Source organism: Carassius gibelio, chromosome A5, assembly GCF_023724105.1.
Source record: "Carassius gibelio isolate Cgi1373 ecotype wild population from Czech Republic chromosome A5, carGib1.2-hapl.c, whole genome shotgun sequence".
In the NCBI taxonomy this organism is placed as follows: Eukaryota; Metazoa; Chordata; class Actinopteri; order Cypriniformes; family Cyprinidae; genus Carassius; species Carassius gibelio.
This window is the reverse complement of record NC_068375.1, coordinates 36,094,254-36,155,201: the sequence shown is the minus strand read 5'-3', so window position 1 is coordinate 36,155,201 and position 60,948 is coordinate 36,094,254. Positions and strand designations below refer to the sequence as shown.

Sequence of the window (60,948 nt, the reverse complement as noted above, 5' to 3'; positions counted from 1 at the left end):
CCATGTCAACGTATAACGCAATGTAGGGTGACACAGGAAACGTAAATTGCCTTCGACTTCATATATGTCTTGGAGTTGGTCTTATTCAAATAGTAGAAATGCTGCAAATTAAAACCGCTTACTGGATGACAGTTTCTGAATCACAGTCCATAACAAAATAGCTGTGTGTTTTCTTTATAGCTTTTCTGAGCTTTCAGACATGCCAGAAACCTAATAAAATGCCCCCAAAAACCTGTCCCCTTTAAAGGGGGGGGGGGGGGGGTGAAATGCTATTTCATGCATACTGAGTTTTTTACACTGTTAAAGAGTTGGATTCCCATGCCAAACATGGACAAAGTTTCAAAAATTAAGTTTTACGTTTGAAGGAGTATTTCTGTTCCAAAAATACTCCTTCTGGTTTGTCACAAGTTTCGGAAAGTTTTTTTCGAGTATGGCTCTGTGTGACGTTAGATGGCGCGGAATTTCCTTATATGGGTGCTAAGGGCACTTCTGCCGGAAGAGCGCGCGCTCCCGTATAGCAGAGCAGAGAGAGGCTGTGCACAGACAATCACTGATCAGAGCGAGAGCGTCGCAAAATGTCACACAAGGAGTGTTTTTGGTTGACAGGGCAAGACAACCCTGCACAGATTACCAAAGAAAAAACAGCATTAAGGGACCAGTGGATGGAGTTTATTTTTACAGAGCATCAACGGAGTTGTGCAAGTGTTTGTGTTTGTTCCCTGCATTTCGAAGATGCTTGTTCACAAGGCCCAGTTTGACGACGGATATGCGTATCGTTTATTTCTTAAGGATGACGCAATCCCAACGAAAAATGGTCACGATCGTGTGTTGGAACCGCAGGCGGTAAGTAAAACTGCTTAAAATATCTCTGCCTCCTTGTTAGTGCGTCCCCTACCATGCCGGAGACCCATGCCGGAGAGCGAGTCGTTGCTGCTGCTGCTGCTCTCGTTCAGTTTCAGCCTCGGGATCTGATTCTGGATCATAAATAAACGGCTGAATCTGACTGTTAGCCACGGTTTGTTTTGCATGATTTTTTCCTCAAGGTAATGTCACAGCTTCCACATGCTCTCGACACAAAAGCCTACTGGCGCTCATGATTCTTTAGCTCCGCCCACACGTCACGCCTCCAGCCGGTCGTGTTTTTCCGGGAAAAATCGGTACAGACTATCTTTCTCTTATGAATATAATAAAACTAAAGACTTTTTGGAGTTATGAAGGATGCAGTACTAGTCTATAGGTACTCAAGATTAACAGGATATTGAGTGAAAACGAGCATTTCACCCCCCCTTTAACATCGTTTAATGCATTAGGACTAGTTCGTTTTGAAATCTGCATAATTTCTTATGATTCTTAAAATCAGATGTGTAGAAACGCTTAAAACATTTTATTTTTGAAACAGGAAATATTTATAAGAGCAGTACATTGTTAGAAAAAAATAATATAAAACGGACACCAGGAAACAAATAAAAGTATATAAAAGTCAAGGCCCAGGTTTCCTCTTGGATGGTGGTTCAGCTTCTCCCTCTTGTGCCTTACGTTTCTGTAATGAAAAATAAAACTTAGGTTTTAATGACAAATGTGTTAGTATGCATATAGTTAATGTTGGAATACATTTTGAAAGCAAATATTTGAATTTGTTGACTTGAGCTCTGTAACTTCCTTTTTATTAATACATCTTATCCAGAATAAAAGTCCACACAGATCCAAGCTTTGTGTTTTTTTGTTTTTGTTTTACCTTGGATATTACACGATGCATCAATTGATTTGCAGTGTTTCTCATCTCATCGTCCTGTTACACAAACAGAAGAATGATATTTTAAATTTGTGAAAAGCGGTTTTTTTTATTTTTATTAAAAGGGGTCATATGATGCGATTCAAGTTTTCCTTTCTCTTTGGAGTGTTACAAGCTGTTTGTGAACGTATAAGATCCCTAAAGTTGAAAAGACTAAAGTCTCAAACCCAAATAAATATTTTTTTAAGTTTACACTTGTCCATGCCCTCCTAAAACATGCCCCCACGTCTATGTCACGATGTGGAAAGATTTGCATAACACCGCCAAAATGTTCACGCAAAGAAGGCGTAACTTATTCTCGCAGTTGGCTCGGCGCCATGTTGTGGAGACACGGTTTCATTGTGAAAACAAAAATACTTTGTTTGGCCTTCTTAATTCCGATCGGTCCAACTCAATAACGAAATCTGAGCAGGTCTAAAAACTGAAACTGTTGATGCTGCAACTTTACACTTTGGAAAAGTTATATATATATTTTTTAAAATTTGAGCAGGCTTACAAACTGGGATTGGTAATGTTGCACTGCGATCACAGTTATTTATTTATATTTTTCATTATAATATATTATATGATATTGGTTTGAGACATGAGTATTTTATTTAGTGGAGAACTTTGCAGCAGTATTTTATTTCTTTTTCTTTTTTTCTTTTCTATATAATTTAATTAAAAAGTATATAAAAAAAAAGTTTATAGTAATAACCTGCAGTTTAATGTTTGCATTTCTTTCCCTTACTGTACCGAAAATGAACAGAACTGTGACTTTGAAACCGAGGTACGTACCGAACTGTGATTTTTGCGTACCGTTACACCCCTAATGTTTACATATTTAAAGGATTTGCCACTGGTGATTTAAACATGAGTTTTAAGCAGCGTAGAGCAGTGCTTCTTGTTTTTCATTTCTCTGATCACAAATGCAAGCATGGATTTATGTTTATGCAGCACGAGGAAACACAGTGTGTAAAAATACAGTACAAGTCATTATAATCGGTAATTATGTCTTAAGTGGATGCAGAAAATGGCTCGTTTGTAATAGGTTTGATTGTTTTTGTCTCGTCCCCGTTTTCTGACTGGGACACGCATCGCAGTATGTTAAGGAGCATAACATTTACGTCACAGGCTTAAGACATTTGGCCAATCACAACGCACTGGATAGCTGGCCAATTACAACATACCTCGCTTTTCAGACCGATGAGCTTGTAAAAAACTATGCATTTCAGAAAGGCGGGGCATAGTGGAGAAACAATATTGTACAGTATGTGGAAAATAATGTTTTTAAGCAACATCATATGACCCCTTTAAAGCAATCATATTTCAAATGCTATTTAAAGGTTAAAATCTTCAAATACTATTCTAATAATTTTCAACAACATTTGTCTATTTAGTGGGTTTTTCAGCACGTACATTCAACCATGAATGTTCCAGTGCCTCTTTGACGCTCAGACGCTTATCAGGATCTACAACCAGGAGCTTCTTGATCAAATCTTTGGCTGAAAGACAAGGTGAATGTATAACTTACACTGTATGCTTTTTAAGTTCAAATATTTCTGACAATATAAAATTATCTAATGTACACACTATTTAAAGAAGACATTGGATGCCTGATTTTCCACAATTTGGTATGGTTCTTTAGGATCTTCATGAAATGTCTGCAAGGAAAATTCCTCAATAGTCGTGTAAAACAACACCCCTTTTACCTTGTTAAAAACAGCTCTGTTCTCAGTGACCCGTTTCGTTGCCCATCTCTTTAAAAGACAATTAGCTACTGCTCACTCCACCCCTCCCTGTTTTTTTTTTTTTTGTGTATTCGGTGGTATGTTACCATCAAAAACAAAACTTCAAGTGCTTCCTCAGTGGCTCTGATGTCGGAAGAAAATTAAGACGGACCCACTTTATATTAAGTGGCCTTAACTACTATGTACTTACATTTTAATTAAGAATTTAATACAATGTACTTATTGTGTACATACATGTTTTTACATTGTACTTATATATTAAAAAACTACTTGTAATTACATCTGTATTTAATTTATGTAATTACATTTATAATTACACTGTTGACCCATACTTTACACCTTAACCCACCCTTAAACTTACCCATACCTCCAACCCTCTCCCTAACCTTACCCCATCCCACCTCAATAGCAGCAAAAGTGTTTTACAATAAAATATGAACACAATAAGTACATTGTACTTATTTTTTATGTAAGTACATAGTAGTCAAGGCCACCTAATATAAAGTGGGACCATTAAGACTCTTAAGTTCCAACTACGAAATACCTGCACTGCTTATGAGACATTGTTGTCGCTAAAGCTGCTTGAGTGTGGAGAACATTTGGACAGCGCACAACTGGCTGAGGGTGGACATTTGCTAGTACGGGACAGTCTGTCAGCGGCTGTGGCCGTGAATAAAAAAAAAAAAAAGATTTTTAGCATTGTAGGTGGTTGTGTTCACACACAGCTAAGCCACATTTATATGCAAGTACCAGGTAAAAGTAAATTTGGCATCCAATGTCCCCTTTAACTATCCAATTGTAATTGAAGAGCAAAGACATTACCTTGATTTGAAACCTTCTTCCACTGAGATGGGATGAATTGATAGTGGCCGTTAATGATCTGCTCACGCACCGACATGGTAGTGCACTCGGTGTTGAATGGAGGATAACCACCCAAACTATGACAATACATACACACACAGCTTTCAAATATTCATACAAGCTTAGTCTGCATGAGTTTAGATTTTGGGCATGAAATATACACATTATCTTTCAGAGTTCTGACCAATGAACTGACTTTTCCAGTACAGTATTTTTTGTAAGGTGTTCTATCTGTATGCAAGTTATCATAATTGAAATTAACATTTAAAACAAATGCATTTCATTTACTCACCCTCAGGTCATTCCAACCCCGTATGACTGACTTTTTGTCATCAATTTGACAAAATGCTATGATAAAATTATGAACATTTCTGAAACTATACATGCAAGTTTTGTGCCTGTCCAAAATGTGTTATTTTACTCATTGAAAAATGATAATATTAGCTCTTGACATATTCCATATTCATGCAAGGATCATTCTTTTGAGTCAGATTTTTCCAGTGAATCAGTTGATCCACTAAACAAAACTGATCGGAATGATTTGTGCACAAGTCAGACTGATCTGCTTCTCAAGTTTGAGGTACGGACTCATTGATTCAGCTGTAGCTAATAAGTTCACAGTTCAGAGATGCTGAATTAAGCTCCATTCATAATTTACTGAATTTGGCATTATTATTGAACTAAACCAACTTGATGAATAATGACACCACTGTCTGAAAGTGCATTTGTTTCACAATTGTACGACATAATACTGTTATTTTGTAGTTAAAGTTATGGTTCACCCAGAAATGATAATTCTGTCAATAATTACTCACTTTCATGTCGTTCCAAACCCTTAGACCTTTGTTCAGCTTTGTTCACATTTTAAAGCACTTTCAGACCCTCCCATAGACAACAAGGGTCCTTACATGATCAAGACACAGAATAATACCAAGATGATCGACAAAGTACTCCATGTGATATCAGAAGTTCAACTAATGCTAATGGGTCATGGTTCTGCCATGAACAAGCGTCCACAATAGACACAGTGGAGAGAAAATGTGGACAAAAGTGGTTATTTTTGTTTTCTTTGCGCGAAAATTTTGTAAGGACTCTTGTTGTTTATGAGAGGGTCTGAAAGCTCTCAGATTTCAGCATAAATATCTTAATTGTAATTGATGACATTTTTCATTTTTGGGTGAACTATCCCTTTAATTACTACACTGCAGAAAGTGGTAGTGCTACCTGCAACTTACTTTAAAGAGCCATTTCTATCTGATTAACCCACATAAAAGGTTGTTTTGGTGAAATGAATGAATATATTTTGGTTGATTTAAGTGATATTAGATATATTTTTGACTTGAATAAAACTACTTTTCTGTGTGAAGTTGCTTTAAAACAATCTGTAAATACATACATCTCAATGTGACAAAAGTTATGGAATGTAGTGTAGCGGTCATAATGGCTACATTTATGATACTTTGCAACTTTTTTTAAAGCTTGACAACAACAGTTGTCTTTCATTACCGTATTTTCCGCACTATAAGGCGCACCTTCAATGAATGGCCTATTTTAGAACTGTATATGGGGCGCATAGAATAGAAAATACTGTAGTCAAATGTTTGACTGGTTTTGCGTTATGCATCCACTAGATGGAGCTGTGCTAAAGGGAATGTCAACAAAACCTTGATCCATATACAAGACACTCCTGATTATAAGGTGCAGTGTTGTTTTTTGAGAAAATTAAAGGCTTTAAAGTGCGCCTTATAGTGCGGAAAATACGGTATATTCAATAGATTGGGCAGGATATCCTTCACATATGATGTAATTCACTACTTGTGTTGAAGAACAAAGTCAAATGGGATTGGAAACAAATTTCCAAATCTTTTTCATTGTGTATATGTTCCAAAACCACAGGTTTCACATGTGTCCCACATATTGCTCATGTGATTTTAACATTTTATAGCATATGTGAAGTTCATGTGGTTTTTCTGTAAGGGAAGACTTCATTTTTAGGTGAACTAATCCTTTAAGAACCTTTAATCTAATGCTGTATCCAACTGCTTCAAATGTAGTCATTCAACTATAATCTCCACTAACCAGATGAACAGCAGGACCCCCAGGCTCCAATAATCGACTGCTTTTGTATATCCTACAGTGGCAGCGTGTGTGAACACCTCCGGGGCGAGATATGTGGGTGTCCCGCAGAGCGTCTTCATCAGAGAGGATTCTTCCAAAATCCTGGACTGATTAAAATCCGTAATCTACAAAGCATTGAGAATTTGCATGTGTTAGGAAAGCAGGTTATCTCAGGTTCAGAATTATTTCTGTGCATCCTGTTTCAACTACAAAGACAAAGGCTTGGCTGGATCTATGAACATTGGAACAATGTCAGGAACTGCAGCAAAAGTTACTCCAGTTTCTAAGATCTCAGGTAAACACACCTTAATCAAACAGATGTCGTCATGTGAAGCCAGCAGCACATTCTCAGGCTTGAGGTCTCGATGAATGATCCCATTATTGTGGAGATACTGGAGAGAATATAACGGAACATCACTGAAAAATTACTTTGAATTTCACCTTTGCTATTGCTTGTCTCCTAGTTTAGCTTTCTAATAAAGCTGGCATTATCAGGGGTTAAAGGAAGAAAAAAAAATCCTGGGCTTTTCTACAGGGGCGGGGCAAAGCATGCAAAGACTGTGACAACTTTAACATTTGAAAGGAGACTATGGCAAAGTTATTGATTTCTTTATTAAATCTTTTTTTTTTTTTTTTTATGAATATATGGTTGACCTGAAGAATAAAAGCTGTATCATACACTAGGAAAAATTCTGAGCTATATCACCACTTATCAATACTAAGGGTGTGACAATACACTTAGCTCATGAGATGAGACAAAATACAGATGCTGGGTTCATTAGAACATGACTATTTGAATACTATTTTTACAGATTTTTTTTTATAGAATTTTTGATATCAGTCTTAATTTCAAAAGCAAAACAATACAGATGTATTTAGAAATATTTTATCTAATCAAGGGCTGTAACTAATGATTATTTTTTTGACAATCAAGTAATCTGATTATGTTTACAACAGAGTAATCTGATTATTATTAGTAACACAAACATATATTTTTTTAAATGTGGGACAAATTTTTTTTTTTTTTACTACCAAATTTTGCACGCCGGATGTCCCGCATGGTGCCAGAGAACTTTAAGCCCTGCATTTTATGACGTATGAATACTGTTAGCTCTGTGAGAAATTGCTCTTGCACCTTAATTTTAAGTCATTTTGGATGGAATCATCTGCTAAATGAATTCGGTCTCGTAGAGCGAGATTATTCACATAAATAATGGGCATAAAAAAAGTTTATATATATATATATATACACACACACACAAGTACGACAGCTTTTGTCATTATCATATTGTGACATTCCCTTGTAGCATTTAACTACAAGTTTCAGTTTTTAATGTTTCTTTATGTATAGAATAGTTAAAATGGTACCAGTGCCTAAACGGTGCCTGAACCAATACTTCTATAAAAATAAATAAAGCCTAAAAAGGATAGCTAACATTAAAGAACATTAAAACGATTTAAATTAAATCCATAGCATTCACACGCTCCTTGGATGCTCTCATTTCCCAAGCTTCCCTTACTCTAAGGCTAATAAATGTATTTCATGATCTGGGACATTATTTAATACAACACCACACACAAGGTTTCTACTGTATCTCTGTCACTTACTCTGATATTTAGTTAAGATGAGTGCTGTCTGTCACTGCCTTTAATCAGTTCTGTGAATGACTGTATGCTCATTCTTTATAAAGCAGCAACAATGTCATTTCTAAAGTACAGTACTGTGCAAAAGTCTTAGGCACATTAGTATTTTCACGCCAAAAAAGGGTTTTAAGCCAGTTTTTTAATATATTTTGCTAGTATGAATGTCAGTAGGAAATATCAGTTTACATTTCCAAACATTCATTTTGCCATTCATTTTTTATAATAATCTAGTGAGATCGTTGAATGCACAAGCAGTCTGACAAAAGACTGCCTAAGACTAAGACTCTGAGGCGATCACAAATTTGTGTACAATTTAAAGCTGAATGCTATAGCACCGCTAAAAAAGCCTAGCGCCGCACATGCTTCATGTTTACATTTCGCAGAACCAGGACAAATATTTCAATCTATCGCTCAGGCATTTAATGGGCACTGAAATCTGTGCTCTTATTCGGTTCGGTGCATACCGGTTCCATAGGTACCGGTGCTGTATTGGCACCGGGTTTCGGTACCCAACCCTACATGTATACAGTAGGTTATCAGCCACAACATTAATATATACTATAATATATCAAAGTAATATACTTTGAAAGGTAGTGTAGTTGCCATTTAAACAGGGTACTACCGTAAGTTGTCTTTCCCCATTATAAATAGTCACCTGAGTGGGTAACCAGTGCAGGCACATGCTTGTGTTCATTATATATATATATATATATATATATATATATATATATATATATATATATATTACACTTTTAGAGGAAGATGCTTCATAAAGACATACCTCCACAGCCCTAAGCATCTGATAAAAGTAGAGTTTGGCGATTTCTTCTTCCAGCTGTTTCTTGGCCTTGATTCTGCCAAACAGCTCTCCTCCTTCAACACTATTGACAGCACAGAGATAATGATTCATTCATTAAAAAGAATGTACATTAAAACGTGTAAACACACACACAAAAAAAGACTGAAAATGTGTGTTTGAGAATATAACAATACTCAATCCTCAATAGCTCATGAGAAAACAGAAAGAGAAAACAAACGCCTCTGTAAATGAGCAAAATGTTTTGCGTAAAGGTCCCGTTTCAACAGGTAAGAATATGCAGTGCCAATGAGTGCCAAATTCTGCCAGAGAGTTCATGTTCCTAACTATTCCCATTAAAACACCACCAGGACTTACTACTCTAAAACAATGTAGTAGGAATCTTCCGTCTGGTAGAAATCTTCTGTCTTGATCAGGCACGGCTGCAGGACGGAGAAAAACAATGAGATGCGAATGAAATGTTTTATCTATAGCTCTGTGGCACGTAAAGGTTCATTAATGACTTACATGATCGATTTTCTTTAAAATTTCTATTTCCCGCTCAGCATTGCGTGTGGCCGTCTGTTGGAAAGCAAATCAAACATTTTAATATTCATCAGGTATGAGTAATTTTAAACGTTAGTGTGTATGAACAAAATCCTAAACCATCACACGTCTTTCACACATCACCTAATGGTAGTTCTCACTGAAATAGGTTTTCTTACAACACCAACACATTCTAAGTTGAAAACAAAACTATTCGGGTTTCAAAATATAATTAATATTTTGAAACTAATACCGTTTTCAAATTAATAACGAATAATTTGTAAAAGTGAAATAGATTTTTTTTCTCTTCACATTTACAGGTCACATAGCCAAAATCCATCAAAATCCGTTTCCATGACTTATCGCCAGAGGCAAGAGATTATATTTTAGTCACATAACATTGGTTAATGCAAACGCTGTCATTTCGCAATACTTTTGTATCTACATTCATAAAATATCGCCAAAGTTTTGTGCAAATCTGTGGAAACGCACCTACTGCTAATAACTTATCGCATTGCACAATGTGGACTATAAGGCATTAAAGTGATATATTTAAAGTATGAAATTATAATATGTACATGCTCCCAGTTCTTACCCCTATTGATGGGAAGTCGTGTTTGTTTATAGTTTTCAGAGCAACTTTTTTACAGGTTTCCTTTTCAATGGCGAGCTTGACTTCACCACAGACACCTCTGTCAGAAAACACAAACAGAGTTTTTTGGGCTAAATAGTATTGTGCAGAAAGCTCCTGGTAGTTATCACTGTGGTAAGAAACATCTGCTAGGACCATAAACCCAATCGAATGAAGCCCAGAGCACCTCGGTACATGATATTTTGAAGGTTTCTGAAAATCAAGTTCACTTACGTTCCAATCTTTCTTGCTATGTGATATTTTTTGCTGAACTCTAAAGGAAGGTTCGGTTGATCGTCACCCATCTTATCTATGAACATAAAAACTGTGGAAAGAATGAACAAGTCAGAATTCAGAGCCATTGTTTTTTTTTTTTTTTTTGTCCTTTTTAGACATTGAAAGCCATTGGATACTATACAGTATTCTTTCATTTGTATAATAAAATAGCCTCAGAATGATCATTTTCAGGTGATTTGTTGTATTAAGTATATTTTTTATAAACTCCTCCTCAAAAAAAAAACTCACCTAAATTACTAACCTTGATGTTTTTGTTCTGCCATGGCAATTACAGAGTTATTGCTAAGAAGTCTTTGCTTCCCGTTTCCTATTTTCTCATCGTCCACCCACGTGCCGTTGCCGCTGAGGTCCTCGACATAGACGAGATTCTCATCCTGAAACAGAAGTTAAAGTAAAACTGAATTTTTTTTTAAAACAGGCCATATTATTTTATCGTATTTTCCGGACTATAAGTCGCACTTTTTTTCATAGTTTGGCTGGTCCTGCGACTTATAGTCAGGTGCGACTTATTTATCAAAATTAATTTGACATGAACCAGAGAAATGAACTAAGTGAAAACATTACCGTCTACAGCCACGAGAGGGCAGCACATGCTGCTCAGTGCTCCTGTAGTCTACACTGAAGACACTAGCGAGCGCCCTCTTGCGGCTGTAGATGGTAATGTTTTCTCTTGGTTCTAAATAAATGCGACTTATAGTCCATTGCAACTTATATATGTTTTTTTCCTCATCATGACGTATTTTTGGACTGATGCGACTTATAGTCAGGTGCGACTTATAGTCCGAAAAATACGGTAAATGGGGCTCCTGATGAGTGAGACCTGAGGCCTTTGTGGAAATGCACAGCCATAATTTTATTTTATTTTATAAGAAAATGATATTTTATTTAATGAAAACAAGTTAAATAAAATAAATTACTTCTCAATATTGGTCTTACCCTAAAAATCTTAAAGTGCTTCTTGCTGTATGTCCTGAAATGTGTCGACTGTCTTACAATGGTGTTGTTAAAAGTGTAATCGCATGCGCTATCCCTTCCAAAGATATACTGGTTTTCTGTGCAATCTGGAAAATATAGAAAAGAAGCCATGTCGAGTACTGTTATTGTTAATTAAAACTGTTGAAAATAATTTTTGTTTGAACTTGAAATAAAAAAGTAGTGTTACAAAACCGAAATAAAAATGAGAAATGTTGAAATACAGTTTTAGCTGAAGAACTTAACACTAAATAAATATGAAATACACAAGCACGTAATAATATTATTACTGAAACTTAAAATGGAAACTAAAAATGCAAAAATAAACGCCATTTCAAATATTAATAAATACTATAATAGTAAATCAAACTGGCCCTACTCCTGTTATACCATAATAGCTCAACAATCTCAGAGCTGCTAAAGGAATTATCTGTATTTTATGAAAGCTCTATTGACAGCATTTGTGGCATTATGTCAATTACCACAGAAACGTATTTCAACTTGTCCTTCAATTAAAAAACAAATAATAAAAAATATAATTTAATCTTAAAAACAAACAAATAAATAAACAAAATGAGCAAAAGATTAATGCATGTACATTGAGACCAGTGTATGAGCATTTATAATCAGAAATGGGAGGCTTAAGTTTATTTTAAAGCACTTTGCCGTAGTTTGAACCAGGTAAAGAGTATTTTATAAAACGATATGTCATAGCCTTATTGGGAGTCCTTGCACATATTGTGTCACTTACTGGTTTTAAATGTTCAAAACAATGAAAATATCTTGGTACCAGAATTACATTATAAATGCTGTCAACAGCACTTAACTTTTGCTGAAAGGTCCATTAATAACACCTAGTTTGACTCTTAATTTACCAAGGGGTTAGAAGAGGTCAGAAATGCAATCTATTAGGTCTATTATTGATACCACTCCTTTTCAAAAATGCTTGGGAATCTAAATTAAATACTTCATGTGCAAGAATGGCAGGCAGAAGTAGTCAAATCAACTAAAAGTATCACATTACTCATTTTCTTCAAACAAGGAAGGCAACACACTTAACTGAGCACACTCAATCCATGCACCAAGGGAATGACGCGGCCCCACACTTGAGACTGGACTTCCTCCTCGTCTTCAGGAATAGACTGTAGTTCCTGGACCGGTACTGTATCTACAGAACTTAGAGTGCCTGAGCCTGAGGAGGAGCCCTGGCTTGATGATGTTGGGGCGGATGAGGAGCTGGAACCAGGCTGTGATTGTGTTTGGGACTGGGTCTGGGATTGCGACTGACCACTGGGTCCAGGTTCCTCAGACATGATGATGTTTTTACTCTGAGCACACACTGAAAAATTAACAAAATGTCAATAACATCCATAACTCATAGGAAGAGCATGATTAAAGTCCAAACATTTTTTTTTAAATGGAATACCAGCTTAAAACTCACATAATTCTTCAAAGTATACACACTATAATGATAAAAGTTTTGAAAAGTAGTATGCATGTTACATTGTTGCCTTAAACATGTTACATGTGATTTCTAGTCAGCTGTGCAAGAATTTTTATTTATTATTATTTCTGCCAATGAAATATTTTAAACCTGCTACTACAGAAACAGTCCCGATTTCTTTAGGCCTAGAAATATGCTTTTAAAATATTCCTGATATTTCCATACTGTGCGCAGTACAGTCATATATGAGTGACATAAATGTACTGTTTTGCAAAGTTTGCAGCTTAGGTTCTGCTGTGGAACCTGTGGTCAGTCGATATATATATATATATATAGCATTTATTTGCCAATAAAAGCCTTTAAAACGTATGGTATGCTTATCATTGTTTTTCAGTACACCATAGAAACATGTGGAAAAATTATCTACAAATAATGAAACAACAAACTTAGCAAAAACACAATTTATGTCACTGCCAAAACTTTTGGCCATGACTGTACATTCTATCACTTATATTCTATTTCAAACACTATTCCAGTATTTTCTATTTATACTAATAATGCATATGGATAAAATGAATTGAAGACTAAATAAAATAACTTGTGTTACCTTACATTAAATTCACTCTTTTAAAAGTATATTTTCATGGATTTATTAAGAACAAGATATTAACAGTGTCCTTGCTTATAAATACACTTGAAAATATTTCTTAATATTTAAAGTATAGCAACCAATGGTCTTATACGATCTTAATAGATCCAGTCATACTGGGTGCAACTTGGATTTTATCAAGGTGAAATGACACGTTATTGACAGATGTGCATAAATCATGTGCTTTGGAATAAAAGTAAAGTTACCGTAATTGCTTTTACATCCAATGACCTTTTCAAGTATAATTTCTGAGGCCATTTATGTCGGACTAATTTCATTTACCTCCACGACGCAATCAGATTAAATTCGAAGAAAACAGACTGAAGAAACAAGTATATTAAATAAGATTTTGGTAAGACCTGAATGATCAGATTTGGTTACTTCCTCTTGTTCAAAGGTGCATTACTTTATGAGAGCGCGTGCACATGCACGTTTAGAGATCGAAATATTCATTGATAGAAAATCCACATGTTTGCTAAAATCATGTATGGTGATTTCTATCTCTTATCCTAATTCATACCTTAATCGAGTCCTGTTTTTAAAAGCAGCCAACCTGGAGAAGAGGGGTTTCAGGCCGCGTGGACCGATCAACAAATCTGCCGGGAAAAGCCAGCCACTTGTTTCCATCCAAGAACTTCGCGAAACATCATTCAGCCAATCAGACGCCAGAGTAGAGCCTCACGGGAAATGTAGTTTATAAAACATCCACGTCAATTTATTAGTAATTTTATAAAAAAAATGTTTTTATTGTATTATTATTATTATTTTAGTTGAATACAAATTCACAGTATGTCTAGCACAGTAAAAAAAATTAACAAATACAAGTGTAGTAAATAGAAAAAAGTTACACTGTAACATAAATAGGCGCAGTGATTTATTTAATGCGCGCGCACACACACACACATAGCCGTGTCTAATTCTAGTAATTACAGTCAATACTCACGGATAACTACAAACCAATAAATATAATATAATAAAATCAAACAAATACATTGACGTTTTTTTTTCTTATTAAAACTTTTATTTTGACAAAACTGCACTGACAGGAAGTAGCGCGCTAAGATTCCATAAGTCCGCTTTCGCTTTGTGGGTTACCACGATAACGACACCGGTTTTTGTTAACATCTCACGGATTTAAACATGCAACCAAATTCATATCAAACGGAACACTTCTTAACCTCGTCTTACTTCCGTGTTTCGCTTCAGGAAGAGCTGCCAGAGTATTTCCTCATTAATGGTGTTTCTCACAGTAAAGCAGTTATAGGACACTTGACTCTGAACTCTTTCAGCACTGTCACAGTCAACACACTCTGCTGGAAATGCGGATATTCAGTTGAATTATTTTTCTGTCCGTCCTGTAATGTCATGCAGCCTCCTGATGACAAGACGAATTACTTTGACATCTTGAGCTGGTGATTTACCTGGTGGTAGAATTTATATATAGTTGTTATAATGAAAGCATTCACTGGTGTTATTCTGTGCCTCCTTTGTCCTAAGCTTATAACAAGTTGCTTTCTTTACTTACTTCTTACTTCTATTTCTCAAAATCTATAACAGTACTGTCATATGTAATGCATATGATAGCCTAGAAGTTGCTGTTACATGATCTAAGATAATCACACAGATAACGGTTCACAACTATACATATCCTAGTTTCAGAAATAAATGATTGTAGAGTTCACGTTTTCAGTAGATTTCAAATTTCATTGTATTTCATCTTAAAGGGGTCTTCGGAAGCTACATGCACTTTAACAAGCATTTTAAAGTGAAATTTGTTGGCAGTTTGTGTACACAACCACCCTATAATGATAAAAATCCATGCAGTTTTTTTTTTATCTCGCTAAATCATTTTTCCTTTCTCAAATCATGATGATTTCAGATGCCTGTCTGTCATACAGATATATAGACAGAGAGAGAGAGAGCATATTCATACAAATAATTTAACATATTATATATACATTTTTTTAAATTAAGTTACAGTAGAGAGGAAGTATCAACACCAAGTGACATGGCATGTGAAGAAAGGAAGCCATTGACAAATGCCACTATGCCCAGTGGCACATCAGGTGACACTTTCTGTTTTCACTGACATGAGTCGGTGGAGAGTGGCATATGCCCTTGACACTTGTGACATTTGTCAATGGATTGTGTCAGTGTCACTCACATCGCCGTGGAACATGTCACCGTATGTTGCAGCAGTGACACTGCCGCTATCAGCAGGAGTATCACGTAGGCTGTGTAACACACACTCTTAACTGCAGAATGATATTAAATTAATTATACGTTCTAGTTTCTGTCAAGCATATTGATAATATCTCAGTTAATTTTTAGAACAACGTAGGCTTCTTCCTGTTTAATATTAGTCTTGTGTCCCTTTGTTTGCCTGAATGTTTTGTCAAATAGTCTACATTTTAAAAAAAAAATCACATTGGTATAAAATGGTTTAATTTCTTATTGCATAATTCTATAAAATAGATTTTTAATATAGTAAAGCCATAGATAAGATGGATTGCTCTGGCCAATGTTATATTGATGATGCTTCATGCACCCAGGTATGTGTCAGTGCCAAAATCAGTTTACAGTAACCGATGCGACTGTAAATGCAGTATTTGTAGTGACCCATGATTAATTAATTCGATTAATTCCACGTGTTTCCTAGAATGGACAGTTTGCAGTGACGCAATCCATTGACACATGTCACAGGTGTCAGTGGACATGGGTCAGAGGAGAATGACATGTACCGATGGATTGTGTCAGTGTTACTGACATTGTCACGGAACATGTCACCGTCTGTATACGTATACGCAGTACACTATATAGAGTATACGTATACTAGAGTATACGCATACTATACAGTATACGTATACGCAGTAGTTCTGGTGAAAGATAACAACTGTAAAAACCCAAACATACTAGATCGAAACACTGTGTTTTGAAAGTCACCTTCTAACCCTTTTGCTTTGCATTATATGTTAAACTTTGTACAAGCACACTCTCAGTATCCCTTGTCCATATTTATTTAGATGCTCAGGTAAAAAGTATGCAGCACATCATCGTTCCTATAAGGCAGCAGACAGTTCTTTGGTGATTGGTTCATGCTTTGCGAGTCCAATTGGGTTTCCTGACAGCAACACCAAGCCGGATGTTGATTCTCTAGGCTTTGGCAACTCTGACAGCTGAAAATGTTTCTCCTCTGCAAGTCATTTCTTTGGTTTCTCACCTCTTATTTCACCTGACGCCTCCCATCACCAGCTCAGACCCTCTGCATCCACCCACACAGCCAGATCCTTCAGGGAAAAAAACCCTGCACAATTATCAGCATTGCTGGGGTATCATTTTTTGACAGTTCCCCTCATTCCCAGGAGGAAATCCTTACCACAAACAAAGAACATGTCATGATATCTTAAAATAAATGTGGCGACAGTACATAATTATATAATGCTTGGAAAAGTTAGAAAACTTGGGCAGAGTATGACTCTTTTTGTTTAATACTTCCTTTGTTACTTCATAAAAATCACAATCACAGTATTTCTTCGGGTTGTTTTATACTTTGTAGCGTTGTATATTTGTATCTTTAGGGGCTGTTGAAATTATTTTTTTAGCCTGTGAGAAGAATGACTTTAATTTGGAATGTATTTGTGGTCTGATCCTATTTACAGAAAGAGCAGGAATATTCAGAAGAACAATCAGCATTGGTGAACAAAGCCTACAGAACGCTGCAGAAACCTCTGCGTCGGGCTGTCTACATGGTAATTGTTTGTTTAGTAAATATTTGTTGTGTATATGGGAGCTGTAGGTGACCCCAAACACTAAAACTGATTGCAGATTATACTGTATGCATTATATATAAAACAGAATATCAAATGAAGTACCGTCAGTGCTTTAAAGGTGATGTAGGGAACTTTTGTAAAAAAATATTTTTTACATATTTATTAAACCTGTCATTATGTCCTGACAGTAGAATATGAGACAGATAATCTGTGAAAAAAATCAAGCTCCTCTGGCTCCTCCCAGTGCTCCTATTGCCATTTGCAGAAAGTCATGCTCTCTCGGTAAAAAACAACCAATCAGAGCTGCGGTCCGTAACTTTGTTTGTGTTCAAAATGTAGAAAAATGAACATAATAAGCGAGTACACCATGAATCCATTTTCCAAACCGTGTTTTTGGCTTGTCCTGAATCACTAGGGTGCACCTATAATAAGTGTTTATATTCTGACTATTTTAGATTGCTTCGGGGGTACCGCGGCGGAGTAACCCAGTACCTTTGTGATTCTTCATAGACATAAACAGAGAGAAGTAGCTCCAGCTACGATGTTCTTCCGCAAGACGCAAGCAGTTCTGTTTATTAACCGCTAGAGCGTCAAAAGTTCCCTACTGTAGCTTTAAGTGGGCCGGTACACACCGGTACTCAGTATACCACCACTTCCAAATATAGCTCTTGAGCGTACTGCCACCTCTCCGTGCGCCCAGAATATGCTTTTTGCTTACCATTACGCTCATTTGGGCATCTGTTTTAATAGAGGTTTTAATCCTTTGCCTGCGCTGCCTCTTTTCAGAGCACCCATCACAATGCACGCTTCCTAATTCTTCCTAGATCGGAGTATGGAGCTTGAATCATTTGAACCAGTTCGGGAGTTCGGAGCGGGTTCGCGAATCATTAGAGTCAGTTCGGGAGTTCAGGTTCGCGAATCATTTGAGTCAGTTTGGAGATCGCGAATCATTTGAATCAGTTCGGGAGTTCGGAGCGGGTTTGCAAATCATTTGAGTCAGTTCGGGAGTTCAAAGCCGGTTCGCGAATCGTTTGAGTCCGTTTGGTGATCACGAATCATTTGAATCAGTTCGGAAGTTCGTAGCGGGTTCGCGAATCATTTGAGTCAGTTCGGGAGTTCAAAGCGGGTTCGCGAATCATTTGAGTAAGTTTGGGGATCGCGAATCATTTGAATCAGTTCGGGAGTTCGTAGCGGGTTCGCGAATCATTTGAGTCAGTTTGGGAGTTCGGAGCGTGATTCATTTGAGTCAGTTCGGGAGTTCGGAGCTGGTTTGCGAATCATTTGAGTCAGTTTGGAAGTTTGAATGCAGTAATGCAGTAGCTCTTTCTAAGGGTATTTTTTCAAAATCCTTTTGCACATTCTATTTATGTTCAGTAGTTCTTTCTAGCTCAAGCAAATCCACAAACTAATAAAAGGATTTATTATTAAGGTCGCCTGTTGACTGCTGTATATAAAAGCCCTTCAATATAGTTGTTGTTACCTCAGGGGATGAGGGGAGTCATCAAAAAAAAAAAAAAAAAAAAATGGAAAGATTTTTTTTGTGTGGCTATAATAGAGTACCGGCACCTATTTTGGGCCTCTTAAAGCACTGAGTACCGTGTACTTTTTAAGAAAGAAGCACAAACACATTAAAGAGATTTCACAGTAGGATGTGTCAGAAAAAAAAAAAAGAATTACAGAAAAAAAACACAAAAAAAATTAAGTTAAAAGTTAAGTTTTTGTTTTTACTGTGAAATATTGTCAAATGTATGGTTTAAGTAAATCTGTGAATTACCATATACTTTACAGCAAGAAACACTAAAAAGACATTCCCCAAAGTAGCACATTTCTTTGAAATAGAAATGTTTAGTAATATTATAAATGTGTATACTAGCACTTTTGATCAATTTAATGCATCCTTGCTGAATAAAAGTATTAATTTCTTTCTTTATTTTTAGAAATCCTAGTTACACTACCATTCAAAAGTCTGGAATATTACGGTTTCCACAAAAATATTCAACCTCGACAATAATACAAATTATAATAATAAGGACCAAATCAGCATATTAGAATGATTTCTGAATGATCATGTTACACTGAAAACTAGAGCAATTATGTTGAAAATTCTGCTATGCATCACAGAATATATTGACTTTTAAAATATATCCAAATAGAAAACAGTTTTTTAAAAATGTAATAATATTTTACATGATTACTATTTTTACTGTATTTTTCAAATCAAAACAAATATCAGATAAATTCAGCCGTGGTTATTATAGGAGACTAACACACACACAAATTGATTATTTAATACACAGCAAAATCAATGGTGTAAAAAGAACACCCACAGTGTCAAATTTAACACCAGCAAAGTGTCTATATGTGTCCACACTATAGAGTGTAAATGTTACACTTTTGATAGTGTTAACTTTTTGACACCATGTGTGTGTAAATTCAACACTCATTATTGTTAATTGTTTAACCTATTCAACATTATTCATTGTTGTTTCTGCACTACACCAGTGTTAGTATTCAATTACAGTGTTAAATTTTAACACTCTCCTTTTAAGATCAACACCAGTGTAATGTGAATATAACAATGATGAGTGTTCAAAATACTTATTTATAATGGCACTTTTGGTGATTTTAATAGCGCTTTTATTAATATTTGATTGTTTCTACAATTAAATGGCAGGACATATTTGCAGAAAATACTGCAAAAACTTTATTGAGGTACACCACATTTAACATTCAAACACTGCATTTCATTGCATTTAAAAAATTACAATTTGCAATTAATTCCAATCTGAAACAAAAACACAACAGGGAACAATGTAAGTTCTCTCGTCACTGTCATATGAAAACTGCCTGTCATAAGATCTATAGTATATCAAATCATCCACGCAAATGAGAGTGAAAATATTTCCCACCTCCTCAACACAGAATGCATGCACCTGCTCATCAAAACACACTGTAATTACATTACTGGCCAAAAGAAAAGCTTGCCCATCTTTTACAATAATACTGATAATCTTATTAAAAACAGGCATTTCATTTTCAACAGCAGAGCAAACATACATTCCAACTTGGTATTCAGTTCCATAGTTTTTTACCCAGGTTGTAGTGGAGAGAGTGGGTAAATTCCAAGTTTCAGTTAAAAGCTCATTACCCTCCAGAGTGCAAGTAGAGACTTCATTAAAGGGACCAAACTGAAATCTTTTAAAATAAAAACTTTCCCAATGAAAAGCCAACTGATGTTGATGTTTCTTGGCCAGTGTTTTGGTTATGTTTTTAAAATTCTTCACAGACTTCTTAAAAAAGTTGTGCTTCCCTTCGTATCTCATGCACCACATGTGTATAAGTGGACCCACTTTCCGAATGCATCTAGGATAATGGATCATTAGATGGTGTTTTGGAATCAATCTTTTTTCAGGAAATATGGACTTAAAAAGTTTATGATGATCAGAAATTAAATGTTTCAAAAAATAAGTCATACCCTGTGTTACAACTGGTGAGAATACAATGTTCACTATCTGTATCAAAAGTAGTATAAGATTCCAGTAACCATTGTCCGTGTCAACTAGATCTCCAAAGATTAAGGGGGTATTGCGCAGAAGGCACCATGACTGAATAGCATTGAGGCCAAGGTCCTTGCTGCCATCATCAATTTTAACTCCACTTGGTCTATTCTTTCTTTCACTGTACCCATAGTTGAAGCTCTGAATCCTTTCCGAAAGTGTGTCCAATGAAATGCAGTTTTTAACAAAGTACTGAAAAAGCAGTTTTAACTCATACTGCACAACCCCTTCAAGCAAATCGTGCATAATGTCAACAGCATAATTCTCCGAAGAATGAAAAAACTGTAATGAATTGAGTGGACAACTTCTCTTAAGGCCAAACAGTGGTGCAAGAGTGGGATTTTGTGCCAGAGCACTGCAATGTTCTGAATATAGCTCCTTTGTTCGAATGATTAAATCTGGGTCATCCTCACTAAAGACAGACTGCAGTTTTGTTTTGTCAATTAAGCAAAACCGACAACAGTAGGTTGCACTGAACGACTCAACCATACCAAGCAATCCATGTAAAGCTAAATTGTCACCAGTAACCTGGATGACAGAACCCTGTAACATAGTATCTGAGAAGGGAACATTAATTCCCTTCAACTCGAGAATTTTAAGATCCTTTACCAGAGGCTGTAAGATTGGTTCAAAGCCATATTTTTTCAAGTCTTCTGAATGGAAAAGGGCCACAAGATGGATGTTCATTAAAACAGAATTGATCTTGGGGGGCAAATTTCTTAAAATAAAATAAACACAGCCAAGTTTGTGTATTCCTTTTTTGGATCCAAGTGGATTTGCAGTTTCGAAATCGTCATAATATAACTGTATTTGAAGAGCATGCTCTTTTTGACCAAATAACATGTGCTTTTTGAAGTAAGAACCATCATTAATGTCTTTGTAAATACCATCTTGATGACTTTTAACCTGCTGGAAAAAGTGGCAAAGTTCAGAATTTGTAAACATAGACTCGAGAGTTCCTAAAATGGGCACATAGATAAATTTGTCATTGACAGGAACTTGACTGTATAAGCCTGTAGTTTTATCTTTGCGCACATCATAACGCACACCAAGAACATATTCCACTGGTTCCACGATTTTCCATTTTTTCTCAAAGTGTCTTTGCCTCTTTTTTTCAGTATTAAGGCAAGAGAAAGGATTTTCGAGCTGGCTAAAACAGTCTTTAACTTTGTCTAGAGTTTGCCCAGGTACCTCTGATGAAAGACATTTTAGAACAGTGTCTCTTGCCTGAGCATGAACATCACTTACAAGTTCTTCCATTGAACCAACTAAACATTGAACAGTGCTTTCAGAAACTCCAGCTGCTTGTACTTGAGCAACAATAGCACTACACATATCAGTTACTTGCCGATTTTCAACAGGAGTCTGAAAAGTGACTGGAGGATCCTCACTTAGGGCATCAGAAACCGGAACAGTGATACTACTGCCAAAATTCTCAGCAGTACCTGAGGCTACACAGTCTCTGTGGACTCCAACGATATGTTTCTTGAACCCATAATATGTATAAAACACAGATGAACATCCAGGTTCGCCACATTTCAACCGTAATGAACGTCCTGGGTACAAACCATGATGAAACTTCAGATGCTGAAACAAACTTGAACAACTTCTGTGGTGTACCTTGCAAAGGAAGCATGAGAACATTTGAGCAAGATGCTGGGGGGGAGGGGAGTCACACCTCAGTGTTTTCAATTCTCACTCGGATTTCCTTGACCCTTGGACTTTCCTTGGCAGTGCCCACATCAATGCCATACACTGTTGTTTGAATGAACGTGTAGAAGTTGCACAAGGCCTCATCATATGACACGGCAAAGACAAAGTGCGCCTTAAAGAGTTCATCAAAGGCTGCAACAGCTGTCTGAGTCATGCAGGGAATGGCCTTCTGGTCCAGGATGATGTAAAACTTCTGAATGATACTCCTCTTTTCTCCAACACAGAGGAGGAAGGGCTGTGTAGATCCAATTTGTTCAAGAAATGTCTTGACGCTCGTCCCCACCTAAGAGAATATGATGAGAGATTTTAAACATTATTTTGTACAACACCGGACTAGGAATGTCAATGATTAATCTATGATTGATTAATTGTCGATAAGAGATGCAACTGATTAAAGCTGTCGATGGTCAGTTAACTGATTTAATGTTGTGCTCCGTGCAGCTCATGATCGGAGCACGTGCGAGTGGCAGTTAGTGACAGTGACTGTATATAAAGGCATCATCTTTCATTCACAATGTACAAATTAGTCTTTTAATGGGATTTAAAAGTAAATTAAAATAGAAACAAAAAGTTCAACATGGAAAGCAATAGAAATGTAGTAACTAGAGGTCGACCGATATACCGGGCCGATAAATGTCTTTTTTTATATATATATATCGCCTCGGCCGATATCCGTTTTTAGTAGCGCCGATTTAAAGTCATGCACGTCGGCGGGCAGCCCCGTGTTATTGGTGCAGTGGAAAGTGCTGCTGCTGCTTGTGAAGGACCCAAATCCAAAACTTTTGGAAGATTCAACAACAGTCCTTGGGAGTTAAATTTTGTCAGAGAATTTCACTCTGTAAATGGGGTGGAGAAGTTGGCAGCTCTCACAAACACTGCAGCGTTGCTCCGCCCCGCGCACAGACAGCACCGCGCTCGGAGAGACAGCTGTCCTGGAGCTGCCCAGAACCGTGAATCACATTTGTTCGGAAGCATAGTTTGATGCAGACAACAGCCAGGTTTCCATCCAACTAATTTGTATTTAGGGATGTCATTTTTCAATAATTTCCATGATCGATCGACGTTTAAATTAACGATCAATTAATAACCTTAATACTGCAAAATGCCTCTGCAGTGGTTTTATTATTATTGTGTGTAAAAGCCACTTGGAAAAAAAGCTTTCTCACCTGAATTAAAGCGGTTTTAAAATGCTAGCAGGATTGTAAAATGAATAGATGTGATTATGATCATTTGATAAAATGAAGAGAGCGCGCCATGCGTTTTAGATCATTTTACTTTGTTGACTGTTTCCTGTCAAGGAGACTGCTGAATGAGTCTTTAAATGGTTTTGTGGTGCTCTTTGTTGTATTTTAAAACGAAATTGCAATGTTTTTAAATGACACTATAGCATTAAAAATAAAATTATCCCAAATCTAACTGTGGCGCTTGTGGGTGTGCAGTCAGTAAACTTTTTTTTTTTTTTTTTTTTTTCACATCAAACATTTTATGCAAGTATTATGACCAGTACTTTTTTGTTTGATCCTGTTCTGCAAAATGTTTGATTTTTAATTTTTGCCTTCTGCTAGGCCTATTTGTTTAAAACAAATCCGGCATTTACAGTGCATTCGATCATGACAGTGCATGAGTGCTTGCATACGAGGACGAGAGAGCGTGGGTTTGGATGTATTTGGAGGTTATTGCTCAAATCTCATTCTGCACATATCCAAATGTTTCTATATTCGCAATTTATCAATGTTAAACTACAATATTTTTTTATTTAAACTAGACGGAAAAGATCATCCTCTTCACATGAGCAAAAACATCCTTGGCATAACAGCAGAGTGGACTGGTATACTACGTTCACACGCACCACAGTTACGTTTTAGATTGTTTTATTTTAAATGCTCTAATGTAGGTTGTAAACATTTGCAATTGTGATTTAAAATACAGCTACGAGCACCAGAAAACTATTTAAAGAGGTGCATTCAGCAGTCAGTAAAATTATCTCAAATGTATGGCACGCTCGTCATTTAATTAAAATGATCATAATTGCATCTAGTCATTTTATAATCCTGCTACTAGCATTTTATTCAAACTAAATAGCCTTTAATTTGGGTGACAGTTTGTTTTATTTATTTTTTTAATGCCATTTGCACATCCTGTCATACCGGTGACTGCGTACTGCTGCAATAGATGCATTTTGTAGCATTAAGGTTAATGATTAATTGATCAATAATTTAAACTACGATCAATCATGGAAATAATTGAAAATTGACATGAAAGATCTTTCATGTTCAAATTCACAAATAAAACTCGGAAAAACAAATAACATTTGTAAAATGTATTCGGTTAGAGTTTTATAGTAACCAAACAAATGCAGTGCAAGTATTATTCAGTGCATTTACATTACATCAATAACAAATAAAATCTTATTGTAATGTGCTAATGAAAGCTTTGTTTTACCCTTAATTTATAGGAAAAGGATGTAAAAAGATTTTAATGTGAGATGCGAAGAGATTAAGGTTTCTGCCTGTCCTATATTTTTGAACCTGTATTTGACTACGCAGATACACTTTCAGATTACACCAACTAAGTTAATAGACTAAATGAGTAAATCTAACAACAACTTTATTTTACCTTAATGAACTTTACAATATGATCAGCTGCTTCAATTGCACTGATTTTCCCAGTCTTCCTTCCTTTTACAGTCGGAGGCAAGAGATGAATGAGCAGAAGAATAGCTGCCACATCACTGTCCCATCCTAGCAGAATAGAGTATACAGTTAAACCTTAAACCAGTTAGTTTTTATTTATTTTTATATGTATATATAAATAAAAACACTTACCACAATCACACTCCTCCAGAGCAGACAGAAGGTCATCCACATGTGCACCAGTGTGCAGGTTTTTGCAGTCAGCAATTACTCTTTGCTTGTAGAATGTTGGCCATTTTGCAATAAATTTGCTTGAGATGTCATCTCCAAAAAGCATAGTAAAGTCTTGGTCAATCTATCACACAAATAAATCATGTCAATAACGAACACTAAAATTACATTTACAATTAACATCAACATTTTAATATTTCTTACCAAGCCTGGTGTATCCAAAAATCGGGGAAAGTAATCAAGGATGAGTGAAGATTTGTCTGGATCATGTATCAAATTCTGCCTGTACTTGAATGTTGTCCTCATTTTATCCTTAATAACTGGTGTGTCCGTTGAATGCTTCATCATGGATATAGCTTCTGTGCATTCGTCACCTGACAGCTGCTCAGTTGCTGAAGATGTCTTGCGCAAAGTCTTTGGACCATCTTGGTAAACCACCTTGGATGCCCCCTTCAAGTTATTTACAGAGTTGCGCTGAACAGTTTTCAATCTGTAGGCAATGTAACCCTGGCCACTGCGTGGATCATAGTAATGTTCCTGTAAAACAAATGTTAAGCATCAATAAGTCAATCAGTATCAGGCAGTATAGCATGCACAGAACTTATGTAAACAATATATTCTCCAAAATTCTATGCATGACCCACTTTACACAATGGACTACCCAAACTATAAAATATTTATACTTAATGATACTTACAGCTACCGATAATTACAGATAATTTGATTGACTCATGCATTTGATATATGCTGAAATAAAGAGTACAGTTTCAATGTACTGTATACTTACATAACCAGTCGGTGAGCACTTATCCTTCAAATTGGGGAACAAGGTTATAATTCCAAGAGCATAGCTTAAACGGATACTGACTGGTGGAATCCTCCTAGAACACAACATTTATTTTTTTTTTACACATTACATGTAAAATGTAACTGTGGTCAAATACCAGTGCAATATATAAACTAAAGATTTTTTTTTTTTGGTCCCTTACCCATACTTCTCTACCATATCAGCCACAAGGATGTTTACCAGCTTCTTTCGTGTCTTGTCAGACAGGCTACTTGTTTGTTCATACTCCTTCAATATATCAGAGCCTCCTGGTTTTGAGTGTAGCGCTGCATGAACTAGCTGTATAAATATAAAAACAAAAAGATTATTGATAAGGTATTGAAACTTATATCATTGATGGACAAAACATAAGAGGGAAAATAACTGACATCTTTTGACGCATTGCAGTCAGAAGGTTCTTCTAAGAATCGCTTTTTGGATGCCTTTGAAGATTGTGGAATCACTGTGGACTCCGAACTTTCTGATTCTATTGATGAAAACGATGACCCAGGGCATGAGGGCTCAGAGAGATCGATCTCAGCTTGTGGAACATTATCTTAGAATCACATACAGGACACAAGACAATATGAACACCAAAAAGACAGATGCGGCTCATCATGTATTGTGAAAAAATATGTTTGGGAATACAAACTAGATGATTCATTTATGAGCATGGCAGCAGGTCATGAGTTTCTTACCCGATTTATTGTTATCACCATCCAAAATTTTGAAGGACACCTTAGATGTTCTCACAAGCTCATCAAAAATATCAGCATCAACATCAACTCCTGCAGAGTCTTTAAGAACCACATTGGCTCCATGCGGCAAGTTGAACTTTGCTGAAGCTTAGAAGTTGAAACAAATACAACTCAATTTTATGTTTTAACATACTGAAATAATAACATTTCAAATCACTTGGCATTATTTTCAAATGCAAGTAATACATTTAAAAAAAATCTCTCTCCCTCTCTCTCTATATATATATATATATATATATATATATATTCAATAAAATAAGTATTCAGATAGTAGGATATAAAGTCATATGTATTGAAAGATTTTTTAACATTGTAATCAGAATATTATTTGGGATTAAACACATTTATAATACACATTGGGCCTCATTTACGAAATGAACGTACCACAGAAAATAGGTCATATGGTCGTTTCAGTGCAAAACTTTTAATTTATTTATGTATGTGAGCTGTGGCTACTATCAAATGTCACGTCTGATCTCAGCGCATATACTCAAGTGTTCGAGTTGCTTGAACTTGGGCACAGCACAGTAAATATGGTGGAGAATTGTAGAATGATAGAATTTTGTTCCTTTTTATTTTCCAAACTGCTAGGGGTGGGATCGATACAGCATAGTATTGCAATATTTTCTGCGACAGTACCGCATCGATGCACGGATGAAAGGTATCGAGATTTAATTATAATATTTGGTAGAATAAAAATTAAAAAATTAAAATCGCAAAGCCAAAATAGGCTACATAATATTATATACGTGCATGCCCCGCCTGCCAGGGTTCAGCGCGCATGTGTCACTCTCCTCGTCACTGCGCGGTTTATGCTGTGCTCAGTATTCCACTCTATTTATGTGCTTGTGTACTGCTCATGCTCACCAGGAAATCAAATTCTGCCCAAACAACGCTGACAGGATATTTGTATGCATTATACTTGCTCTTGTTTGCAGTAGCACTACTGTGATATAGCATGGTGTACAGCTGTACTGGGCAACGCTGATAAAATGATACCTTCAGTGACACTCTGCTCATATGCTCTGAAAATAATAGCTTTGTAGGACTATAAATTATTTGAAAAATTAGTTCAATAAATAACTTGTATCTGATTATGTTACATAGAAGTGAATATTTAATTTTATATTTAAAAGTTTTGATATTTAATATTAAGGTAACACTTTTCAATAAGGTTCCATTAGTTCATGTAAGTTAATGTATTAACATAAACAAACAATGAAGAATACATTACAGTATTCTTAATGTTAATAAATGAAGAAAAGAATACAGTTGTAGAATACATTTGTTCGTTGTTAATTCATGTTAATTTAGAGTGCATTACCCTTAACAAGCACAACTCTTGATTTTAATAATGCTTTAGTAAATTTTAAAATGAACATTAACTAAGATTAATAAATGCTTTAGAACTTTTGTTCAAACTCAGGGACGAGGTTTCTAAACTGGGGTGTTTTATGGGCGTTATATTCAAGTGACGATTACTTCCTGCTGCCACATTTATGGACGTGCGATCTTTGCTAAATACTTTGAGATTGGCTGCATACAAAGGTTTCGTGAATTACACGTGAACTCTGTCGTAAGCTGATTTGATCACAGGGATATGCGTTCATTTCTACATTAAATTGATAAATGAGGTCCATTGTCTAATGCAAAAAACAACAACAACAAAAATATATATTTATTAAGACTAATACTTATGAATAACACTGTCATAATTAGCTTAAAATTATTCGAAATGTGAAAAACGTACCTTCTTTAATGAATCCACAGAAGTCAAAACAGTCATTTTCCTCTGGTATTCGGATCCATTTCGGGTTCCCTTTACACTCGACTTGGACCAGCATTTCTTCAGAACGACACTCTCACTATTAAGATAAGCTAGCACATTTATTATGTCTTTTACCACTCATCTAGATAACGCCAATATGAAAACCTAACACACACACTTAACGTTACACACAAACACAGTTACATCTAACTTGTAAAATAAAGTTTTTAAACCAACTATGCAAGTTTCGCTTATAAATTATTAAATTGAGTGACGTTTTGGTGATATTGCACATGTTTAACTTGCGTTCACACAAAAGCAAATCCTGCAGCACCCATCGAAAGCTTCGTTAATCTAACGTTTTAATTATAAAGCGTGTATGTTATACGTTCTTCCACAGACACTATTAAATAAAACAGCAGCTTACATGGTCAAATAAACACCTTAAACATTTTTCGACGAGGTTTTGAGACAGGAACTCTCCTAGCTGACACATCCTGAAGCTGGTCAAGCTTCATCTTTATAACAAGTGTGACATGGCGCGCGCCCGCCCGCCAATTTAGAGTGCGTCGCGGCTTCATCCGCCTATTAGGCCTCAAATCTTTCAATAGCTTTTAGCACCTGTAAATTCTTCTCCTGTCCTTGATATTTTATCTTTTTGTATAACTCTGCGTTTTTACAGTTACAAACATTAAATTTGTTCTTCCCATGATCAACTGTGTGGTTTTAATCTGTAAAAGGCGTAATGTAGAGAAGGGAAGCCTAGATGTCGTGACGACAATTTAGAAATTTGTTTAATAAATTTACGATTTATTAATACGTATATTCGTTTTAGGTTAATCACGGACAGATAACTTAGTCCACTATTTTAAATCGCGTCCATGATCTGAATTACTAAGGTATCAAATTAGTACAACGTGGCCCCGATTTCTCTCAACGAGTAAACGATTTGATCAAAGTTGTCCATGATATCTAACGTTACCCATGTGCATGGCCCCGTGAATATAAAAAAATATTTAGCTATTTACTAATAAATGTATTTATTAATTTAGCTATATCGTGTGAGAATCTGATCTACCTGCCTTTCCTTCGCCTTCGGCTTCAACTGAAAGAAAATGGCGGAAACAGACTGGTGGCCTAGCGTTAAGTGGAGGCGTGGCCTGTTACTACACTTTGGGTGAAATTTGAAAATACACTTAAATTTCACACTGACACTGTCTTACAAATAACAACAGCAGTGTTATTTTATCACCATGTAGTGTTAAAACAATGTCAACACTGTTAATTTTACACCGTCCCTGAAAATTTTACACCAGAGATTTTGCTGTGTACTTTTGACCAGCAGTGCATATAGTTAATGTGATTCTCTACACCTTTGTGTACTCTGAGGGGCTGAAGGGCTCCTTCTTCCCAACCTACGAACATGTGTTACAATACCCAAAACAAATTGTATCTCATGGTTAATCACTATAGGGACATTAGAGCTAGCGGCAAATGTCAGAAGGACTAGCTGAGCTAATGCTGCTCTCTGCAGATTCATGAACACCTAGCATCCGGTGATCGCCTGGAGCTCTGAAATCGGCATAGCAAATTTTCAAATAGGTGCTATCTTTATAAATAAACCATGATTCGAGTTTTAAACAACTACACTCTCACCTGAAAAACTCTTATAACTAGACTTCATGACACAGCAACAGTAATATTTAGAAAATGACACAGGTATTTGGGCAATGACGATTCACAAGTCCAAAAGAACAGACAAGAACGCATATTGAGAAACGGCTATTGTCTGTGTGAAAGTATTTGTATTTGTGCACTCTGATTTAAATAAGCCCAACACTCATGGACAGCAGAGTAGAACAAGTGAAGGAGCATATTCATGAAGCATATTCTAGTCAACCAATCAATGTTCTGCAGTGAGTTTAGCTCTACCCATTTCACTTGTTACCCTGTGCTGTGCTAGGTCCCTGTACCCCAACAGAAGGGTACCAAAAAAGTGGTATGGTACAGTTCATTATTTTGATACCATTCACAAGTTCTGACAATGGGAACGGACATAATTGAATACTGTACTGTACTGTACTAAACCCTTGAAAACTAGCCATTATTTTATCAACCGTTTAAATTTTCTGCATTTTTACACCATCATTTTCCATACATTTTGTACGGAAAAATAGGATCAGTTTATCTCTGGATGCTAACTGAAAAACGGACATTTTATCGGATCTATGACTACTGAATGTTGTCTGTTATAACTGCTGCCAGCAGTAGCGCTTAACCTGCATGTTCTGCTGTAGCTGGAGCTGCGAGGGGTTTTGCTGGAGGAAGGTACAGACGCCACCGCGGACCCCATGTTTCACCTTGAGGTCATGGAGATCAACGAGAGCCTCGCAGAGACGTGGAGCCAAGACGAGGTCAGCGCTATCGGGCGGTCTGTGCGAGGTGTGTAGGCCAGAAAGAAAAGCTCCAACCGGAAGTGATTTTTGAAATATTGCTCTGCTCCCACTCATGTCGCTCGCAGCTTATTTATGTGACCGTTTGTGGCCCTAGATTCAGTCCATCAGAAAGTTCAAGGTACTGTGGTTTTATGTTTTTGCTGCTGTTACTGCTGTTTGTACTTCCTTTCAACAGAGAAACTGATAGACTTGACTGAACGGATGAATCATCCATCAACAAAGGTATTTGTCTCTCTTTCTCCTCCTCGCGACCTCCCAAATTTGACAGAAATTCAGCCAGTTGCATGCACATTTCCATGGCTTGCGAGTGGAAAATAGCTGTTTTTGTGTTTGCCTCACGAGTCTCTTTTCACAGGGGATCTGCTGACCGCCAAAGAGCTCCTGGCCCAAATGAAGTACTTCACAAACATAGAGGAGAAGGTAAAAGACAGAATTGCTGAGGGAAAATTGTAAACAATTTGCAATTGTAATCCAGCTCAGCAAAATATTTTACACTTGTTTTTAGAGTAGTATTTATTGATGATGGCGTATATTAGTTGGATTATTGTTGGTATCTTAATAAAGTAAATTTATTTGAATCTTTTGTCAAAGGCAATGCTTTTTTACTAGTGGATCTTGTCTGTGCAAAACTTACTTCCTTGATGTTACAGTTTTGTCATTGCAACCCATGGCATTGATAGGGTGTTTTGGGTCATTTTATTTAACAGAGCCCACAGTATTATGGTGTTTTAGCATGTTGAAGGCAAAAAGTGCAACTTCTCACCAAGACGCATGATTTGAGGTATCATTTATGTCTGTAGCAGTGCTACATTAGTAGTATTTAAATAGTATACTTGAGGGATAATTCACCCAAAAGTGTACATTTTATGTTTATCTGCTTACCCCAAAGGCATCCAAGATGTTGGTGATTTAGTTTTTTTCAGTTGAACACAAACTGAGATTTTTAACTCAAACCGTTGCAGTCTGTCAGTCCTATAATGTCAGCAGATGGGAATCACAGCTTTGAGAGTCATAAAAACATGCACAAACAAAACCAAATGAAATCCTGTGGCTTGTGATGATACATTGATGTGTAAAGACACAAAACAATTGATCTGTGCAAGAACCTGAACAGTATTTATATCATTTTTTTTACCTCTGATTTTCTCCACAATGTCTGAATTGTCCTGAGTGCAGTTGCATCTCCTTCTTCAGCCTGTGCGTGAGGCATCGTCATCTTGCTTTATGGCGGATTGCAGATTTATACGGATATTACCGCCACATATTTTTCAACTGGACCATTAAAACTCTATCTACAATCTCTATCTGGAGTGTCAATGGCTTTTTATTTTTTTTCAGTTTTAGTTAATTAATTTTTTTTTATTTTTGATGATTCAACTTAAAACTTATTTCAGTTTCAGCAAGTTGCACTTTTTAAACGATTTTTGTATTTTATTTTTTTAACTAGAACATTGATATTTTATTCCAGCTATATTTCAATTAACAAAACTTTTTAAAGTTAAAATACTGTGAAATTCTTTTTTTGTGCCATTTTGTTTTGTTTAGTGCAATTTTATCATGTAATATTTATATTTCATTATTTAATTACTACGGAAGTTCTAAGCGGCCATGCATTATATATATTTTTTTCTTTTTGTTTCCTCGTTATAACGACTTAATTTTCTCGTTATCTCGACATAACGAAGTTCGTTTTCTCGTTATAACGACTTAATTTTCTCGTTTTCTCGACATAACGAAGATCGTTTTCTCCTTATAACAAGAAGTTACAAAACTGCGGCAGCAGGTGGCACTATAGACCTGAATATAACTGATGGGGTGTTGTACACTGTCCACTTTACTGTACGTGGACCTTCCTCGTGATCGCTACAATTTGTGCAGTCTTGTTCATTACTGGCATTTAATTAATTCATAAATGTTAAATGCTTGAATCAATATGAATATTTTGTGTATTAAGTTCCTGCTAGATGCATGAGTTTCACCAACGCGTTCTGTGTCATAAAATAACTGCTTATCAAAACCAAGGTTGACATCACTGTATTATGTTTACCTACAGTAGGACGGGATTTAACGATGTAGGCTGATGTGCTTCTTTTCCTTATTACTAATCTTTATTGTTAACCATATTGATGAGAAATGTGATGTATATGTAAAATCCATAGGCTATTTTAATTCAGTTTTGTTCTATAATGTTGTAATCGTTTATTCTACACACACATACACACATACACATGAACGCTCTTTTCAAACAGAAGCTTGTAACACACATGATATCTGCCACATCATATAATGACTACTACAAATTACAAATTATATATAATTTTATTTCAAATAAAGGGAAAATGAAAAGTGAGTTTAATCCAAGCAACTCTAATGGCGCGGTGTTGCCATTTAAACATGTTAATCACAAAAACAAAACGTTAGTTGTACTGTCTCTGGAAAAATCAACAGTGATTGATCAGCTTTTATTTATATACAGTATTGTAGATTTTATTACCTAGGCGAAGCAAAATTTGCTGAAATATAGGCTACAGTAAGAGCGCCTGCATGGTCCATCCGATGCGTGTCACAGTTGAGTTTGTTACTATAGCAAAAGTAAAACTGTCATGTCGTTAAAAGGAGAAAACAAACTTTCCTTATGTTGAGATAATGAGAAAAATAAGTCGTTATAACGAGAAAACGAACTTCGTTATGTCGAGATAACGAGAAAATTAAGTCGTTATAACGAGAAAACAAAAAGGAAAAAAATTCTAATGCATGGCCGCTTAGAACTTCCGTAATTTACTATTTGGATTTAATTTATTTTTATTCCGGTTTTAGTTTGATTTATTTCAGTCTAAACTTCTTTGCAGGTAGTCAATTTGATTATGCAACTTCTATCAAACTTATTTCAGTTAAAACTATTACAGATGTTAAGTTCTGTTTAGTTCAATTTTTCTGTATAATATTGATATTTTATTTCAATTAACAAAATGTTTTAATACTGTAAAGTTTTGTTTAGGTTAACTATTTGCATCTACCGGTAATAGGTTTTTATTTCAGCTTTATTTCAGTTAACAATTTATATTTTAAATATATTTTTAGTAAATGATAAACCTTTAATTTGAATAGTTAATAAATTATTGGGCTAGAAGTAAGTTCAAATCCCAACCCTATGTTTGAGCAATAAGTGTGTGATGCTTGCATTATCATATGCTGCTAATAACACATGCAAACAATCTTTTAGAAGGTGTTCAATAAAGTATGTGCGACTTTCCCAAGAGAATTCTTCTGCATTCAGCGTCAAACTGTGATTGACTGTGATGCCATGTTTATTTAGGTCTGGCCTGTTGAGAGAACAGAGAAAACAGGAAACCCACAAAATGATGAAACTCTTCTAAAACAAAACTGTCCAAGACAACAAGATTCATTTAGCCCGATCCCTGTTTGAATCTTGCTTGACTCGCAATCTCTGTGGTGCGCTTTGTGATAAATGCGTCTTATTTCTCTCTAATGTGGGCTGATTCATTAAATTCTAATTGGAGCTGGATTTGTTCTAGATGATGGCATTACTCTGGACCAGAGATGGGGACTCGAGTTTGAGACTCGGACTCGAGTGCGACTTAAGTCGCACAAACAGTGACTTCAGACTCGACTTGAGACTCGTCCTCGAAAGACTTCAGACTCGACTCGGACTCGAGCTCCGGGACTCGTGAACAATGTTAATTTTTAGTAAACGTCAGATGAGCTCGCTGTTAGAGTTGTGACGTTCGCGAACGAACCGATTCTTTTGAACGGCTCATAAACATGAACGATGGGAGCCGAGTCACGGCTGGAGGGGAGCCGTTCTTTCTGTCGCTCTTTTTTCCTATGCGTGTTTCAGAGCGCGTTTCACACAGATGCACACAAATGAGCTCCTCCGCGAGACAGAACAGTTATAGGGGGAGGGGAGCACCCAGCGCAGGCCAACCCTTTATAGCGTGATGATATTAGTTATTAGTTGTGCACGCATCCTTCAAGTGAGTACTCCAGTGAAAAAAAACCTGCGTGCCTCTGTCATTGGGTAGGAGCGGAGCCATGACGTTTTGCACAGATATTCATTGCAGCCCACTTTGTTATTGTTCATTGACTTGAAGGGGCTGATGTCCTATTTGCAAAGTTTACAGTAGTAATAGTATGTAGACATTTCCATTTGATTTATTCGAATTTTATCTACTTTAAATATTTTTGGTTCTCTATCAAAATGTTCTTGTGTGATAACAATGTTCTTGTGTGGAAGTGTTTGTAGTAAAAGCTGTTTTGCACAGAAATTCATTGCAGCCGGCTTTGTTTTTGATATTTATTTGTGAATAGGTATTGTATGAATAACATAAGTCAGCGTAGCTTTGTTCATTCTTAAGCCAGACAAGAGGTGTGCAGCTATACAGCCAGGACAGACAGAAGGCCATTACTGAATCCATAAATGCAAAATACAGATATTAACTTAAAAGTAAAGCATTCTTGGTGTTTTTGTCATGTTGCAATAGCCTGTTTACACTGATTATATACCAAAATCAAAGTTGATATTGTATGCTAATAGATAGAGTTGTCATAATAACATATTACATGCTTTGAATTCCTTATATATAGCTATGCAGTGTTGTAAGCAGCTTGGATGGGTCGCTGTACGTGATGCAACATTTATTATAACCAGAGACTTAATATAATAAAGAGACTTGAGACTTGACTTGGACTCTAGCTCAGAGACTTGAGACTTGACTTGGACTCTAGCTCAGAGACTTGAGACTTGACTTGGACTCTAGCTCAGAGACTTGTGAGCATCTTTGCTCTGGACACACCGTCTGACATCAGTCTCTTATTAGATAGAGCTTTGATAAAATTTCTTTATTGCACCAGTTTGTACAGTTGCTTATGGTGTGGTATGAATTCAATTACATCATAACACACTTATCAGTCCCGGATTTATGAATGTGTGTGTTTGTTGAAAGGCAGTGTCAGGGAGGGAGAATCAAGGTGTGTGCATGCTGGAACTAAAAATGCGTTTGTTGAGCTGTAGGGGGAAGCATGTCACCTCACTATAAAGCTGTAGCTGGGCAGAAAAACCTTCAATGGCTGTAAGTCGTGTTTATGAAATGCTTATTCTCAAGCATTCATATTCCTTTTGCAATGAAGAACATCATTTGAGTAGATTTACAATTACTGTGTTCTGATACTTTGATTTAAATCTGCATAGAAATGCATGCTTTTTTTAGTTCTCTTATGATGGTAAATCAGTAACAAATCTTCAATTTTGTGCTTTTTCTTTAACTTCACAATCAGTTATTGCACACAGATCATTAGTTTGGTTCACCAGGGCACGTATCACTATTGCTCACACTTATGATTCTGTGGTATGTACGTGACTGATACCTCAAATCATTGAGGCTTGTTAAAGGGATAGTTCACCCAAAAATGAAACTTTGATGTTTATCTGCTTACCATCCAAGATGTAGGTCACTTTGTTTCTTCAGTAGAACACAAATGGAGATTTTTAACTCAAACCATTGCAGTCAATCAGTCTTGTAATGTAAGTGGATGGGAATCACGGCTTAATAAAAATAAGCATACACAAAACAAAACCAAATTAAACCCTGTGGCTCATGATGATACATTGATGTGTATAGACACAAAATGATTGGTCTGTGCAAGAAACTGAACAGTATTCATGTAGGTTTTTTTTTTTACCTATAATATACGCAATGTCCACTCTGTTAGAACAGTCCTGAGCACTCCTGTTGTGCGCATACTCAGGAGCATGAGGCGGCATCTTTGATGACCATTGACACTCTATCTACAATCTCAATTAGTCAACAAAGTCACCTACATCTTGGATGCCCTGGGGGTATCAGATTAACATCAAATTTCCATTTTTACGTGAACTATACCTTCAAGAAGTAATTTTCTAATTGATTGTACTGTTTAACTTCACTTGCCAGATAATAAAATGGGTGAAAAAAAATCCCACAGACGTAAAGTTAAGACTTTTGTTTTTGCAGTACAATTTTTGTTGTAGTAAAATACTATAAAGGTGCAAATAAATCTCCTTATCATATACAGTGAATACTGTAAATGTTTTAGCATTGATTTATATGTAATGTAATGGTAAAATACTGTCATTTTTTTCTCTCTAATAATTTATGGTATAAAAATGGTAAAAGGACATTCACAGAAGTCCCTATGACACAGCAGATATTATTATATATTTTTAACAGTGTAGAGACAGAAGCTCAGGAATAGGCTATTGTGACTTTAAGAAAGATGCCACCTAGCAACTTAAAACCCAGCACTGTCTAAGCTGGCACTGTAGAAATGACCACAAGTAGGGATGTGCCCCAATCCAAATATCGTGATCAGAAAGGAAATAACATGTACTGTACAGAACCCATAAAGGGAATAAATATGAGATTCAATGTTTTCTCTCAAAATTATGTCATTGGGTAATCATACTGTATATAAATTGCCGGCATCAGGGAGCCACTTTTTAATATGGGGGTCATTGAAGTCACTTTTGAATGCGTAATCGCTTTTTTTTTTTTTTTTTACAAGATTAGATGTTTGTCAGTGGTGCTCAGGATCTGCAAACCATTTGCCATTATCCTGTCAGTCATCTCTCCTTACTCTGTCTATGTGGTAAGTGAAATGTTATGTAATGTAACAGGCTACTGAAGTGTCTAACCATGTCCCATTAGAGCCTTTGTAGAATGCGTTATTAGTTTTCTGTGCCTTTCCGAATATGGATTCAGTATTCGGGCATCTCTTAAAGGGGTCATATGACGTTGCTAAAAAAAGAACATTATTTTGTGAATTTGGTTTAATGAAATGTGAAAGTGACGTGACATTCAGCCAAGTATGGTGACCCATACTCAGAATTCGTTCTCTGCATTTAACCCATCCAAACCCATCCATTTACATCATTCCAATCAACCAATCAGAATTGAGAGATAACTTTTCAGGAAATGTCAGTTTTAGGCTTACAATCAGGGTTAGGTGCCTCTACACTCTTGTTAATCAGCTACCATTTCCCACTGATTTTAGGAATAAATTATGGGTAAGGTTAAGTTTAGGGGTAGGGATTGGGTAAAGCCTATATTATTGGACTATAAAAAATGTTTATACAGGAACATATCTTACTTGACAAAATCACAGTGACTGTGTGCTCTGATTGGCCAGCTCAATGATTGGCTGAATACCTCAAGCGTGTGACGGAAATGTTAAGCCCCTTACCATTTTGTGATGCCATCTCCCGGCACAACCAGAGAAAACCAATAAAACCAATTACAAATTAGGCATAAGTTGCATCCAGTGGGGACACAATTATGGATCATAATGACTTATACTGTCTTTTTATGTGTTGTGTTGCTTTGCATTGCATTGCGTGGTGTAAACAAAAAAACATGTCCTCATTTGTGATTGGAGAAATGACAAACAACAAGCACTACTCTACACTGGTGAAAAGTCAGTTTCAAATTCTTTAAATATGAAAACATACAGGCTGTGAGTTAGAACAGCCGGCACTGTAAGCTACTCTCCTAGGTTTAGTTCGGGGAACAGTCTTCCATAAAATGCATTATACTCAAATATTTGGCTTGATCTGTTCTGGAACAGTGTTATAAATACAACTTAACCACTGATTTCTAGTTTCCTCATTTGGAAGGCCAGACAAAGTGTTTTCGCTTTTGCAAAGGAAAACACAGTTTCTTCATGACATGGTGGCGGCAACAAAAATCAAAGTTACACCTTCTTTCTTTTGTATAAAAATCTGGCTGGTGTTATGCAATTCGTCCCACACAGTGATGTAAATGTGGGGGCGTGTTTAAATGAGGCCTTTTAGGAGCACGTGGATGAGTCTTAACTTTTAAAGTTCATTTATTTTACACTTTTCTGGAGTTTTATTTTAGGTTTAGATGTCCTTAAGTACCAAAAACCATCTCAATATATTTTTACAGCTCCTCTCTCAGGAGCTTTGCCAAGAACGGGCCAACTTTGACCCGTCTAATTCATATTCATGAGCCTCTCTTCTGATTGGCCTGTTGTTCTCTGAGTGACAGACGGCCAGGCCGACCACAGGTAACTAGGATCATGTATCCTCTATCCATGTAGCCTGCTGTGGCTTGGTGAAACTCACAAGTGTAGGTGTTTGGAATAATGGCGTTTAAAAGAACGGCGTTAGGTAATGACGTTATTTTTTCAGTAACGCGGTAATCTAACTAATTACTTTTCCCGTCGTTACAACGCCGTTAACATTACTGAACGTTAAATGCGGTGCGTTACTATGCATTGATTTAATAGACTATGTAATCCGAACAGACCCCTGCCTCACACAGCGAGTGGTGGGTTAATGACGAGATAAGCGGTTGTAATTGGCTAAGGCAGAGTCATGTGTTTCATGGTAGCCAATCAGAGCCAGTGTTTTTACACACATGCCGGCACACGCGGCTGCGCCAGCGACGCCAAACACACACACACACACACACACACACACACACACGCAACAGCTACACAAAGATTCGCAGCAGAGATGGCGAGATGGCGAGTCGGCGAGTCAGGAGCAATCTGATGAAAAGTTGGCATTTTCAAGGTGAAGATATAAGCACTACTTCAAATTCATTGTGGTCAAAGGCAAGAACGTGCATGTAATGTGTATATGCAATGTGTGACACGCATCTACAAAGCTAGTGGCCAAAAACACCCTTTCTTACAAAGATAATACTTGAAGTGCAGGATAAAACTCTTGCTGTCTGTGGAAGTGCAATAAATATTGAAAGTTATGTACCTGGCTGTTCTACTCATTTAAAATGACTTGTGAAAACTGCAAAAAAAAAAAGTACAAATTCTCTGACATGTGGCAACTTTTTTTTTTAACAGTAACGCAAATAGTAACTTTCCCTGCCAGCGAGTTACTTTTATTATAGAGTAATTCAGTTACTAATTCAGTTACTTTTTGGAACAAGTAGTGAGTAACTATAACTAATTACTTTTTTAAGTGACGTTCCCAACACTGCATGTAAGGCAAATAGAAACACTTGTAATGATAGTCATTGCTGATGGAAATGTTGTCCAGCTTTACACGTTCCGAATTCAGACCTGAATCGGCGACGACAGGACACAACCACCTCACAACCAACCACCTCCTCAAATGCACTTACAACAGGATGTTTCAGAATAGTCATTAAATTATTATTATTTATTTATTTTAAACACCGAATGAAGTAAGCTACATTAACTATTACTTTCCTACTGAAACTCTGTGCATTTGACTGTGGACTGACTGTTTTGAAACTTATATGGTAGTTACACAGACATCAGTTATCATGAAAAAAAGCCAGACCAGCCTTTATTGACAATATGGGAACCTTAAATAGAATATCTCTTTGGGTTTGGGACTTAAGTCTTTGCAACTTTAGATATCTATATGAACAGCTTTTTTTGAACAGCACTCCAAAGAGAAATGCAAACCTAAAATTGCATCATATTACCCATTTTAAGAGAAACTTAAGCTGCATCATCTTAACTCGGAAGCCAAAGAAAGGTTAGAAAAACAGTTTAGACATGCCAGTTTGCATTTAATCTGCAGTTTAAATCCATGTAACGCCACTGGAGAATTGCTCTGTGGATGTCCTGCTGAAAGTAGGACTTGACTTGCTTGTTTATTAAGTCAGATACGACAGCGTCACGTTTCTAAATCTTCCTCGCAGGAGACGCTATTTCCTTAATACATGTGAATTAAACCACAGACGACAGAGAGTGAGGAAGGGGGATTGTGGCTGATTCTGATTATTATTCATCTGATTATTATTCATCCTGTAATCAGAAGGCTTCTCCAGCAGTGCCAAATCATTGGGAAAACATGATCGACCAGTTGTGAAGCCACTGCTGTCTCCACATATACTCTTTGAAAAATTAGGTTTGAAAGAAAGAAAAAAGGTTGTGAAAAATAGAGGGTGGTCTGGGAAGAAGAAAACAAGATAAACCTTCAGTGGTGTGGAGAAATTAGGTTTGATAAGGAAAACAGGTCAGAATTTAAAAGATTAAAATTTTTTAAAACAAAGTTTCCAGAAGGGGATTTCATAGTGATGTCATGGAACAACCATTTTGGTTCAACAAAGACCCTACAAGTGAACAGTTCTTTAAAGACCATTTTTTAAGTGTGAAGATCATTTTAATACCCTAAATTACTTTTTAATAATGTTTTTATTATAAAGAATCTTTTGTGCAATAGAAGGTTTCCGTGGATGTCAACGGTTCTTAAGAAGTATAAAGTATTCACAGATCCATTCAGTTTCTGGTCTGAGAGTATTACTCTCAGGAGCGTTTAACACATTTTACCACATCTAAATCAATTCCCAAGCTTTTCTCCCTTGATCAGTGCAAAAAATGTGGAATACTGTGTGGATTCACTCTGGACCTGCTCATATATCATTGTTAATTTGCAGTGTCAATTTTGATCAAGGTCTTTTTTTTTTGTGTGATTGAGCTGCATGAGGCTCCATCGTCACTATGTCACTACAGTGCATAACCCAAATATAGCAGTATTCAGACAAACAGATATGAGTTTATATCATAAAGCATGATCAGCATGGATTGTTTGTGTGCAATGCTCAAATAGAGTATACCACTGCTGCATGATTACTCGTCTATGAAGGATCCTCATTGTGTAACCTTACAAATGCTAATGAGATATTAACCATCAGCAGTGTTTATATCATACTGTTTGATGCTCTTCATTAAGTCATTAATACCGCATGCAGATCTGCTATTTTAATCCTTCTCAGAACTGTTTGACTCAAGATGGCTGAATAAAATTATGCTTCGCATATTAGGGTTAATCCCATAACACCTGTTGAAAACATGTCCAGGTCACACTGTGCTGGTTGGTTTTGCAAATGCTTTTACAATTAAAAATGCACACATACACATACAGTTAAAGAATCAAATGACAATCTCTATTGAAAAAAAATGTTTTAAATTAAAAAACTATAAAAGTAATCACAATCTAATGAAAAAAGATGTATATTGCAAAAGATCTAAATTAATTTGTTTTACTTAAAAAAGTTTTATGAGAATGCAATGGATATATATATATATATATATATATAAATAAAAAAACAGGAAAAAAATATATAGAATTTATTTTAATTTATTGAATAAAGAATTTTCTTTAATTACAATGTGTTTTTTTCTTTATGATTTTAGGATGAAATGTGACCTGAACATATTCATGACAGTTTTTGTGAGATTGACGCAAAAACATTGAAACATGAAGTTTAAGGGATTAAAAGGTCAAAGGTTAGAATATGAAAATTAGACCATTTATGTATGTTCATAAAATAGAGTATAATAAAATAATAGAATATAATACTAATAATTCCATTTTAAATAATCCAAATACTGTTGCACTCATTAACTTCAAAAGACTATAACCCCTTGTTTAGAGTCATCTCTTGAGAAGAGATTTTTTTATTTTTTATTTTTTTTTCTGTCTTTAAAACTGGAATGTGATCACACCCAGAATGGCTCAAGCTGAGAACTATAGGAAGCTCGGAGCTGCTCAGTCTTTGTGAATAATATTCCTGCTGATCCCTCACGTCACTGCGGCACATCTCTGAGCTTTTGATATGAGAATCGCAGGGAGGATTTGATGGGAAATGTTGCTTAAGCAATGTCTGGCGAGGGTTAGAGAGCCGGAGGGTGGGTTTAGGTTAGTTCTTATAGACGGTGTGACTCAGGAAGCATAGTTTTCAGTTCTCCAGCAGTGTGTAATGTCTTCAAGAATGCAACACGTCTCATCTAAATCATAGTGGATTACTGCTTGCTTATGGAGCACCACCAAGAAGGAGAAAAACAGTAAACGCAAATCTTGCTTGCTTATGACTGAGCCAGTCTAGCAGATTTCATGCTTCACAATCTACACAAATAAAAATATATATACATCCTTTCATTTTGTAGAGGTGTCTCATTGGCTGTGTTGACACAGTGAGGGTTTGGGATTGACAGCTGTATCATCATCATTTACTCACTCTCTTGTCATTCCAAAACTGCATGATCAAAGAATCAGACATTTCAGTGTTATATTATAAAGGCATTCCCATATGGTGACAAATTATAACCACAATTATGATCATGATTTAAGACATTCGTTTTAGTTATATGGTTCTGACTCTTTTTCTAAATGCTGATGTGTTTTGGAACCACATAGCTCGAGTTAGTAAGGTTTGGAGTTAATCAACCGAAAGTTCAGGGTTCTTTATTTCACACACAATTATGTTTCTTGGGTAAGTCCATTTTAGGATTTTTTTTATATTTTTACTGGGAAACAGGACAAATACTGATTACACAAATCAAAAAAATCATGAGGCCCTTTGAGTTGTCTTGTAGCTGATGCCTCGAGACAAAGCCATTTCAAATCAATGGGTTTGGTTGTCCACCGAATCAATCCTCAAAAGAGGTTTACGTTATCTGTAATATCTGTAATATTTCAGGCGAAGTATCAGATAGCTGGAAGTGCGACAGAAAAGATCTTCCTCTCACCGGGGACCGTGGCCCGAAGGGAAGCTGTTCTAGATTTTAATTAAAGGTTGGCAGGGCATCAAACCTCAAGGAGAATCGGAAGGATCAGAGAGAATAGAGATGATTAGTTATTCTTTTGAAAATATAGGAGATATTGTACCCTGATCTCAGAGCGCAGGTTTTGAGGGGAAATCTTTGAAGGCCAGCAGTCAGTTTTGGAGAAAAAAACAGCACTGAATATGATTCCCTTGAGTCTCTGATGTTATCAAGCAGTGATGGGTGATTCATTGATAAGGCATATTCACGGTACGTTTGCTGAGTAAATTATGTCCTCTAATTTTATTTAGTCAGTGTAATGGATTAAATATCTTTTATGGTGATCTCATTAACTATTCTGCTCAGACCGTGAGATCAGGCTTTGAGGAAATCCACCCGTAAACTCTGAGCAACGCTGAGTATATTGCCTTGTGATAATCTTACTTCTGACTTTTAAACTTTTCAAAAATTTGAGTAAATGGGTATAGCTTGCAATCACAAAGTATTATGGCCCTGAAAAGGCAAAGGTTTAATTTTTGTGGGTATTACACCAAGCTTTAGTGGTTTAAGGGCATGGTACATGCATTCATTTTTAGTTTAGAATCATCAGCAGCTGCTTTTTTATTTTTTACATTTAAAAATGTAATTGATTATTTTTAAAACATTTACTATGGTACTGTGACTACTATGCATCGAAACTATAATAACCTGAATAAGTGCAGCAAATGTGATTATATAAAAGCAAGCTATTAATATTAATTTACCTTGCAACAAGTTTGTCTTTTATCACGAGTTGTACCATAGTTTTGGATAATTTCAGTAAAATTGTGTTTAACACTATCCAAATACAAAGATCCTCCATAGACTTGCATTAAATAAAATACAAAAGCTTGAGAAAATGGCAGCTGCTATTAGGTCTGCATGATTAATCGAAATGCTTGCAATGACATGCGCTTATCATCGAAAGATAAGTTATAAGTGCTCCCTGCGTTCCCCCCCACACCCATAAAAATGTAAGTTTGATGGTTTAATGTTTAAAAATGAAGAAATTAGGATAGCCATAACTATACTTGACATATTTGATTCATGAAATAGTGAAATCTAAAAATTTTTAAATCTTATTTCTAATCTTATTCTGATTCTATTTCATATTAGAAGTAATAAAAATAATAATAATTATTATAAAAAATTGTATTTTGTTAAGTGATATATTACAACAGTGACCTTTCTAATTTTGATTTTACTTTGATTTATTTAGTAACAATAGTAATAATATTGTTAATAATGGTAGTTTTTTTATTGATATTTTGAGATATAATAATACTATTTTGGCCAGATCATATAGCCTTACAAACAACCACAGCAAACCTGTATTTTGGTTTGAATTTGAATTCATAATTTTGAAATTAGAATCATGGTTTATGAATTTATATGAAATGTTGTTTGTACTGCGCGCTGTAGCACACCTATGGCACATCTAGAGATTATTAGTGTGCCACTGCATATGCAATGACAGGACATGTGTTAAACTACCTGTACCCCGGCCACCCACCACATCTCATCTTCGAGCATCTCTTCAAATCCTGAAATCAGCTAAATGACTCTGGGGGGTCCAGACTTCAACTGTGAGCGTTAGCCTTTGAATAAACAATTACCGAAGTGCGACCTCTTTCCGGACAATGATGGTGTGATAATGACGCCCCTAGCTTTCATGCCATTTCCATGTAGTTCAGCAGCACCACAGCCTCTCCTGCAATCTCTGTTTCCATGCCAACCGCATCCTCCGTCCGCCTGCCTGCAACTCCACAGAACAATAAACATAAAAAAAGGCTGATTATGGATTTCATAGTCATCACACCTGCATTGATCCGGATTGTCTCTTTGAATTGATGGAAGATGATAATGTACAGCGTATCCTCTGCCTGAGTCTGTGTGATGGTGATGGAGGTGTCCTATTGAAGATTTGATATGAGATCCTGACAGCTGTAGTGACCGGCGCATTGATCGAGTCGTTAACAGGAGGTAATACATTTGCTTTCCTTTGTGAAGCCCTCTCTCTTCATGTCTCTACTCTCTCGATTTTCCTTGTTCACCTACACAAACACACACACACAGATCTAGAGAATATGATCATATCAGACCTGCCTATTGTGTCAGGGCCTCTGGTTAGTATTGAGCGGAAGCATTTTCACGGTTCAGAGGAGAGAAAAAAAAAAAAAAACCTTCGGCTTTCCTTCAGCCTTATTGCAGTTATTGCGTTTGACAGGACAGTGACCACATAACTCATTCTTGTCAACACTCAAATTAAAGGCCCTGAAGGAGTATGTGTTGCTATTGACCTGTGTTTTCCATGGCTTCTGACTTATGAAATGGTACAAGTCCAACCCAAAGGTACCGATTGCATGCTTCAGAAGTTTTCTTCTTTGGCGTTCGATTGAATCCTTAGACGGACGCAGACCTTTATGCAATACGATCTTGGGTTTTATAGAGACTCGCTAATCATTACTAATGTACAAATTTGATCTCTCATTATGTGCTTGTCAGAAAAGGCACATCCATCTTTGATCATCTGCATCTGTGAGGCGGCAAAAAAGAGAGATGCTTTTGATTAGTTTGATGCCTGAGACCATTGAATGAGAGGAAATATCTGACCTGCACAGATTGAAATGTCCTCTCATCATCAGCTTTAAAGGTACAGTTCACCTAAAACTGAAATTTGAGTCATTTACGCACCTCTGTTTTGTTTCCTTTTGAATGATCTTTCTTCCATGCAGCTCAAGTAAAGATCTGGAAAGTGGATGACGATTTATTTTGTCAAGCTCCAAAATTGACATAAAACACCATAAATGTATTGAATAAATAGTAAATTACTTGTGCACTATGTAAAATGTAAATAACTTTATGCAAAGAAAAACAACAACAGCAATATTATTATTGTAGAATAACCTAAATATTATTGTAGTTTTTATTCATATTCTGAGCTTCATGTTCCCCCAATATTTTAGTAACATCATTACATTAATTTTGTCATTTTATTTTAATTTCAGTTTTAGCATTTCTCTTTTAGTATTTCTGTTTATCTTTAGTTTATATATGTATACTCAAATATTAAAATTTAAGTTAATCATTTATTTCTAATTTTATTTATACATAATTTTATTTAATATCATTTTTATTTTAGATGTTATTGCATCATTGAATTGTAGTTCTTTTTTTTATAAAGTCACTTAGTATCTTTTAGTCCACTTTTCAGACTTTTTTTTGCCTCATATCAAAGTTTGTAATGTTTTATTTTTTAACTATTTAACAAAGACTTTAAAAATCCCTATTAAAATTTAATTGAAAAAAAACCTGAAAAACTGGATTGGAACTGTTGCAATCTATGTTGTTTTAACAGCTTTTTAGTTTCGGTTTATTTACTCTTTATTTTAAAATAAAAAAATGAATGTGCTGCCAAGCATCATTTAAAAATATTCAGCAGCATTATATTTCTCAGCTCAGTCCGTTGTTGATATCCAGGCATTTTCATGTTTAACGGAGGCAAAATTTTACTTTTATTTCAGATACTAAAAAAGGTTTTTATTTAGCATAAACGATAATAACACTGCTTGTAAGTACGAATCATCATCCAATTTTGGTGTAGCTGCTATATATAATAGCTGTTCCCTTACAATGCATTTTGTGTTTCACAGAGAAGAGAAAACACTGTCAGTAAATGCTGACAAAATGTTCATTTTCCAGTGAACTATTGCTTTATCACTTTTAACTCTGCAATAATTGGATTGTTAGGAGGAATTACCTCAAACATTGTTTGCCAAACGCGGTGTTAAAGGGATTTAAGAGTTTTTCAAACCAGGCTTCATATGCTGCTTCAACATGCTGTCAGAACACCTGGCAACCACAGCTGCTAGACTAAATAGATGTGGCCCAGTAACCCCTCAGAGGGAGAGAGAGAGAAAGAGAGAAAGAGAGAGAGAGCAGCTCCACAGAACACCGTGTCCCTGCTGAACACCTTCCTTTCTGTGCTTCTGTAACAAACTCTTGAGAATGAAATTAGACTTTGGGGACAAAGGCTTTCCCAGATTAGTATTTTCAACTTCTTTGACGAAGTCTACCACGACGGATCAGAGCAACCCAGTCAAGAAGAGCTTCTTTCTTCACAACTCTATTCAGTGATGAAAGCTCTGGAACGGCAGGTTCAGTGAATTGTAGGACCACAATCCCATTTATTACTTTCACTTTTAGTCATGTGCGAATAATTGTACTTCTTTAATTAGTAACTTGTGATTTAATGCATCTGGCTGGCCTACTTAACACAGCTTGACATACTAAGATCTCATATACTAAGTTTTAAAGTTGCTGTGCATCAAACATCTGCTAAATGAATACATTTAAGTGTACAGTACATTTGCTTGTTCAATATACTGTGACAAATTGCTTGTGTGCTTTGTAAGCATATGTGGGTGATTTATTAAGAATAATTGTGCAGAAAGAAAAGGTGAGAATGAAACACTGAAACAAATTGATCAAAAGTGACAGTAAAAGCATTTATAATGTAACAAAATTCTAATTCTAATCAGTGAACTTTGTTCTTCTGAATATTCTATTCATCAAATAATCGGAGCGGTGACATTTTAGGTGAAAAATGAGGGAGCATGAGTAATCTAGAACTGGCGAACATTTTTCATTTGCCATATGGGTTTGGAATGACATGTGGGTGAGTAAACGATTATATCAAATAAATGGCTCTACTCATATAATGTTGTATCACGTTAAAGTGTGTCAGTGACAAATTGTAGTTTGTTACAGATAACAAGTTACATGACGGAAATTATAATTTGTAACATAATCAGTTGGATTAGCTAATGTATTCTAACTACTTTTTGACGAAAAACTGGAAGACTTTCCAAATGTATAAAAGCAGTTGAATTTTATAAAGAAAAAAATTCAAGAAATACATAAAAAGAAGCATTGGGGTGAATTAAATTATTTATGAATAATAAATGTGTGAATAATATAATCATGTAATGTATAAAAAGTAACTGTTTCAGTGGCACTAATCCTTCTTTCATAGTGCTAACCTTGGTGCTAACCCCGCTACTAAATTACAACTGTGAGATGTACTTTTAAGCGCAGTGCAAATCTGCTTTTGCAGTTGAAAAGCTATACATATACATTTCAAGAGAACACCAAACACAGATAAGATCATTTGTAAAGCAGTCCTCGATAGACCAGGTGAGTACACATTTTATTTAAGGCAAGATTAGTACACTTTTATAATCACCAGACAGTTACGAATACAATGCCTAAATTCACAGGCTCACAGCATAAGTTATATTGTTGCTATATTTGAGTTTGGGCAGAGCATGCGCTGTCCTGGTGAGACTTTAAAGCTGATGATTTCTCAGCAGCACAGCGGGAGACTTCTTTTAAGCCAAAGGGGCAAAATGTCTCAAACCTCCATCTTTTTTTTTTTTTTTTGCAACACAGTGAGAACAAAACAACCTCTCCTGAGACGTAGGGATCATACACCCGGTGTAATGCAGTGCCAGGCATGACGCAAGTGTTTTTTGTTAGCTTCAGCCTGACGCAGTTGTCATTTTCACATCCTGCACCACGTTGTTTAAATAGCAAATGCATTTGTGTGTCTATGGGCATGCTGGTCTGAAAACCAGGTGTGTTCAGGCGGATTGCTGGAGCGTTGCTATTTTGAGGCATTTTGCCATTGACCAACAAAAACATGGTCTAAATGTATGGATAATCAAGTGAACTTAAGTTGCTTCAGTCCAGTACATGTTGATCTTGAAATATTATTAACAATTTAAAAGTAAAACTTATGTTGACTTTATAAATATCAGTAAAACTTTCACAGCAAAAGAAACGTGAAACACAAGCTGAAAGTGGACACTTTTACAATACTAAAAGACCTTTACCTGGTGACAGAAAGCATGTAGTATTGTATACAACAGGTTTTTTTTTTAACAAAGTTTGATCTTGTTGGTTATTTAGAGGAAATTTGCATTTCAAATATGATACAATATACTTAGGGTTAATGACATCAAAGTGCTTTAGATGTCATCATCAGCACTAAAGCTATCAGTTGTCGTATTCAGTTAGTTGATCTAAAGAAATTGATTTCTGGGACCAACCTCTGGTGTTAAAGTGGCATTATTAGTTCTGTGTTGGCCATATGAAAAGTCGGCCCCACCAAACAAATGAATGGGAATCGTTCACTCAGCTCTCAGGAGTGAATTGGTCTGTGAGGTTTGTCCTGTGAGACTATGTGAGCAGAATCTCAAGGAAGAGGTGTTCTGGGAATGTAATTTTCTCCACCAGATGGTTCAGTTTGCTGTGAGAGGAACCAGTGTTGTTTACTCCCATTAGTCTTTCTGGAGTCACGTCAGTCCGAGAAACAGCTTAATTTACAAACAGACGATCGCACAAGTGCACACACATATCTATTGCAAGCAGATGATACATGTAGTGGATCAAAATCTGGTTGTAGGCCATGATTTATAAGATACTAGTACAGCTTAGTACAGATTTTCAAGTAATGCTGTTTTCCAGAGATGCCTATGAAGGTATTAAATGTTTTTTTTTTTTCTGGATTTATACAACTGCTAATTTAACAAACTAATTTACCATACAAAATAAGTCTACAGGGCAAAAATATGAGCTTTGCATTTCTTCTTTTTAAACTTTGGAAAATCCTTGTGCCATAGACTTCCATGAGTGAGTGAATTATATACAGACATTTTCAGGGCAAGTATTTGAATGGTTTTTCTGTCATTTTAGGATGCAGTCTGTAGATCACAAAAATTATTCCAATTCTATCAATTTGTAAAAACGTGCAAATTTGTGCACTTGAATTCAATTGATTAAGACATCCCAATGTTACATGCACAGTTTAAAGTGTACACAATGCTCATGTTAACATGATGCCAGTGTAACAAATTGGTTACAACATTTTTAATGTGAAGTTAAATCCAGGATTTCCTTCTATAATGAGCATTTAATATCAGTAAACTTGATAAATGGGAACAAGAAGAAAGTAACTATTTATGTATAGAAAAGTCTACATACTATACATTATGTGTGCAATGCATACCCAAAGATTCATCCAACTAGAAAGGGTACTGCTTAACATATATATATTTTTTGTACTAAAGAATAAAAATAACCACTTTAACAAGCATGCGCTTTGAATGTGTCCTTTTAAAACTTAACCTCATCCCGTACACTTCCATCAGTGTGTGAATTATATATGATTTTCAGTGCTGGTCTATTTTCTGAATGGATTTTCTGTCATTTTCAGGATGTAATCTGTTGAGGTTTGTCTCATGCAATTCAAATCATCTTTTTGCACCATTAGCACAATTAGCCAAACATCAACTCACTTAAATACTTAGTCGACATAAAATGTAAACTTCTCTATTCATTTCCATTATGGCACACACACACACGCACACACACAAAATTATGTTATACTACTCCAATCAATTCCCAAAATTAAGTTCATCAATAATTTTTTCTCTTTGAATATCCATTGCACTCAGTAATATGTAAGATTTTAGAACAGTACTTCTTGTTTCCTTGACTTCTGTTTGTGGCCATCTATTTAAAATGCTTTATCTATTTGCTCTTTTGAGGTTGCTAAAATGTTGTTTGAAAACATTGTTGAAATGCTATTTATTATTTATTATTTAATGTTTCTTATTCCTGATGTTCCTTATGTACAGTAGAATTAAGTAGTTTATATACTTAAACACTTTAGACATTAAACATTTTATTATGACGTAGTTTTGGGTTTTTTAAGCCTCTCAAATGGAGGGACAAGTCTTTTTATTCATAAGGAATGGCCTTCAATGATTTATAACTTACTAGTTTGCAGTGGAAACTTGTGGCATGTCTGAAACAGAACATTTTGTGTTGTGAAAGGACCAGTTGAACACAATATGGAATAACAGCATGTCTGTGTTGCTTGGAGCCCAAAAAGAGGGTAATGTTGTGGAAAATGTCCCCTGGTTTCTCTATTACCCAGCATTGCAAACATTTGGAGGATTAAAAAAAAGAAAAAAACATCCATAGCTTTTTTTTCCTGATTGTCAGCGTAATTCTGAAGACCTCCTTCCATCAATATCTGCCAGTATAGCAGAGTGTTGCTGGAGTTGAGCTCTACCTGCGGGCAGTTGCCAGAATAATTAGAACATGTCCTCTCCTCTTCGTTTCTCCCTCCACTTCCTGTGTGAGCCAGGGATTTGCAAACTGCTAGCAGAAGCAGCTGTGGAGCACAGAGGCTGACAACATGGCAGTCTGATAGAGGTGGAATAATTTTACTTGGTTAACTGGAGGCTTGAAGTTGTCAAGGGCCTCATTAGAGGACGGCTATGGCTTCTTGGCCAAGCACATTTTCTGCACGCTGCATGAGAGTGGAAATATACGAGGTTGAAGATGCAGCTGGTTTTGCTCTGATTTTGCTGTGAGCATGACCAGGAATCTGAATTTTGGTTTACTAGGGCTTCATGCTTGGATTAGACCCTATTACATGTGTTATGTAGATAGTAGTGTGACAAAAAAACAGAAGAGTGTATTTATTTTGACGATTTATATTATTGGAGATAATCTTTATATGAACTATATATACATATATAGTTTATGAACTAAGAAGTGTTGCATCGGCAACAAATTGAAATAAAATGAATTTAAGTTGAAGTCCTGAAAAATATAAAAATGAATTAAATCTATATAGAAATAAAAAAACAAAAAATAAAATAAAAACTAATAAAAATGACAAAAGCACATAAATTGCTAAAATTGAAACTAAGATGGAAACAGAAATGAACAATATTATTAATAAAACAACTAATATAAATAACACTAAAACAAAACAATGCAAATGAAAACATTGACTGTTTTTAAATTATGATTGTTTTATTATTATTATTATTATTATTATTATTATTATTGGTCTGTGTACAAATGCAAACTGATGTTTTTGTCTGCTGCTCCATTACCTGTAGTATTACAAAGATATTTTTTATATATGTATAATTTACTATATAAAACTTGTTTTTCTTTAAAGTAATGCATGGGCATTCATAAAAGCCCACTCTATAAATGTATAGTGGTGCAGTTATTTTAGATAAGAAGAAAGATCTTTATAGATTCGTAGAAACAACATTGAGATTTGATGGAAGGATCTGAAAGCTCATTCCTTCAGTAAGTGACATTTTATGAATGTATAGTTTGTCATACAGTATACTGTATGTCCTTCTAGAATATGAAATAACATGTGGTACTGCAGACCTCAGTTTTGTACAGAATGTTTTTCTGTTACAAATTTTCTTTAGATTTAGATGGATTTATATGTGTATCTCTTAGACCTCAACTCACAATGACAAACTGAATTATTTCATCAGCTTGAAATTGCCTAGAGAAATATTCATCAAGGTGAATCATGAATCAGTTGTGTCTGAAGGAGGGAGAACAATGGCTTGGCAAGATGTTCTTGATCTGGTAGGTTAAAAATCATTTGGATTTAAATAGTTATTAAGGAATTGAAATTCCGAGATCATTTACTTACACCTGATATCATTCCAAAATTGTATGACTTTGTATTTCACGTTCACGTGACTTTAAATGACTTGGAATGCAGCACCTTTTTTTCTATAATTAATAGCAAAATTCATAAATTTTCCTTTCAGGTGAATTAATCCTTTAAATATTAACTACTGAACTACAATAAGGACATGCAATTAGTTTTAGAATACATTAATACGCAATAATTTATGTATTAATACACTAATTATTTTAGAATACTTATGAAATAAACTTAAAAAATGCAAAATTATCAAGTAGTTTATTTATTCATGTTTTAACTTTTGATTTTCTTTTTAAGTTTTCAAGAGATGCTGAATTAAATTTTCATTCCATAAAAAAAAAAAAAAAACTGTTTTCACATGTTAGCAAATCATAATTATCACCAGAGGGTCTAATGGCTAAAAATGCAGTCTTTCTCCAATCTTGAATTGTCTTGAAGTTTTTGTGCACTTTTGTAATATTTCTAATTACTGTTTAGACAGGAAATTTTTAACTAAACTAAACTTTTACAAGTGTAGTGTCAAAACAAGCAGGATCATACAAGTTTGTGTGAGACAACATGAAATGGTTAGAATTGAGCAATATGTGAAGGACTGTAAAAAAAGGTAAACTTATTTCTTTATTACTTACTACAGGAGAAATAGTAATGGTCAACTTGGATCACATGTGCCTTAATAACCAATCACATTACAGCCTTGACGTCATTATATTTTAGTCAGTTGTGCAATACTAAATTGCCGTTTATGCATACCATAGGAATTGATGAGAAATTCTGTAAGCTCTATCCTAACTGTTGCAAAAACCAGTTAGGACTCCACTTATTAAATGGCATATTTTTTTTTCAGTCTAACACACTTTGTTCAGCATAGTGAAGCCTCTCCTCCATTAACATCCATTAAAATAAATAAATAAATAAATATATAAAAATTGCCTCTGGTCTCCTTTCCCATGTACTGTACACGTGCATTTGTTCCTTCTGTAAAGAAAAGTTTTTGCAGCATTTCAGACAGAAGCCATTCATGTTATTATTAGAAGTCAGTGTACCATTAGAATGATTTTGAATAAACCTAACATACACTTGCTTTAAAGGGGTCATATGATGTTGCTAAAAACAACATTATTTTTGTGTATTTGGTGTAATGAAATGTGTTTATTTGGTTTAAGGTTTAAAAAAACACATACTTTTCCACATACTCTACATTATTGTTTCTCCTCTATGCCCCACCTTTCTGTAACGCGTCGTTTTTTACAAAGCTCATTGGTCTGAAAAGAAATGTCTATGCTGATTGGCCATCTATCTAGTGCATTGTGATTTGCCAAATGCCTCAAGCGTGTGATGGAAATATTACGCCCCTTACCTTAGTGTGATGCATGTCCTGGTCAGAACACCGACGCACCAAGACATACACAATAAAACCCATTACAAACAAGCCATTGGTTGCATCCAGTGGGGACATAATAATGGATTATAATGACTTAAACTGTCTTTTTATGCATTTCGTTGCATTGCGCTGCGTGAACTTAAAAACATGTCTGCATTTGTGATAAGAGAAACGACAAACAACATTCACTACTCTACATCGCTGAAAACTTGTGTTTGAATCATCAGTGGCAAATAATTTAAATATGTAAATGTACTTACAGACTGTGTGTCAGAACATCCGGCATTGTAGTCTACTCTCCCAGGATCAGGAAACAGTCCTCCATAAAATACGTTGCACAAATCTGAATATTTGGGTTGAACTGTTCTGGAACAGTGTTGTTAATACAACTTAACCACTGATTTCTAGTTGTTTCCTCTTTTGGAAGGCCAAACTAAGTATTGTCGCTTCACAATGAAACAGCGTCTCCAAAACATGGCGCAAGTGGCAACGACAAGAATCAAAGTTATGCCTTCTTTCTTTGCGTGAACATTTGGGCTGTGTTATGCAAATCTTCTCACATTGTGACGTAGACATGTGGGGGTATGTTTAAACAAGCCATTTTCGGCAGTGGACGAGACTTCACCTTTATAAAGAATATCTCTTTGGTTTTAAAACTTTAGTCTTTGCAACTTTAGGGATCTTATCTGTTCACGAACAGCTTGTAACACTCCATAGAGAAAGGAAAACTTAAAATCACATCACACGACCCCTTTAATCCCAGCAAACGTAAAGAGAAAATGCACACACAACCCATCTGTCTCTGAATACATCATCTGCAGTCTGTTCATGTAATACTTTCATCAGTCAGAAGAGAAAACAAAAAAACGAGAGGTGAGGAAATCCAGCTCTAATATGAATTCCCACGTTCTGTTGTTAGTGGCTGTGCATGATAACAGTGGAATGTGTTGTGTCCTCTAAACCTTGCGAGTTGTTAGACGAATTAAGTGCGACACGCCTCTGTGCCTTCTTTACTCATCATCTCATCATCTCATCATCTAAACTGAAGCAGCATCAGCCACTGCTTGCCACTCTCCCAGCCTGTTCTACAGTAGCAAAATAATGATTAACATGATCAAGTTATGCAGGATATGAGGATTAAGACACATAGAGAGTTTTATTGGCAAGGAGATAAAATCAGCAAGGATAATGTAGTTCGAACAAGAAATGTTCTAGAATTAGCCATATGAAATTAGCTAAATTTAATTTACAATTAAAAGAACAGATTTCTTGAAAATTGTTCCAATTGCAAATGTTTTGGTATTCACATGCTTATTGTTTTTGTTTGCACTGCAACAACACACAAAAAATTAAATAATAATAAAAAATAATAATAAAATAAAAATAAAAAAACGGAAGAAAAGTCAAAATTTCACACATAACTCAAAAGTGGACTGGACAGAATTATTGGCATCTTGTCTAAATTGTAAGAAATAATTGCTTTTATAGCATGTGATGCTCCTGTAATTTGTATTTAGACACAACTGTGGCAAGTAACAGGTGTGGGCAATATAGTAATCACACTTGCAACCAATTAAAATGGAGAAAAGTTGACTCAACCTTTGTGTTGTGTGTCACACTGAGCATGAAGAAAAGAAAGAAGTGTAAAGAGTTCAAGTCCATCTCCAGAAATCTTAATGTCCCTGTTTCCATTGTGCGCAGTATCATCAAGAGGTTTACAGCCCATGGCACTGTAGCTAACCTCCCTAAACGTGGACAGAAGAGCAAAATGAATTAAAGATTGTTCAAATGGTGGATAAAGAACCCTGATTAACTTCCAAACAAATTCAAGCTGATCTGCAGACACAGTGTACAACAGTGTCAGCTTGCATCTGTCATCATCTGAATGAAAAGGGACGCTATGGTAGAAGACCCAGGAGGACACCACTGTTGACACAAAGGCAAATGTGACAAAACCGCAATCCTTTTAGGAGAACATACCGTGGACAGATGAGACAAAAGTAGAGCTTTTTGGTAATGGACATCATGGCACTGTTTACAGAAAAAGAAACAAGGCCTTCAAAGACAATTACATGAAAAACACATTTCAAAAGCTCTAAGAAATGGTTACAAACAAAGTGTTGGAGAGTTCTGAAATGGCCAGCAGTGAGTCCAGATCTAGAGTCCAGAGAGATTTCAAAACAGCATTTGGGAGGAGGCATCCTTCAAATCTGAATGACCTGGAGCAGTTTGCAAAAGAAGAGTGGTCCAAAATTCTTGTAGAGAGATATAAGAAACTCATTCATGGTTACAGGAAGCGATGATTTCAGTATTTTTTTTTACCAAATATTAAGATATGGGTGCCAATAATTTTGTCCAGTGCATTTGTTTTGGGTTCTGTGTGGAAGTGTATGAGATTTTACTTTTCTTGTCACAGAAATTCATTTGACATGGGCCAGTAAGCAACCAACGAAGCTGCATAGCAAAGTGCTAAAAATATACATTAGTAATATGCTAATATCATTTTGTTCAGACAGCACCCCATAAATCTAGTTCAGTCTTGCAGTAACACAAAGTCAAAACAAGACAAACATACATTTTCTCCTGGTTTCCACTGGTCTGGAGAGCATAATAGACTTCCTTGTTCTTGTTTTCTCAGCCAATGTTTTTTAGTGGGATAGTCACTCTTTTTATTAATACTCATAAAGACTGCTTCATTTCACTTAATATTTCAATGTCACAGACGTCTAGTTTTACCAGCAAAAGCCCTAACGGCTCATGTAGAGTTTTACAGCAGGATTTAACAGTACAGCATTCAAAGCACTAAGTGGCCTATAACACTCTGAACTCTCCTAAAACGTTCTCCGCGCTTGTGCAATTGAACACATGAGAGGTTCTTTTTGAACTGGGAGTGTTGAAACCATTTTACACTCTTCTGTTTCTCTGTGCTTTCTCATTTATGTTTCTATGGCCCTTCTTACTTCTACTTTCTGGCGCTTGCTGCTGCTGATTCATTCATATCTATACTCACAAAGAACTTGGTCTGATCCACTGGGCGGCAAATGGTACAAACAAATAACTGTTTCTTCTGAAGTGGTCTCGCTCCTTCTCTCACAAACCCAGACTTTTCGGTCCACTCTGCAGCTTATTGCTTCTGACAGGAAGAGACTGTGATTAACTTGTACTTTAGAAGTAGGTTTATCGGTAACACTTTCTATGAAGCCCATATTTTTAAAACATTATAGGAGTATTCTTAAGGTATTATAATGAATGCATAATGTGTTATAAAAAGATAAAGGGAGAATCAATAAATTATTAATAATTTATTGCCACTGTATGAATAATGTGTGATTCTGTAATCCATAAAGTAACTGTATTCTGATTACGAGCATTTAAATTTGTAATATAATGCAATTACAAGTATTTAACTTTTGGTAATATGATTTACATAATCCAATTACATGTAATTTGGTAAACCTGAAATATTTCAGCTTTTTTAATACACCTTTTTCATATATATAGTTTTTATTTGAATTACTGAATTCACAAACCCCCTGCAGATTCCTCATGAACCCTGCTGCAGGCAAAAGTATACAGACTGATGTTATTTGGGTGGTTGCCATAGTGTTACTATGCAGTTGCTAAGGTGTTCTGGAATTTTTATTTAGACCCTGACTAATTAGAGAAAATGTTTGGGTTGGAAAGTCCCTCCCATTTGAAAGGACAAATTTATCCCGCTAATTGCCATTCTGCTTGTTATTCCATTTGAGTGGCTAATTCACAAAGGATCTAAAATTAAATGAAAGCTCCATCTCGGCTCCTAAAACTATGAAGTGCAAAGACAAGGTAATTTTTTTCAAATAAGACTAAATGTAGTGAGCGTCAGAGCCGTGACCCTTTCATACAAAGAGTGGGTCGACATGTCTCATTTGGATTGAATGCGTTTGGTTGACTTTAAGTTGTGTCTCGCTCACTTTCCCAGCACTGAAATCTCATAAATGCACACAAAGAAACAAGACTGATGGATTCATCCGCTGTCTCTCCCACACACTGTGTTTCAGTGTTTGCTGAATTAAGGGTTCAAATAAGAGCGAGTCAGATGGTGAGGAGCATCACGACTGAATGTCTGACCTGAAAAGCAAGCTCGAGCAACATTCAGACTGCTTTAGAAAATGAAATTACCAAAGCAGCACTGTAATCTAAGAAATTAATAAATATATATAAAATAGAGTGAGACTGAAAAAAATAATCTTTAGTTGTAGTCATATTACATAGCAAAGTTTACATCATGGATTGTTGACTTGTTTCTTTGTTCTTCAGGGAGACTGGGAGTGAAATCAAAGCACTTTTCTTCAAGTGAAGTTAATTTATTTTGCTGTGGTACAGTATGTCATTGGGGCTGTTAAACATAAGGTAGTGTTTTCTAATGTCTTAAGTGATTTGCATAATGATAACTAATAACACAGCCTGTAGCATTATCCTATAATCGTTTTGTAAACTGACATTGGCGATGCTCAAGACTCATATTTGGGGTGGATTCTGAACTCCTAATCCTGAGTATTAAACTTTAGTACATAACTCTTGCTGCAATGTTTGTGTTACACTGAGATCTAGTAACACCAGCACTGATATTTTGCCAGAATCAAAACTGAGTTGGGATTTCTGGGATGGTACTCAAATAGTTCAGGTCATATTTAGAAGTTATTATGTGAGTATAGGAGAGCATAAGTCTAAGTGGATGTCCATGACATGCGGAGTCCCACAAGGCTCAATTCTTGCACCGCTCTTAGTTTATAAAGTCCTTTTGTCTTTGTAAGCAAATCAGACTGCCTTAGTAACCACTCAGAACACCCTTGCAACTGTAATGCAGTTGCCAACATCCACCCAGATTGGTTTAGTAACACATTAGCAACTGTTATTTTGCCTACGGCCACTTAAAATGTCTTAGCAACACCCTAGCAACTCTATTAATTTGCCTACATCCACCCAGAATGTCTTAGCAAAACCTTAGCAACTTTATTAATTCACCTACAGCCACATTTAGAATGCCATAGAAATACTATCTACTGTGTTAATTGCCTGTAGCTACTCAAAATGCTTTAGCAACTGTACTAATGTACTAATGTTTGACACAACCAGTATTGAATAAAGCACTATACAAATAAAGGTGACTTGATTTGATTAAACTTGACTTTGGTGGCCCATATGGGTGAACAAATGGGTGTATTAATGTAAATGAGCAAACATAATTTTCTGGCAAACAATGTATAGCAGATTATATCTACATATAAAGGAGCAATAACGCAATGTTTTGACTACCAATGGGTGTACAGGCAATGATTTGACACTGACACTGTAATCAAATGTAAATACATACTAAAAAGTCCTCAGCACAGAGATACACACACAAAAAAAAGTGTTTTTGTCCTTGATAGAACATGACAAAACAAGCGGCAAAACAAGTTTCAGAACATTAGCTCATTTGGTTCGTTTGTACAAAACAATAGGAGGCAAGTGTTGACAAGTCTCTCATTGGTGATAAATGAAACCCACCAATTAGCAATTCAGCTCAGGCATCTGACTCATTCTTTGAGTGAATAAGTGTGTGCATGTGGATCAGACGAAGTGAAATGGGTGTAGTTGTGTGTGTGCTAATATTTCAGACAGCTACACATGGAGCAGGAAAGGCGTGAGCAGTCAGTCGTGCTGCAGATGTGTTGAAAAAAGGGAATAAAAACAAATCAGTCGTCACTGGCATCTTAAGTGGAGTGGGATAATGACTCTGCCCATGTCAACAAGCTGATAAAACGACATGCTTGACTTCACTCGTCGACCAGAATGCAAAGCTGCAAGTCCTATTATTCTGGGAACCATCTGGTCCCCCCACAGCTGCCAATGTGCGGGCCAAGAGCAACCCGAGGGCGATGCCACCATCATCACGCTCCACCGTGGCTCAACCTGCTCTTCCCTGTCACTCTGACATGGAAATACTGTAAGGCTTCAGCCCATCAGAGCAATCAAAACTGCATTCCCATGATCTACAGCCCTTGAAGTTGACGCAATTCTGTCCTCCACCTTAAGATGGCAGTAGAGTCTCAGCTACAGCATATACCTGTAGTGAATTATTTCAGTTTTTCCAGGGCTGTTATTTGTTTGTTTGCTTGTTTGTTTGTTTTGTTTATCCTTTATACTTGGTGACACACAGAGTTTCGGTGTAATAGAAAGTTTGCTGCTAAT

At 35.9% G+C, this 60,948-nt stretch overlaps 3 protein-coding genes across 4 annotated transcripts; 1 reads left to right on the top strand and 2 right to left on the bottom strand.

Annotated features, from left to right (window-relative positions):
- Positions 1 to 1,369: 1,369 nt before the first annotated feature.
- On the bottom strand, positions 1,370 to 14,147 carry LOC128014228 (serine/threonine-protein kinase Chk2). 2 transcript variants are annotated; one of them, XM_052597633.1, is made up of 15 exons: positions 14,001 to 14,147; positions 12,448 to 12,726; positions 11,352 to 11,476; positions 10,657 to 10,789; positions 10,353 to 10,443; positions 10,083 to 10,179; positions 9,470 to 9,523; positions 9,320 to 9,384; positions 8,927 to 9,026; positions 6,807 to 6,893; positions 6,463 to 6,626; positions 4,345 to 4,460; positions 3,191 to 3,276; positions 1,736 to 1,789; positions 1,370 to 1,540 (listed from the first exon to the last, which is right to left on the bottom strand). In XM_052597633.1, the coding sequence occupies exons 2-15, from the start codon at positions 12,698 to 12,700 to the stop codon at positions 1,481 to 1,483; spliced, it is 1,485 nt and encodes a 494-aa protein (XP_052453593.1). In that variant the 5' UTR covers positions 12,701 to 12,726; positions 14,001 to 14,147; the 3' UTR covers positions 1,370 to 1,480. The 2 variants fall into 2 exon arrangements, with proteins under 2 accessions (XP_052453593.1, XP_052453583.1); XM_052597623.1 differs by lacking the exon at positions 14,001 to 14,147 and adding an exon at positions 13,687 to 13,810.
- A 420-nt stretch (positions 14,148 to 14,567) lies between these two features.
- Positions 14,568 to 31,645, top strand: LOC128015008 (iron-sulfur cluster co-chaperone protein HscB-like). Its single transcript, XM_052598765.1, has 5 exons — positions 14,568 to 14,893; positions 17,140 to 17,229; positions 31,034 to 31,178; positions 31,368 to 31,414; positions 31,535 to 31,645. Exons 1-5 carry the CDS (start codon positions 14,621 to 14,623, stop codon positions 31,643 to 31,645), a joined length of 666 nt encoding a protein of 221 aa, XP_052454725.1. The 5' UTR covers positions 14,568 to 14,620.
- On the bottom strand, positions 21,530 to 30,062 carry LOC128014219 (uncharacterized). The gene is made up of 9 exons (XM_052597610.1): positions 28,719 to 30,062; positions 26,909 to 27,055; positions 26,600 to 26,766; positions 26,374 to 26,510; positions 26,172 to 26,265; positions 25,589 to 25,921; positions 25,346 to 25,508; positions 25,137 to 25,261; positions 21,530 to 22,803 (listed from the first exon to the last, which is right to left on the bottom strand). The coding sequence occupies exons 1-9, from the start codon at positions 28,810 to 28,812 to the stop codon at positions 22,480 to 22,482; spliced, it is 1,584 nt and encodes a 527-aa protein (XP_052453570.1). The 5' UTR covers positions 28,813 to 30,062; the 3' UTR covers positions 21,530 to 22,479.
- Positions 31,646 to 60,948: the final 29,303 nt, after the last annotated feature.

Excerpts from the sequence above, each read along its gene's own strand:
- LOC128014228 (XM_052597623.1), bottom strand. The coding sequence starts at position 13,738 with ATGGCCTCAGAAATTATACTTGAAAAGGTCATTGGATGTAAAAGCAAT. Across the intron at positions 12,727-13,686 it reads TGGATGTAAAAGCAATTACG|TGTGTGCTCAGAGTAAAAAC; the intron begins GTAACTTTACTT and ends TTAATTTTTCAG. Across the intron at positions 9,524-10,082 it reads ACGACTTCCCATCAATAGGG|ACGGCCACACGCAATGCTGA; the intron begins GTAAGAACTGGG and ends GCTTTCCAACAG.
- LOC128014219 (XM_052597610.1), bottom strand. The coding sequence starts at position 28,812 with ATGCTGGTCCAAGTCGAGTGTAAAGGGAACCCGAAATGGATCCGAATA. Across the intron at positions 26,511-26,599 it reads ACTGCAATGCGTCAAAAGAT|CTAGTTCATGCAGCGCTACA; the intron begins GTCAGTTATTTT and ends ATATTTATACAG. Across the intron at positions 22,804-25,136 it reads ATATTGTAAAGTTCATTAAG|GTGGGGACGAGCGTCAAGAC; the intron begins GTAAAATAAAGT and ends ATATTCTCTTAG.
- LOC128015008 (XM_052598765.1), top strand. The coding sequence starts at position 14,621 with ATGCAACCAAATTCATATCAAACGGAACACTTCTTAACCTCGTCTTAC. Across the intron at positions 14,894-17,139 it reads ACTTTGACATCTTGAGCTGG|AAAGAGCAGGAATATTCAGA; the intron begins TGATTTACCTGG and ends TCCTATTTACAG. Across the intron at positions 31,179-31,367 it reads TATCGGGCGGTCTGTGCGAG|AGAAACTGATAGACTTGACT; the intron begins GTGTGTAGGCCA and ends TCCTTTCAACAG.